This window comes from Nyctibius grandis, chromosome W, assembly GCF_013368605.1.
Source record: "Nyctibius grandis isolate bNycGra1 chromosome W, bNycGra1.pri, whole genome shotgun sequence".
Taxonomy (NCBI): Eukaryota; Metazoa; Chordata; class Aves; order Nyctibiiformes; family Nyctibiidae; genus Nyctibius; species Nyctibius grandis.
The window spans coordinates 7,806,853-7,867,800 of NC_090694.1; the positions used below are offsets into that span (position 1 = coordinate 7,806,853).

The window sequence follows — 60,948 nt, forward strand, 5'->3', positions numbered from 1 at the left end:
AGTCTGCTACAAGCCTCAACCATCTCTGCCAATGTGGCCGTCTTTCCCAAAGTGGCAAGAATCTGCCGACATTGTGTGTTTGCATTCATGACTGCTAAATCCCTCCCGACTGCGGCCTTAGCTTCAGGAGTTAAATTCGGCGATGCATCAATGGCGTCTTTTAAGCGATCAACAAATTGCATATAAGGTTCACCTGCCTTCTGTTTGACCGTCGTGTAAGGGGGCTTAGGTGTTCCTATATTTGGCAGCTCCTTTAATGCAGCCAATGCTAAGGCCTGTGATTGTTGTAACACTTGCGGATGTAAAGCAGCTTGTGTCGCACCATTGGCGTACCGACCTTTTCCTAATAGTGCGTCAAGCGATGCCATTCTCAAGGGATCCCCTTCCTCTCGGCGTATGTTATCAAGAGCAGCTAGCTCCAGTTTTTGCTGCCACTTTTCCAAAAATAACAGGTATGCAGTGGGTGGCAACATCAGTTCGCCAAGAGCACGTATGTCCACTTGTGTTAATGTTTGGTTTTTAAAGAATGATGTTAGCAACTGCATCACATGTTTATTGTCCATTCCGTACTGCATCACTGCTTCTTGTAACTGCTTCACAGTTTTCCAATCAAACGGTGCCCATTGACGACGATCTCCTTGTGTGAAAACTGGCATTGCGGTGATGCTAGGCGGTAACATTACTCCTTCGATGGTAGCCTCTCGAATGACTCCCCACCATCGTTGCCCTGGATCATAACCGGGTAATGCTGCAGGCCGTGTATTCTGTTCATCACCAGGATCATCGGAATCTGAAGGGTCTGACATTGGCGTAGATGGAGCTCGAGCTCCCCCTGCTGGTCTGTGAGTGCTATGCTCTTTCCGCGGCGGGTCAGTCAGTCGGCGCATGCGCGAACGAGAAGACGATATCCCGCCCCGGGGAGGAGACGGCCCGTCCAGGCCACTCCCAAATCTGTCGCGTAGGTACGCGTCAGCTTCTGCCTCCTCCCAGTCTCCGTTCTCCACACAAATTTGCGCCCACTTCCGGATTCTTTCCTCTTTGTGCTTTAGCTTTGCCGGAGTTAGTTCCGGTTCTGCTGGCGGAGCTTTCTGCTTCTCGATAGCCTGTCCGAGAGCCTCTAACCCGCCAGATATCGCCTGCGAGGCTTTATTGTAAGCGAGTTGCCGCGATGTTTTACTAACTCCTCCATCTAGCTTCTCCATTTTTTTTAATAGTTCCTGCATTTGCTGTTCTTGTCGCTGCAGTAACTCTCGCAAAGACGCGTGACTGTCCGCTTCGGGAGCGGCGTCTGACTCATTTGTTTCTACTTCCATGGGGAGGGGTACAGTTTCAGGATTCATCGTTGGCTGTTTGCCTCCGGCAGCCTCCGGAGGGGGTACCGAGACCCCAGATGTTGCCTCCGGCCCCACTTCATAAGGCATTAACGTGGCTAACGGGACTGTTGATTCCCCACCCCAAAACTCTACCTCAATCGCAGGGTAAACAGCTGGCACCGAGCCTGCGGAGGGGGGAAGGGGGGGGCGGTGGAAGGCGCCGAGCCCGCGGGGGGAGTGGGGGGGGAAGTATCGGAAAGTTCTCGTAGGGAGGGGCTGCCTCTACAGGGTACGCCGGTAACTGCTCTTTTTCTTCTGGTTCTGTTAGTGCTTTTTTGAGAGTGGATCGCACTTTCGCCTCAGAGGACATAGCCTCCAGAATATCCCTCACTTTCTTCCAAGATTTAACTAGCTTTTTAGCCTTTTTATTTCCCACCGTGACTAATTGCGAAAGTTCTTGCCCTAGCTCGTCCCAGCAAGCTGCAGAAAACAACTGATCGGTGGTTTTTAGGAAACCTCTTTGCTGGCCCCATTCCAGCAAAGTTTCTACTTCTTTTCTTTTTATCTTAATCTCAGTTTGAGCGGCTATCTGCAGAATACATTCCACCTCCGCCTTTTCCAGTGCAGATACTGCAGCCTCCATCCTGCCGTTAATCACGTAGACCTACAATTCCCCGTCTCTCTCGAACGGATTCCCTGTCTCTCTCGAATGGATTCCTCGTCTCTCTCGGACGGCCTCCCCGTCTCTCTCGGACGGCCTCCCGCCTCTCTTGGACGACCTCCCGTCTCTCTCGGATGGCCCGGCTTACCTCCGCCGGCACAGCAGTCACCCTCGCATCTTTCGTCTGGTCCCCCTTCTTCTCCGATGCAACGATCACGTCGGGGTCACCATAATGTTGGCATCCGCGTGAGGAAGGAACTACAGCACACCAATATGGTGCTCTAGTAGCTTCTTTATTTTGGTTAACACACACTTTTATAACCTACATACTCTCTTATGTAACGGTTACACACTAAACTATTGGCTACAAGTATTGTCTATAATCTGGCTGCGTGCCACTTCTACTGTTCTAATTGGATACTTATTATAAACTTAAGCAAGCCACATCCCTATGCTTTCTTGCTATCTCATGCTGTTACATAACAGTGTACTGGTATGTTCTCTCTATAACTTTCCCACGGTCCAGGCCCCTACAGAGTGGTATGGCTTGTGTGCAACCCCACAATAGACTTGCTTTCTCCAGACTGCCTACTGGGACGATTCCCTTCAAACATGCTGCAGGGGACCACAGAATGTGCATTGCTTATGAGAGCTGGCACAGACAAAAATCTTGGCAGTGTGCTAGTAAAACTAGAGATTATCATGTGCCAGTGCTAATGCCCATGCCTCTTAGCCCAGGCTAGTTTATTAGTACAGACATATCTGAGTGGCTGAGATCTGACCTTTGGTTATTAGTCTACATGTCTATTTTGCATGTCCAGTTTACCTAGTTTAGGCCTACTCAGTAGCAATTTTTTATCCCAGGACTTGATCTAATTTGCCCACACTGCACTAGATCAGAGCTGCTCTTTAATCAAGATGAGATCAGAGATCTCTGGCCTTTTCTAACATCAAGCCCCTGTTGAAGATAGGGTTGGTTGCTAGTCAAGGGTAAACAGTGGGAAGATTAAGTTACATTTGGTTACCCTTTGGCCACATATGAAATCTTAATCCTAGTATTGCCAGTATTTAATTTTTGTGAATCAATACCAGAAAAGCAGCAGGCAACTAGAATACTTAGATTAATATTGCATTATTCTAACACCATGTAAATTTACTGTTTGCAAAAGAGTTACATTAAACACTTTAGCTTGATTAACCTTACCCTTTCTGTGAAGCTTTTCAGGATAGAACTTAAACTTGTATTCTTGCTATAGTGATACTTGAAATTTCCTTCTGAACCATTTTTGTTACTTCCTTCAGTAGGTGTGTATTTCAGAGACATGTCAGCATTAAAGTATTTTTGTTTTTTGATGTAAACCTCTCATAACATTTTTATATGATCATGGTAGAACTCAGATGTGAAGGTTTTGTCTGCTTTTGTCTTAGAAAAGATAATGAAAAGGTTGTATGAGAAAACAAAACAGGCAGTAACAGAAAAATCTGTATAGTACTTTAAGGTTGTATGTTTTACTTAGTTTATCAATACACTTTCTTATAGCTCAATAAAAGAAAACAAATGGAAATGCCACCCCCTTCCCAAACCACCTCATCTGTATCAGCTCAGTGGTTCAAAAGTAAACAAAAAAAATGCAGTGACAATATTTCATTGAGTGTTAAATCTCAGCATGTAACACTGTTGAATTAATTTATGTGTGTCAACGGTTCCTTTAAGCGTAAGGAATAGTAGTCTCCAGCTCCTTCCTAGAATGCAGACAAGATTTGCCAATAGATCCCGACATCTGAAATGAATCAGAATTATGATTTTTTTTCTTTCTTTTCTTGTAGCAGACAATAGCTAATTCAGAATACCTATTTCAGTGTTGTTTATTTTTGTATATTTTAGCAGAACATAGAGTTTTAGTAACTGAAAATGGTTATGCGTCAAAATCAAATATGAGCAATGATCTCTGGGTCAGATTTGCTCATTTTGGGCAGGATCTGATTTAAATTGTCATTGTTCTATGAAGTTCCTACTTACAGTGATAGGCAAAGCATTTGGTAAGAAAAATACTTGCTTTGATTTCTGAAGTGCATCTGACTGATGTTTCTAAGATCATCAACATTTTTGGTATTCAGGCTTCACTGGAAGTCATAGTCTGAATCTCAAAAAGTCTATTAGATTTTTTTTTTCAGTGGGACAGAGGAAGTCATCACTGATTAAGAAATCCAAGCAGGACCAGAGTATCATAATGTTATTCCTGCCTTTTTAACAGTGTCTTTTGTGTGTCCTTGGAAAAGTAGCTTGATAGTAAAAGTTAGGTATCGTATTCCTTTCTGTACATCTCCTGTTCATCTCATCCGCTCATATTGTAAACATTCCAGAAAGACACTTTCACTTACTGTGCACAGATGCAGCAATGAATATGTGGGAATTTATCTGGAGCAACTGAGCTTAACTGCTAAAGCAAATGATAACATAACCTGTTTCCCTCTGGACTTTATCAAAAGCTTGATGCTAAAAAACTACTGCTGCCTGACTCAAGAGATATGCCGAGTCTTCCAAGAGGATGTCAGGATTCAGCATTCAGTTAAACACATCCTAGTTTGCACAGAAGGACTTAAACTTACATCATAAGTAAGTGAGAACGCCCATGTTCCACAGCTTGTGGTAACATGTCTGTGTGTTTCCATCATGTATCCTTTCACAAAGACCATTGAAAAAGTCATTGTCAAATGGGCTGGCCATTGGCTGCATCCCTAAAACATTGATTCTACAAGAGAAATACAAGAGGGGTTACACTTCAAAAAAGAAGGTGTCAGCACACATAGCCTGTAGAGAATGGTATTATGACTGAAAGTCAGATTCTGTAAGAGATGGAGACTATAGCTGTGGAACTGAATCTTGCTTCATCCACAGCAGCTTGCCTCATCTCTTGTGCTCTTTTTCTCTTATCTGTGTAATGGAGATAATGATACATCTTTTGTAAAGCACTTTAAGGATCATGTATGAGAAATAATAAACAAATAAAAGATAGATATTTATTAAACATCAAACACAGGGAGAACCTTAGAAATGAAAGGAAGTAAAAACCATTTCTTCTTGAACAATGTATTTGTGAGGAAGCATTCCTTATAGGTTTAAAAGGAACATCTCAACAGCTACTTTTATCCTGTTTTTTTTCATAACTAATATAGTTTGTGTGCTGATAGAAACTTTGGAATCAAGTGTGTACAAGATCCATCAAATTTGTAGAAGGAATATACAGATACTCTTAGCTTTGTCTCTTCTCCCAGGGAGTGACCTGGTGTAGTAATAGAATTCCCTGGAGCAGAGGAGAGGAAATCTGAACCATTACAAATCCAGAGAAGAGGGCACATTGGCTATATAGCTCTGTACCAATGTACGAGAGAGATACTTCAAAAAATAACTGCTCCTTGGAAGATTCTGTATTTGGTTTTTTTTGCCTTTCTAGATCTGTTTCATAGATTTGAATCTTTTCAATATTTCCAGTATTTATGTCTGATACATGTCCATATACCTAGTTGAGTGTAGAAAGTGGTTATCAACTCATCAGCATCACTACTGCACATCTATACAACATTTTCTCATGGAAGATTTTAGTAATGGATTACAATAGAAATGATAAAAAAACTACTTCTAAAAATGCCTAAGTACCTATCTTCCCCATGCAACAAAGACAGCATTTTTGTTCTTGTGCGGTAATACTATATCAAAATGAAAAGAAGGATGCATCCTTTTCATTTAAACACAAGGTGGTGCTGTAGTATACTTTTATTTTCATCTGTTCCAGTTTGGTTAGCTGCCTTCTAACTCGATTTGTAGATATGCAATATGTCACACTTTCTTTTTGTTTGAAATGAAAGAAATCCAGAAGGGTCTGAGAATAGAAAGATTAATTTTCGACTTAGATTTCGACTCAGATTACTGAGGAAAGGTCCTGTAAACAACGAAGATCTGGGAAGTGGAGAACGCGATACTGGAAAAAAGCTGCAGGCAGAGTTTTGTTGCAGTAAAGCAGCCTGTTGTATAAATAATCAAGATACATTTTCTCCCTTTTAGATGTGCATTCTTTATGAAATACCACTTGAAACATATCTATATATCTATAAACTTTACATTTAAATAATAAGTATTGTAAGTATACTCATGTAACATCTATATATGATTCTGTGTATTAACATAATGATTGATTTACTTAGTATTCATGTCTGGATAAATATTTTATCCTCCCCAAGTATACAAAATAAAACAGTAGTTAGTTAGGTGTTCTTCCAAAAGCTATGTAGCATTTCTGAATACAAATATGAACACAATTCAGATGCCACTTTTGAGAATGCCAGTGTGCTCCAGTGTTTTCAGCTGGCTTTGGAGACAGTCTTAGACTCTTCACAAGGCCCAATACTACTTTTTCCTTCATTACATATCCTTGCCCTGCAGTCCTGCTAACTTCAGACACATCAATACCGTGGCTATGGCATGGTGATTGTTGGTTGGATTCACAGTTATCTTCATCAGAAAAGTCTCCACAGTCGTTATCTACGTTACACACAAGTTGTCGCTTTATACATCAACCTAATCAAAGAATAAAACATTGAATGAATCAATTTTTTCCAAGACAAATGCACTTTAAATGACACCCCCAGCTACTCTTTATTGAGATCTTCCTCTTTGTATATTTCTATTATTGTCACAAGGAATTAGAGTCCTACACCCTGCCTCCTTCAAATGAAAACAAAATCATACTACTAAATTTGCTTATTAGTTTACTGGGATGGCTAAGAAAAGTAAGTGACAGGAGAACTGCTGTCATTTGCAGAAAGTAGTTATTTCCTGTGATTGTTTCTATATTCATCTTTGAATATTAGCTTTTTTTAAAAAAACTGTATTAAGAGAATACAAGAAAATATTAATTCAATATCAACAAAGAGTTTAAATTGTTGCTATTTGGACTATATTATTTGAACACTGTTATTATGAACTATAGTGATTTGTGTTCTAAAGCAACAGTGAAATAGTAATTCTCCTGAGGTTGGGTATCATACTGTAGAGCCCCGGCTGCAGCTGGTGAGTGAGTGCTGCAAACATCCATCTTGCCGTGGGCAGGGGAGTCAGACAGACCCTGTGGAGGTGGGGCCCTGCCTTGCGGGCGGGGACCACGGATCAGGACTGTTGTATGGGCCAGGACTGCCTGTCGTCTGCGCGTGCACGCCCTGGGGGGAGGGGGGGGGGGGTCATGCCTAGGTCAAGACAAAGGAAAAAAGGGGAGGGGGGCTAGGTGACCACCTGAGACCCCCAAGTACCCCAGACCCATTTCTGGAACCTTCCCAGGCAAAGATCACACATACACCAGTCGAGGCGAATCTCCTCCCCTGGGGCGGAGACAAAGTTTATAAAAGGCAGAACTTTAGGGAGCCACGTGTGTGCCCGCCACTGGAGGAGCATAGCCCAGAGCAGAGACCATTGCTGGATCCGAGGGTGGTGATATCTTACCTGTTCTCTCCCCCTTTCATATACCTTTCTTTCTTTCTCCTCTCTTTCTCTTTCTCTGTTTCTGATTTCATTCTGGGCACATAAGGGCAATATCTTTACGAGTCTGCCTTGGTACTGTTGTTGTGAGTTTGTTGTGGTTATACTGTTGCGAGCTTGTTGTTGCCATATTGTTACAAGTTTTGCCAAGCCACTATCTGCTGTTTTTTTGCCAAGTTTTAAGTAAATTTGTGATCTGATTGAACCTCTCGAGTAATTGTCATTACTCTGGATTACTGCACAGAGAATCAAAAGGTTAACCTCACCCTCATCCACTGAGTGGGATGGGACATTAAATTGGCGTCACGGACAGGATTCTCTGTGAGAAGCGGTAAAGAGGTTTCATAAAAGGGGATATCAGCCAGAGTGCTGCAGAAAGGAGAACTGATTTTTGGTTGAAGCCAAAATCTCCAGCAGGAGATCATGGCAACCCGGGATAAGCCAGATCTTGACTGCTCCCTGCTGTTGAATCTATTGAAAGATTATAAAGCTTGCCCAACCCCAAGAGGATGTAGCTGGGCCAAGGAACATTGGCGATCTCCGGCAACTGTGGTGGAACAGATAAGAGACTTGGCAAAAGAGAACAGGTTTAGGCTCATTAAGGGTAAAGCTGTGGTTTGTGGTGTTTTAGGAGCCGCACTGATAGCTGCCCAGAAAGATAAATATGTTGTTAAACAAGCTGAGCAGAAGGAAAGTGAATCTTTGAGAAACTTGGTTAAATCATTGCAAGCCGAAAAGGCATTAGCCAATGAGAAAGAAATCGTGGAAAACTTACAGGGTAGCCTGCGGGATGCCTTTGTGAGGGAAACGGAATTGAAAGTGAGACTGGATGGACAGCCAGGCGATCAGGCCCAGTCAGCATGGGTTTAGGAAAGGCAGGTCCTGCTTGATTAACCTGATCTCCTTCTGACAAGATGACCCGCTTAGTGGATGAGGGAAAGGCTGTGGAAGACCCTCAGCCTGCAAACAGCTGTGCTTTACTTGGGGAGCATAAGATTTGCTTGGGAACACTGCACTGAGAATAGTTTTTGCTTGCTTCTAAGATAAAGGAGCTGAGACCAGTTCACAGGGCTTTTTGAGGCATGAAAGAAGTAAACGTGTTGAAGGTCAGTTCTAAACACAGAGCTGAAAACAGGGAATGGTGGTTGATGTTTTGAGCCCAGGACACTGTGGCTCTTGCCAGAATGGGTGATGAGCGCTTAGCGTGTGAATGTTGATGTTATCTTGAACTGCCTAGTCTGGCTCCTGCATTGTAGCAGTTAAATAGGGTAGTAGCATAACAATAAAAAGCCTTAGGCCTTTCGGCTTCAGGCCCTTGCATCCTCGATCTCAGAGTCTGTGCCTTCCTTGCCGCCCGCTGTAAATGGCGCCCGAACAAGGTTGAAGATTAACGAAGAAGCGGCGGTGACTGTGATTGAACAATTGTCAGGGGCTAGCGCGCGCCAGGACCAGAGAGTCCCCAGGACCGGAGAGTCCTCAGGATCGGAGAATCCTCAGGACCGGAGAGCGAGTCCCCTAGACCGGAGAGTCCCCAGAATCAGTGAGTTCCGCGATCGCAATAAACATGGGACAGGCTAGTTCCCAAGAGCATAAGCTCTACACTGAGGTATTACAGCGTATATTACGCGAACAGGGCTATAAGGTCCAATTAGCGAAATTGGTGCAGTTATTAGTGTGGAACAAAGACAACTGTACCTGGTTCCCTGTATCAGGGACTTACGATGCAAAGCTTTGGGCGAAAGTGGGGGTAGAAATACAAAAACGGAACACGTTGCAGTCTGATATTCTAAAGGATTTAGAAGCAACGTGGTGTAGGTAGATTAGGGTACGGCGACCGGAAAAATCTCGGGCTGTAACGGAAGGTAGGCGTGGCGAAAGGAGCAGGATGTGCAAGTATCGTGCAAGTTCGTACGGGACAAGACGACTATATAAGGCTGTTGCACAGTTAAATAAACGCCATTTGTTGCATCCTCACATTGGTGTCAGTGCTCAATGGCCCTGGGGTGCGGATAGCCTCAGGCCAGCCAGCAACCGAACGGAGCTTGCCGCAGACAAGCGGCAACAAATGGTGACCCCGACGTGATTGCTGGGCTGGCGGACCGCAGGCGGTCGGAGTGGGTTCGCGAACCATGGAAACCTTGATAAAGGTGATTTTGTTACTGGGCGGGGAATTTAAGATTTCTGTGAAATCGAAAGACGTAGCCCAGTGTGTGGACCGTCTCGTTAAAGAGGGGGCGGTGGCAGGACCGGCTGATTGTTTACAGCCGAATACCTGGGAGCGGTGCTCGATGAAGCTCGCTGAGCGAGCTATGGCAGCGGGTTCTGCCAAAGAATTAAAAACATGGGGAGTTATCTTGTGGCTGCTACGGGCTGCACGGGAGGACTGGGCGACATGGGATGTGGCTCGGGCGTGTTTACATGGGGTCTACCCTGACCAAGACAGAAGTGGCAGTGGTGAAACTCCTCCAACATATACTCTCTGAGAGAGGAATTAAATACGATGAAGCTGCGTTAAAGCAGTTACTGTTCTGGGCAAAAGATAAAGGACATTTTACAACCTTTAATGATGTCTTTGAAGTGCCTTTATGGGAGAAGATTGGTGACTCTCTCTGGAATGTGGTGTCAAGTGGTGATAAGGAAGCCTTTAAATTGTCTGCTACATGGAGGCTGGTTAGCGAAGCGTTAAAAGGAATAAAAGCAGAGAGAGAAGTCACACATACAGCTTTTATGGCTTTAGGACCGCAGACGTCTACTACCCCCTCACTGTTTGCGGGACCAACACCTCCCACGGCCCCGGTGGCTGTACCGGTGGCAGCTCCTTTATCGCCATGGGTACAGACGGCTCCGAAAAAAGCCGAGGAGAGGGGAGCGAGAAAAATAGATACAGATCCATCAGAACCGGTAGTGCGCCCTAAAACACAAACTCGATTTGGACTAATTGATTCAGATGCTGAACAGGAGACTTGGCCGAAACCCCCTCCGAAACCCCCTCCCTCTCATTGATCTCTCTACGGATGAGGCTGAGCAGGAGGACAAGAAGGAGGGTAAACATGCTTTGTATCCACCTTTACCGGATTAGCCATTGACGGAGTCAGCAGTACCAGAGTCACAAGGACTTAAAGGACTGTTACCATCACGAAATGGACACGAACTTGACATGACAGAGCTTGGTAGACAACTGGAAGAATTAAAGACGGAATTGCAGCAGCATCGTTCAGCCAACGCCTCGGGACACGTGACTATGTCTCCCCCAAAACCCCCCTCTGTGTTCGGGACAAGTATTAGGGCCACCTCAACCTCCTTTACAACTCCCTACTCCACCTTTAGATCAGGGCGGGGGGGAGGTTTGCATCCATCTGGTAATGTGGGAGGTGAGGGAGAGGGTCAGCGTCCGCCCGCGTATACAGGGGAAGGGGGGGAGGTGAGGGAGGAGTGAAATGGAAAGGGGTCATTCGAGATGCGTTATTAGAAGGAGTTATAATTCCACAAGCATATCCGGTGATTGTGGGTGCGGGTCCTGAGGGGAGAAATATTTGGCAACCGTTACATTGGAAAATTGTAAAAGAAGCATTGCCACTACAGTTAGCGAAGGACAACACAGGTGAGGACTGCAGGAAAGTTGTTGCAGGGATGGCAAATCGTAACCCCACCTTAACTGAGCTAATGGATGCTTGTGAGAAAGTAGGAACCACCACATTTCAGATGGAGCATTTAGCAAAAACTTTTGCGGCGGCAGTTAAGGTAGTTCTTCGTTGTTATACATGCAAACAGGAAGGTCACTTTAAGAAAAACTGCCTTAAGAAGTTGAAGCTGAGTGGGAGAGATAACTCTGTTTTGATGTGTCATTGCTGTGGGAAGCTGGGGCATTTTGTGAAGCTGTGCAGGTCTCAGTATATTGCTCAAGGTCAGTGATAACAACCAGCTGCAGAGTACAGGGAAACTGGAGAAAGAACACGGGGGGGAACCGTGTGCTGACACAAATGAATCTTCCCAACCAGTTCCAGGCCTAAGCAGTTAACTCGCAGCCCGAACCGCAGGGAGCGCAGGACTGGTGTTTCCACGCAGGGTTAACCTGCGCGGCTGCCAAGCCTTGGACCTGTGGCAAACAGGGATAATGCTAATGCTGATTGTCAAAAGATCATTGAAGCTTTACCTGGAAAAACAGATTTGAATGCTGTGATAAAGGCATGTGCAAAAGTGGGTACTGTGGAACATAAGGCTCAAGTTATGGCTGCGGCCGTATTTGGGACTTACGTCGTCACAATTGCAGTCTCTATTCCAATTGTTAGCAGGGGACACAACTTTAACAGCACCACGACACACTACTTCAGAGGTACAGCAACTGATTACAGAAATAGAAAGCAGGCTACATTCCAAATTTGTACATCATATTGATTTGAATCAGGAAATACAAATTATCACTTTGTTTGATAGGCAAATTCCGTATGCAATAATTGGTCAATGGAATTCAGAATGATCAGATTCGTTACAGAGCTATTGGCACAGATTATTCATCAAAGGTCGGATGCGATGTCGGGAGCTTGTGGCCAGAGATCCCTGCATCACTAACTGTTCCTATTGCGGTTCAATATTTTGAGTGGTGTATGGCTAATAGCTTTGCTTTGCAAACAGCTATGGAGAATTTCTCGGGACAGGTTGTTTACCACTTGCCCTCCCATCCTGTTATAAAATTGAGTGTGGAACTTCCAATTGCCACAGGAGTGTGGTGCGCAGACACTCCTGTGGATGGAATTACCATTTTTACGGATGCCTCTGGGAACACAGGCAAGGCGGGCCTTGTCTGATATTCTGAGGGCAAGTGGGAATCTATGGTAGTACAACAAAAGGGTTCACCTCAGGTGGTAGAATTACGAGCTGTATTAAAAATATTTCAGAATTTTCCCATTCCCTTTAATTTGGTTACTGATTCAGCATATGTAGCTGGCATTATAAAGCAATTGGATAGATCTGTTATAGAGCATATATATAATCAGTGTGGTTTTGAATTGCTGCGAGCTCTGTGGCAAGAAATTCAAATCCGAACTGCATTGTTTTATGTTTTACATGTAAGAAATCATACTAATTTGCCTGGGTTTATTGCAGAAGGCAATGCTCGAGTGGACTCTTTGGTTTCTGACCTTACAAATTCTACTGCAATGACTGTGCAGGTGCCGGACATTAAACAGCAAATCATAGAATGGGTTTTTCCACCTTTTCGTCCTAAAACAACAATTTGTACCAGAGTGGAAGCAATAGCACAATTGCTTGTCAAAGTGCATAAAAGGATTACAGACATTACCGGACTAGACTCAGGTGCTATCTATTTACCTATCAGAAAGGAATATCTACAGTGGTTAACAAATCAGTCAACTATTTTTCAAATAGCCTTACAGGACTTTACTGGACAATTGTTAACACATTTGCCAAAAGATAAAAAGCTACAGTTTATTTGCAAACAGGATTGGGAAGAAAAACCTATCAGATCAGAGATACCTGTGACTGGACTAACTGTTTTTACTGATGCAGGAAAGCGATCACATTCAGCAGTTATTACCTGGCAAGAGGATGGACAATGGAAACATTGTAAATTCTCAGGACAAACTGAGGACTCATTGCAGACACTTGAATTTTTTGCGATATATCAGGTTTTTGTAAAATGGAAGGATTTACCTGTCAATATTGTAACAGACTCTCTTTATGCAGCAGGCATTGTAAATCGAATTGACAGAGCTTTTATACGACCAATAAGAAATATGCGACTTTACACCATTTTGCTACAGTTGCATCAAGCAATAAACCTCAGAGAGATACCTTATTTTGTCACCCACATTCGTAGTCATCAATTTGATCAAGGTTTGAGCATTGGAAATAATAAAGCAGACACACTTGTGTCCTATACGCAAATATCACCAAATTTATTTGAACAAGTACACCTATCCCATCAATTCTTTCATCAATCAGCGAAAATGTTAGCGAAACAATTTCACCTCACCATGGCACAAGCACGTGAATTAGTTAGTGTTTGTCCTAGTTGTCAGAAAATTGGCATGGGAATTGGAATAGGGGTAAATCCTCGAGGATTGAGTGCGTTGCAACTGTGGCAAATGGATGTTACTCACATTGCAGAATTTGGAAGGCTCAAATATGTTCATGTATCTGTTGATACGTTTTCACAGGTAATATGGGCAACAGCACAAACTGGGGAAACAGGTTGGGAGCTGCTACATCACGGGAGGGGGTATGCCGCCATCAAACGGGATGATGTTATACAGTGGGTCCCTACACGCTGTTTGTGCCCTGATTTAAAACAAAATCCTAACCCGAAGTAATATGTACGCTGTCCGAGCTTTATGTTTTGCAGGAGTACCTGTGGGGGAAGCCGAAACAGCACCAGCCTCGACCTTCAGACGTGAGGAGTCATGACAGTACAGAGAGTCTGGTAAAGCGGCGGGGCGCCAAGAAAGATGAGGAACGGCGACCGTTGCTGAGTGAAACAAAAGCTTTGAACAATGCGCTCATGATTAGCTTGCTTTTGCTTTGCATCTCAGGAGTTGCAGGGGAAGCTTACTGGAGAACCTGGGCTCGGGATGTTGTATCCGCCAGCTACGCTTACGCTTTGATGCAAGGCTCCAGAATCAGCGATACGCTTTACTTCGCATGACTTGAAGCATGGGGAGGGGGAAATGTAGGTAGATTAGGGTACGGCGACCGGAAAATCTCGGGCTGTAACGGAAGGTAGGCATGGCGAAAGGAGCAGGATGTGCAAGTATCGTGCGAGTTCGTACGGGACAAGACGACTATATAAGGCTGTTGCGCAGTTAAATAAACGCCATTTGTTGCATCCTCACATTGGTGTCAGTGCTCAATGGCCCTGGGGTGCGGATAGCCTCAGGCCAGCCAGCAACCGAACGGAGCTTGCCGCAGACAAGCGGCAACATGTGGAGGGTTGTTTTTACAGCACTCTCTGCACTCCAGCCTGCAGAGGAGTATTTGCAATCTCTGGCATCCACTCCTATTAACACCTTAGTGGATGTGAAGGAGAAACAGGAGCCTGTATATGAAAGAGTCTCCGGAGAATCAGACGATCCTTACGATCTTGATTTCACAGATCCAGACATACAGTCCAATTTATACCCACCATTAACATCGGTAAAAGAAACGGCTGCAGCCGTCTCTTCGGTACGGGGGGTCTCGCAGCCAGCAGCAGCAGCGGCAGCAGCTATGGGCAGAGCACAGTTAACACCAACATCTCCTCCGTATCCTGCGTCTGCCGAGCCACCTATTGGCTTTGCTGAAAAGGCACCAGAGTCTCATGTAACGAAATACAAAACGCTGGCAGAAAATTGTAGAGAGGAAGCTGCTCGTAAAGGAGATTTTGCCATGCTGACGGTGATGCCGGTAATCTATCGTCCAAATCATTCTGAATATCGCTACCTTAGTTATGAAATGATTAAGGAAGTACGGGCTGCAGTGAGAGACTATGGTTTGCACAGTAACTGTACTTCAAATTTAGTAACAGTCATTGGGGAATCCTATACTATGACTCCACATGATTGGAAGTCACTTTTACGGATGATTTTAACAGCTGCACAGTATTCAGTGTGGCTGGCAGAGTACCAGGAGGCTGTTTCTGCAGACACTTTGGAAAATAGGCAAGAATATTTGGGAGTTAATCAGTATGCAACACCAGAGGTACAGGCACGGTTACCTCGGCAGCATTTACAACAGATCTCTGCATTGGCTTTAAAGTGCCTGAAACGCGTTCCGGAGGCAGGGAAATGCCAGCCCTCTTTTGCGGCAGTCAGGCAAGGAGCTCAAGAACCCTATGTTACATTCATTGATCATTTACAAACAGCACTGAGCAGGCAGATTGATGATGAAAATACAGTAGAAACGCTGTTATTACAATTGGCTTATGAAAATGCAAATGCAGATTGTCAAAGAATTTTGGGCCCTCTAAAAAACTCTGACAGAAGTATAGAAGAATTTATTAAAGCCTGTCAGAACGTGGGTTCTGAAGAGCATAGGTCTACTTTACTTGCAAGTGCCTTGGCTCAGCAACTCGTTGTGGGACGAGCAGAAATGAAATGTTTTGAGTGTAACGAAATGGGGCATATTAGAAAGAACTGCCCAAAGCCGACAGTAAAGAAAAAAGATGAGCAGAAAGGAAGGTTCTCCCACAGGGCATGATAAACAGTCCCACAATTTGTCAGTTAGTGGTCTCTGCTGCAATAGAGCCGACTCGAAGTATTTTTAAACAGGCTCTTATCTACCATTATATGGATGACCAAATGCAAAAATGGTTTTTACAGACAGCTCAGGTAAAACAAAGAAGGCCGTAGTGGCCTGGAAAGAAAAGGCACAATGGCAACACACATCAATTACTGTGGAAGCGTCCACTCAGATTGTTGAATTGTCTGCAATACATTTAGCTTTGACATTGTTTGCAAGCGAACCTATTAATATTGTATCAGATTCACTATATGCTGTTGGCGCTATTAACCGCTTAGAAGCTGCATTTATCAAAGAAATTAGCAATCAAGAGCTGTATAAACTTTTCCTTGCTATTGCAACTCTGCTTCAGCAACGACAGCATCCTTGCTTTATTGTTCATATTCGGTCTCACACTCGCTTGCCAGGACCTCTGGTAGAAGGGAATGCGGCAGCTGATAAGTACACTGTTTTGCCCATAACATCATCCTCCCTTACTCAACGATTTCAACATGCACAATTATCTCACTCCTTTTTCCATCAAAATGCTCGCAGTTTACAGAAAGAATTTCCTCTGACAAAAACGCAGGCTCGTGATATTATTTGGGCATGTAACGATTGTCAACTATATAATACTGCAACTTATCATGATGGTGTAAATGTCAGGGGACTGAAGGCTAATGAAATTTGGCAAACAGATGTTACACATTATCCACCTTTTGGCAGGCAAAAGTATGTTTATGTTACTGTGGATACCTTTTCTGGTTATGTTGTTGCTTCTGCAGCTACAGGGGAACGGACTCAGGATGTTAAGAAACATTGGACAAGGTGCTTTGCACTTATGGGCCTCCCCAAACAAATAAAAACAGACAATGGACCCGCTTATGTATCTCAAGCAGCGGCCTTATTCCTACAACAGTGGGGTGTGTCTCATGTTACAGGTATCCCGCACACCCCCACCGGACAAGCCATAATTGAACGGACACATCAAAACTTGAAACACATGTTGCAAAAACAAAAAAGGGGGAGTGTAGCCACAGCTCCTCAAGAACAATTAGATATGGCTGTGTTCACTTTAAATTTTCTAAATCGGTCATCTTCTCGATTAGATACCATGGCAGTGGAACGACATTTTCAGGGTAAAGTTCCCTTTACACAAAATCCTAAGGTTTGGTATAAAGATCTGCCAGGCCCAACTGATTGGCGTGGACCAGTAGAATTGTTGACATGGGGGAGGGGATATGCTTGTGTTTTACTCCCAACAGGTCCTCGTTGGCTACCTGTGAGATGCGTGAAGCCATACCATGAGCTGGAGAAACCACAACCAGAACCCGGTACCAGAAATGCAGACGCTGAAAGTACAGGGACCACGCAAGTGACGTAGAACAGTCAACCCGACACCAGGCATTACTTGGGGAATGCTGAAATGACTGGATGAGCACGCAAGTAGCATGCTGTGAGGGGTCTTGGGTGGTCTCTGGTGGGCGTGGTCCCCCCATAGTTGTGCTGTCTGCTGTGTGACCTCGCTTCCACGCAAGCATGGTTAAGGCCTTTCTGTTGACACATGCAGGTGGCTCTGAGGAGAAGATACTGTTTTGGTTCTCACAGCAGTTATCTCTTCTAGAGCATGTGAATCAAGTAAATTTGGACACTACAGGGATGTTGTTCACAGTCTTGTTTATCTTTGGCCCTTCTTTGTAATTAGTGATGCTACAGCATTATTGTATAGATATCTATGTTTATTCCTTTTTCTGTATGTATTTATTGCGTGCCTCTGTATATTACTCTGCTCTACACCCCACAAGCCAAATGTACATGTCCAGCTTTGCACTCCCCAGGAGAAGCAGTCTCTTGAGCGAGGGGGTAGAATGTGGGAATATAACGGAAGATTGTCGAGAAGGACTGTAAACGCACTCAAGTGACTTGCACCTGGGGTGTCAAAAAACGCGTATATCATACTACTAACTGTTATTTAGTCTTGTGTGCTGGACAAGTAGAGCATCTGCATTCAGATAACATAGGCCTGTGATAAGACTCAAGGGCACCTAATTGTTTATGCCTGAGATTCCTGCCCTGCTGTGAGAAAACTGCCGCCTGCAAGAAATCCCTAATATACAGGCAAAGGCAGCAGGCCCGGAATCTCTCTCACTCTTTCTCTAGCAGGAACTGAACTCTGTGGTGCCTGCGTCCCTGCTTATGTGCCTTTGCCCCAAGTGCTGCTTCAGAGACCTGGTCTGCAATCAGAGGACTCTGAAAAGACAAAGCCCACATCATGACCACCCTTGTCATCGAATAAACAAAAAAGGGGGAAATGTGGAAGACCCTCGGCCTGCAAACAGCTGTGCTTTACTTGGGGAGCAGAAGATTTGCTTGGGAACACTGCACTGAGAATAGTTTTTGCTTGCTTCTAAGATAAAGGAGCTGAGACCAGTTCACAGGGCTTTTTGAGGCATGAAAGAAGTAAACATGTGTTGAAGGTCAGTTCTGAACACAGAGCTGAAAACAGGGAATGGTTGTTGATGTTTTGAGCCCAGGACACTGTGGCTCTTCCCAGAATGGGTGATGAGTGCTTAGCGTGTGAATGTTGACGTTATCTTGAACTGCCTAGTCCGGCTCCTGCATTGTAGCAGTTAAATAGGGTAGTAGCATAACAATAAAAAGCCTTAGGCCTTTCGGCTTCAGGCCCTTGCATCCTCGATCTCAGAGTCTGTGCCTTCCTTGCCGCCCGCCGCAAAAGGCTGTGGATGTTGTCTACCTAGACTTTAGTAAAGCCTTTGACATGGTTTCCCACAGCATTCTCCTGGAGAAACTGGCTGCTCATGGCTTGGATGGGTGCATGCTTGGCTGGGTAAAAAACTGTCTGGATGGCCGGGCCCAAAGAGTTGTGGTGAATGGAGTTAAATCCAGTTGGCGACCGGTCACAAGTGGTCTTCCCCAGGGCTCAGTACTGGGGCCAGTTCTCTTTAATATCTTTATCAATGATCTGGATGAGGGGATCGAGTGCGCCCTCAGTAAGTTCACAGACGACACCAAGTTGGGTGGGAGTGTTGATCTGCTTGAGGGTAGGAAGGCTCTGCAGAGGGATATCAACAGGCTGGATCGATGGGCTGAGGCCAACTGTATGAGATTCAACAAGGCTAAGTGTTGGGTCCTGCACCTGGGTCACAACACCCCATGCAACGCTACAGGCTTGGGGAAGAGCGGTCGAAAAGCTGCCTGGTGGAAAAGGACCTGGGTGTGTTGATCAATGCCAGGCTGAATATGAGCCAGCAGTGTGCCCAGGTGGCCAAGAAGGCAAACAGCACCCCGGCTTGTATCACAAATAGCGTGACCAGCAGGACAAGGGAAGTGATCGTCTCCTGTACACTGGTGAGGCCGCACCTCAAATACTGTGTTCGGTTTTGGGCCCCTCACTACAAGAAAGACATTGAGGTGCTGGAGAGAGTCCAAAGAAGGGCAAAGAAGCTGGTGAAGGGTCTGGACAACAAGTCTTATGAGGAGCAGCTGAGGGAACTGGGGTGGTTTAGTCTGGAGAAAAGGAGGCTGAGGGGAGACCTTATCACTCTCTACAACTACCTGAATGAAGGTTGTAGCGAGGTGGGTGTTAGTCTCTTCTCCCATCTAGCAAGTTATAGGATGAGAGGAAATGGCCTCAAGTTGCGCCAGGGGAGGTTTAGATTGTATATTAGGAAAAATTTCTTCACTGAAAGGGTTATCAAGCATTGGAACAGGCTGCCCAGGGAAGTGGCTGAGTCACCATCCCTTGAGGTATTTAAAAAACGTGTAGATGTGGTGCTTAGGGACATGGTTTAGTGGTGGACTTGGTAGTGTTAGGTTAACGGTTGGACTCGATGATCTTAAAGGTCCTTTCCAACCAAAACGATTCTATGATTCTATGAGCGAAAATTATCATCTTAAAGGTGAAAATGATCATCTTAAGCAAATGCTAGAAAAGTTAAACCTGCTGCTAGATAAAGTGCAACCCTCTGATTCAGTCAGTCAGATTCATGAATTAGTACGTTGTGCAAACTCTGAAACTTGGGATGGGGATATCTCGTTTGATAGCAATGAGGATGTGATTTCAGAAACCCCCGATCCCAAATCCCAGCCAGTCCCATTATATACCTTGATTAAAACTGAGACTGCTGTTGACAGTGATGAAGAGGTTCGCACTACTGTGCGCACAATTCCCTGGTCGCCAGCAGAGTTAGTGAAACTACAGGAGAAATATTCACGACAGCCAGAGGAAACTGAGGTTGAATATGTGTGGTGAGTCTTCCTTACAGGGGGAGAACAAATTATGCTGAGTGAGAACGAAGCAGGGGACTACTGGGGTCCTGGGGTATTTCTGATTACCACACCGAGGGATCATAGTTGTTCCTTAACTGCATGGGCTGCATACTGGGCAGGTGGTATAGATCCCCAGGAGAGAGGAGACCTGCTAGAAATTAAAACTACTGGCTTCTCCAGTTTGTCAGCATCAGTATGAAAGGCTGCCTGCATACACGCAATGTATGAAAGAGATGAGTTAAGGAAATCCCCTATGCTAGCTCCCGTCGACCCAGCATGATTAACCCCTCTTATTCGTGACCTTCCTGATAGTCTTAAAATGTTCATAGCAAATATCCAATATCGCATACAAACTGCTCATGACCACAATAGTAATTGCAGACGAGATCGAGCATCACCCCCCCCCATAACCACTTGGAGCGAGTTTTTACAAGAAACAGTTAAATACAGATACCGAATGGACTGGGTCAGTTCTGCAGGTGGAAAGCCTGCCAATCACACCTGGCAAGTTTGCCAAATCCATACTCCAAAACCCCCACCTGAAGGGAAATCTAAATTTAACTGGAGACGGGGTGTACTCTGGCGTAAAGCCTTGGATTTGAGTATACCTCGGCAAGTTCTGCACGGTATGTCCACTAATGATCTCCAAATATTGGTTCAGTCCATTAATAGGAAAATTAACTTGCTTGGAGGAAATCGTTTAGCTGAGAATCCTCCAATATGTGAAAAAACAGCACCTTCTGCACCGGGGCATGATCTAATTGACTTGGCAGAATCCCAGACAAAAAACTCCCATCCCCGGGGAGGGCAGTGAGCCACCCTGCCCGGTGGATATTAGCAGTTCAATGGCTCTCTGATAAATGCTCTGACCCTATCATTGCAATTCCCACGGGACCCTGGAAAATATTAATAGACTTTCTTATCGATACTGGGGCTCAAATGTCAGTAATTTCCAAAGAAACAGCAGAAACCCTTGGTATAAAACCTTGCCGACGAAGAGTTAAATTCACCATGAATGACAAAGCAGTAAGGGAATGCCCTATTGCAAAAATCACTCTCCGGTTACCAGGGGAACAGAGATTAACCCAGGCAGAAGTCTTAGTTGGCGCAGCCCACAGTAACATTCTGGGGTTTGATTTGTTATGTGGACGAACTTGGAAACTCCCTGATGGAACTGTATGGGGTTTTGCAGGACAAGAAAAGGAGTTAGACATAGTGAGATTAAGTTTATTAGAAACATCTATACCCTTACCCCCCTCTAAAATTACCAATGTTTGGCAATATCTGTTGCTGGCGGCAGCCCTTACAGGGATTGCCGGGGTGGTAACAGAATTGGAAGAAAGAGATATCATTAGAACTCATTCGCCTTATAATTCACTGGTATGGCCAGTAAAGAAACCTACTAGACAGTGGCATTTCACAGTAGATTATCGACATTTGAATGCTAACACCACGCCTCTAACTGCCGCAGTTCCAAATATTGCTGAGATAGTGACATTGATTCAGGGAGCTGCTCATACCTGAATGGCTGCCTTAGATGTTAAGGACATGTTTTTCATGATTCCACTCCTTGAACAGGATAAAGCACAGTTTGCTTTCACATGGAGAGGAATCCAATATACTTTTAACAGACTTACGCAGGGATACAAGCATTCCCCCACAATTGCTCATAATGCTCTGGCTAAAGTTCTAGCAAAGATTCCTATCCCACCTGACAGTACAGTATATCAGTACATTGACGACATCCTGATAGAAGGAGAAAGTCAAGAGAGTGTAAGAGTTACCATGGAAAATATTCGGACCACCTTAACTGAACTGGGATTGGAAATTCCGGAGTCAAAGTGTCAGGGACCAGCACAGGAAATTAAGTTCCTGGGAGTTTGGTGGATTAAAGGAGCCTCGTCTGTTCCTCCAGACACCCTAGAGAAAATAGAGCAGGGGCAAAACCCATCTAACATAAAGGAGTTGCAACAAGTCCTGGGAGCTTTAGGCTATTGGCGTAAACATATCCCTGGTTTCTCTGTTATTGCTTGTCCTTTATATAATTTGCTCAGAAAGGGAAAGTCATGGGAATGGACTGAACGACACACAGATGCATTAGAATTATTAATAAAGGAACTGAGACTGTTTCAACAACTTGGTCCTATACACCCTACTGACCCTATCCATGTAGAATGGGGATTCAGTGAACACGTTTCTCATTGCAATCTATGGCAAAGAGGACCAGAGGGGCCAGAGAGACCACTAAAGTTTAGCTCCCACTCTTTCAATGATACCGAAACAAGGTATTCAGATCTTGAGAAAGGTTTGTTATCCTTGGTGGGGCGGTAAAGCAGGCAGAACAAATATGGAGAGGACAGAGTGTAATTATTCGAGGACCTTTCCGCCTCCTGGATACAGTTCATAAGGGTATGGCACCACCTGACGGCATTGCTCAGAAACCCACGGTTCGCAGGTGGTACGCTTACCTGGAAGGTATCAATGGAAATATGCCAGTCACCGAAGGCAATATTAAGGTATCTAAACTACAGAAAGACATAGATAATACTCTGTTGTTCCAGCCTACACCAAGCAAACCTCTGATTCAGGAAGCACCACCTCTGACAGAAAACAGTGATCTCACAGGAGTGTGGTTCACCGATGCTTCATCTCATAGGGAGAACAATAAGTGGAAATACAAAGCTGTAGCATTAAAGGTAGCAACAGGAGAAAAACTAGTGGAAACAGGTGAAGGTAGTGCACAGGTAGGGGAGCTTAAGGCAGTCCTAATAGCTGCACAACAAGGTGATAGCTATATCTACACTGACTCCTATGCTGTTTTCAAGGGAGCCACCGAATGGGTAGGCCGTTGGGCAGCCAATGACTGGCAGGTAAACAGAGTCCTGGTATGGCAAACTGATAGTTGGAAGCAACTATTAGAAATAGCAGAACAGAGAGTATTACACGTTCGTTGGGTAAAAGGACATGATAATTCCAACTCAATTGCTGCCCAGTTTAATCAACAGGTAGACAGCCTCACACGACTGCGAGAGATCGACATCATAAACGATGACCAAGAATGGGAGCGCCTACTCGAATAGTTACATGTCAAGCGAGGCCATGCTGGCTGGGCCGATTTGTATCGAGAAGGTATTGCCTGGGGTTGGCCCATATCAGTCAAGCTATGTGAACAAGTAGTAACTGCTTGTTCACAATGTCGTTTATGACTTAACAAAGACCATCCAAGTAAAGCACCTCCACTTCACATTTGGGATAAGAAAACATTGTGGCACACCTGGCAGATCGATTACATTGGTCCATTGCGATCATCAGGTGGAAACAAATACGTCCTGGTGGGAGTGGAGGTCATCTCTGGTCTCACCATGGCTACTCACTTTGCATCGGCCACTGGGGAAAACATGGTAAAGGGTCTTAAGGAATGGTTCAGCACCCTTCCCCTTCCAGGGGAAATTCAAAGTGACAATGGCTCACATTTCACTACTACAGTAATACAGGAATAGGCCAAAGAAGAAGGCATCTGGTGGGTGTTTCATACTGCATACTAACGTCAAGCCAACGGCATCGTGGAACGTACCAACGGATTAGTTACAGAATCATAGAATCAGAATCAACCAGGTTGGAAGAGACCTCTGGGATCATCGAGTCCAACCGTTGCCCTGACACCACCATGTCAACTAGACCATGGCACTAAGTGCCATGTCCAGTCTTTTCTTAAACACATACAGAGATGGTGACTCCACCACCTCCCTGGGCAGCCCATTCCAATGTCTAATGACCCTTTCTGAAAAGAAATGCTTCCTAATGTCTAACCTGAACCTCCCCTGGCGAAGCTTGAGGCTATGTCCTCTTGTCCTATCGCTAGTTGCCCGGGAGAAGAGGCTGACTCCCAGTTCACTACAACCTCCCTTCAGGTAGTTGTAGACTGCAATAAGGTCACCTCTGAGCCTCCTCTTCTCCAGGCTAAACAACCCCAGTTCCCTCAGCCGTTCCTCATAGGTCAGACCCTCCAGACCCTTCACCAGCTTGGTCGCCCTCCTCTGGACTCGCTCCAACACCTCAACATCTTTCTTGAAGTGCGGGGCCCAGAACTGGACACAGTACTCAAGGTGCGGCCTCACCAGTGCCGAGTACAGAGGGACAATCACTTCCCTAGACCGGCTGGCTACACTATTCCTAATAGAGGCCAGGATGCCATTGGCCTTCTTGGCCACCTGGGCACACTGCTGGCTCATGTTTAGCCGGCTGTCGATCAGCACCCCCAGGTCTCTTTCCACCGGGCCGCTCTCTAACCACTCTTCCCCCAGTCTGTAGCCCTGCATGGGGTTGTTGTGGCCAAAGTGTAAGACCCAGCACTTGTTCTTGTTGAAACTCATGACGTTGGTCTCGGCCCATCTATCTAACCTGTCCAGATCCCTCTGTAGGGCCTTCCTACCCTCCAGCAGATCGACACTCCCACCCAGCTTGGTGTCATCTGCAAATTTGCTGAGGGTGCACTCAATCCCTACATCTAGATCATCTATAAAGATATTGAACAGCACCGGCCCCAGAACTGAGCCCTGGGGAACACTACTAGTGACCGGCCGCCAGTTGGACTTTGCCCCATTCACCACCACTCTCTGGGCTCGGCCATCCAGCCAGTTTTTAACCCATCAAAGAGTCCACCCATCCAAGCCCCAGGCAGACAGTTTGTTGTCCTGGTTTAGCCTAAACCAGGCCAGTTTTCCTTTCAGTGATTTTTACTTTCAGCTAAGTCTCCTCTAAGTAACTGCACTTTCTGAAACTAACTGCATGTTTTGCAGACAGTGTCTGCTTCTAGGACTGATAACACTCGAAGTTTGTAGTTATCACTGAGGCACCGGTAGGGATGTTTTGCAGAAAGGCTCTTGCTGTACTTAGTGTTAGAGAAACCAAGGTCACTGCTAAATTCCTCACTGCTTACGAGTGAAGAGCCAAAGGGGGGTCGCACCTGCAGGGAGGAGCGGACAGGGCAGGTGACCCAAAATTGACCAATGAAGGTATTCCATCCCATACACGTCATTCTCGGTATAAAGCAGGGGGATCACGAGGGTCTCGGCCCTTCGCTTCCCTTGCTTCTTCTGCTGTGTTTGGGTGTTTCTGCTGTTTCGGGCTGCTTCTGCAGCTTGAGCCTTTGGCCAGTGTCCAAGGAGGACTCTGTCCGTTTTCCTGCTGCCCCCGATCCCGATCCGTGCATCCCTGAATCCAGCTCTCGACCGTCGCTGGGCCCAGCCTGGGCCTTCCTGGAGCCTGCCCTGCAGTGCCGGTGGTGATGTGGCCGACATCGGGGGAGCTCGATCTTGGTTTTGTATATATTTGTATATATTTGATTATTCCATTATTATTATTATTATACTCTTTTTTTTCATTATGATAGTTTATTAAAACAGTTTTAACTTTCCAACCCATAAGTCTCTCTCCCTTTTCCCTTTCCCTTTCCCTTTCCCTTCGGGTTGGGGGGAGGGTTAATAGAGAGCGTCTGCCACAGGTTTAATAGCCGGCCCAGCTTTAAACTGTGACATTTGTCTAGGAGGATGCTGTGGGAGACAATGTCAAATGCCTTACTGAAGTCTAGATAGACTACATCCACAGCCCTGCCCTCATCTACTAAGTGGGTCACTTGATCATAGAAGGAGACCAGGTTGGTCAAGCAGGACCTGCCTTTCATGAATCCATGTTGGCTGGCCCCGATGCCCCGATTGTCCTGCATGTGCCGTGTAATGGCACTCAGGATGATCTGTTCCATCACCTTACCTGGCACAGATGTCAGGCTGACAGGCCTATAGTTCCCTGGATCATCCTTCTGACCCTTCTTGTAGATGGGTGTTACATTTGCTAATTTCCAGTCAGCTGGAACTTCTCCAGTTAACCAGGACTGCCTGTAGATAATAGACAGTGGTTTGGCAAGTTCATTTGCCAGTTCCTTCATTACTCTGGGGTGAATCCCATCCGGGCCCATAGCCTTGTGGGTGTCCAACTGGCACAGCAGGTCACTAACCGTCTCCTCCTGGATTACGGGGGCTTCTCACAGCCCCCCGTCCCTAACTTCAGGTTCTGGGGGCTGTCTCCTGAGGACAACCGGTCCTGACATTAAAGACCGAGGCAAAGAAGGCATTGAGCACCTCTGCCTTTTCCTCATCCCCTGACACTACACTACCCTCCTCATTCAGCAAGTGGTGGAGGCTCTCCTTGACCCTCCTTTTGCTGTTGATGTATTTGTAGAAGCTTTTTTTGTTATCTTTGACTGTAGCAGCCAAATCAAGCTCTAATTGAGCTTTGGCCCTTCTAATCTTCTCCCTACACGACCTGGCCACGTCCCTATAGACCTCCCGAGTTACCCGACCCTTCTTCCAGAGCAAATAGGCTCTCTTTTTTTCCTTAAGTTCTAGCCTAAGTTCTCTGTTTAACCAGGCCGGTCTTTTTCCCCGACGGCTTGTCTTCCTACACACCGGGACAGCCTGTTCCTGAATATTTAGCAATTCCTTTTTAAAGCACGTCCAGCCTTCCTGGACTCCTTTGCCCTTCAGGACCGACTCCCAAGGGACTCGGTCCACCAACCTCTTAAACAGGCTAAAGTCTGCCCGCCAGAAATCTAAGGTGGAAGTTCTGCTCTTGCCCCTCCTTACTTCCCCCACTATCAAAAGCTGTAACATTTCGTGGTCGCTATTCCCAAGACAGCCACCGACCCTCACATCTCCCACTAGTCCTTCTCTGTTCACAAACAACAGGTCAAGCAGGGCCCCTCCTCTAGTGGGCTCATTTACCACCTGCGTGAGGAAGTTGTCCTCCACACATTCTAGGAACCTCCTAGATTGCTTCCTCTCTGCCATTTTGCATTTCCAGCAGACATCCGGCAAGTTGAAGTCGCCCACGAGTACAAGGGCCGGCGACCGGGCAGCTTCTGACAGCCGCTTGTAAAACACCTCGCCCGCCTGCTCATCCTGGTTGGGTGGTCTATAACAGACTCCCACTGTAATGTCCTGCGGCAATTAACTGCACGGACTCCTAATTGTGTCAGCAAGTGGAGACCCTTTATTTAGATTAAGCACATATATTTATAGCAGACTTGGTTACATCAAGATGAGTTTTTGCAATGCGATGTTCCAGCGCGTGGTTGACCAGGTCTTCCTGTTTCGAAACCTCACTTCCCCTGCCTCGTCCTCAGTGTATCTTGTTTTTCCTTATAAGGCTCTTTCTTATTCTTCTGTGTATCGCTCCCATGGTCGTCCTCCCATCAGGGCGAGCAGGTTGGCAGTACTGCTTGCATTGTCATCTTCCTCTATCAGGGGTCCGTTTAACTCCTGTAACCCCAAATCTCCCCCTTTCTGTTCTACCCACATTATCGATGACAACATCCGTTCCATCATTCTCTGCATGCATTGTATAATACAAGGAATACAAAGCAATATACATAAGAATACCCCCAAGATCATTAACCCCAACTTTATCAATGATCCTATCCATCCTCCAAGCCCCCAACCATTTAACAAACCATCAAACCACGCAAACCCATCGTTGACTTTCAGTTCTTTAACTCTGTCCTGTAACTGCTGGATGCTGCGATGAATGGATTGTGAATGGTCCGACAAATTCATGCAACACATTCCTTCGAAATCCTTACATGCATGGCCTTGCGCTAGCAATAAAAAATCCATAGCAGCTCTATTTTGTAGCATTGCATGCCTGACAGAATCAACATCAGTTAGTAAAGCACTTAGGGCTTCAGAGGTACTATTTGATTGCTTTGCCAGCCAGCAGCTAAGCTTTTTTAACTGACTCAGTGCGTGTGCTGCAGCAACTCCAGGGGCAAAAAAACTGGCTGCAAAAACTGCAGCTGGGTTCCAAAAGGTAACCTTTGAATCACAATCAGATGTAAAAGCATGAAGACTCCTATGCTGCCGCTGGTGCATTGCCCATTGCGTGCGATTAATAATCATGGTAATATTAGGGGTGAGCAGCGTGAGTCTTCCTATCATACAGGGCCCCTCCATGGCATGTGAGGGGAGGCCTGGCCAAGCACGATCACCACATATCAAAAACATCCCTGGAGGTAGCCGTCGCGCATTTGTATCAGACGGTGCATAATAGGTTTCGTTTGAACCGCTGGAGGGTTTCACTATTTGCACCATTGTGAGGCATTGCGATAAATCATATTTTGAGGCGTGAGGTCCTGCCTAAATGTTTCATTGGCCTTAGCAAAGCGAGAAAAATTAAAATAAATGCAGGAATCGGCTTCAATAGATCCTAGCAGGTTGATTTCCTGTGGTTCTATTGAAATGGGTAGTTCATCATTCCAGTTATCAAAGTTATCCATACACAATTTAGGTGATTTGCATAAGTTTCTGAAGGAATCATTCTTTTTGGTTACAATCCATGCTATGCCTCCCATGTCATCTACAGGACGCCAACCAAGCAAGTGTGGAACGGTGACCCAGCAGACGCCAAAGACAAGCACAATGTGCTTTGGTTCAGGGTCTGTGCTAGGGTAAGACATAGGTTGCCTTGAGGCAGTGGAGGCAACAAACCATGGATGAGTGCAAGGTTGCTTATGAGCAAGCATACAGGTAACATTATTGCTGGTTTGGGTCGGGTGAGTCGTCCCTCACTTCAGTCGTATCTTCGTTACGCGAAGAGATAAAGGGTTGGACGTGACGTGCAGGCACCCACCGTGGACCGTTATCTGTGGAAACATAAGCATATCCTCTGCCCCAAGTGATGAGCGGGAAAGGGCCGATGATTTTTCCAGTGTGCAGATCTTTTGTCATGACCAGCGCTTTCCCGTTCCCTCCCGTAGTTTCCTTCTGTTGTGTACTAAAATGCCGAGCTATGGCCGGCGAATCTGCTCCTGAAGGGAGATTTAGGAAATTTAAAACATATAATGCTTTTTGTAGATGTTCATGGGGTGTTTGATTCCCTGCTCCTCCTTTCTGTTGAACCAACATGTGTTTGAGCGTATGATGCATGTGTTCTATGATGGCCTGGCCTGTGGGGGAGTGGGGGATAACAATGATGTGCTGGACGCCCCATAACTGTAAAAAAGATTGTACTCTTTGGGATATATATGCGGGGCCATTATTGGTTTTGATTCGGGAGGGTACTCCAAGGGTGGCAAAGACGGCCAAAAAGTGGCAACAGACGTCCTTGGCACCCTCACCTGTGTGACAAGAGGCAAAAATGGCCCCAGAAAAGGTGTCAATGGAAACGTGAGTATATTTAAGACGGCCGAATTCTGCAATGTGAGTCACATTGGTCTGCCATAATTGTAAGGAGGCTAAGCCTCTGGGGTTAACTCCTGTCTGTGATGTGAACAGACGGTGGTGCTGGCAATCAGCACAGGCAGAAATAATATCCTGAGCCTGTCACACAGTTAGTGAGAATTGCTTGCGCAGAGCTTGAGAGTTTTGGTGATAAAAGGCATGGGATAATTGTGCTTGAGCATGCCGGTCTGGAACTACCTGTACAGGTAACGTCAGGTCATCTGCCCGTCGATTCCCTTCCACGAGGGGCCCTGGTAGGGTAGTGTGCGCTCTGATATGCAAGACAAAATATGGTTTAGTTCTATGAGTCAACAAGAAAACTAAAGCTTTCAAAAGTTGAAACAATACAGCATTTTCAATGTCCCGGAGGAGGGCTCCTTTAGCCCGCTCTACCAGACTGGCCACGTAAGCAGAGTCAGTGATTATATTAATAGGTTCTGACCATTTTTCAAAAGCGCGAACTACTGCACTTAATTCAACGATTTGTGGAGACCCTGACACTACCCGGATGTCTGACAGCCATTGCTTCGAATCAGGGTCCTGCCGATTTACCAGTTTTCCCGGATCCATCTGTAAACACAGTTAATGCTTCCAAAGGCACGGAACTTCGCGTAGGAATAGGCTGTAAAACAAACTGGGCAGTAATTAATTTGTGCTTGGGGGGATGTACTTCTATCTTCCCCGGGAAAGTCTGCAAGGGCAACCTGCATAGAAAGAGATGTTTGTAACAATGATCGTAGTAAGGCTACTGTCAGCAGTAGGATGATAGAGGAGGGTTCTCGTCCAGCTAGAGCAATTAAGCGTTGTCTCGCTTTTATGATTAGTTGAGCAAAGGCTTCATAAAAGGTAGTAATTGTTTTTGACAGTTGATGTGATAAAAAAATCCACTCTATGATTAACAAAGGATCACTGAGTTTAACATCCCATTGAAAGAGCAACGTGTGGGGTGCCATTGTCCATTTAATACAATGACGCAGAAAGGTAAGTCAAAGGAGCATCTATTTGCCTGTCGGGCAGAAATAGCTTCTGAAACTGTGTGCAAAGCATCCTGTGCTTCCGCGGTCAGTGATCGTGGTGAGGATAAAGCTGCGTCCCCCTTTAATAATAGGAACAAGGGGTGCAGATCTTGATTTGTTATGCCGAGAAGCGGTCGAACCCAGTTGATTGTCCCCAGTAGCTTCTGGAGATCGTTGTGTTCACTGGGTTTGTAATCAAGACCTTTTGTGGTTTAACGATTTGTGTGGTAATCCGCCACCCTAGATATTGCCAGGGTGTAGTCACTTGAATTTTTTCAGGAGCTATTTGCAATCCCGTGGCTTTAACAGACTGTGTGGTAAGGGCTACGGCTTGTTGCATAATTTCGGTGGAGGGTGCTGCAATCAGGATATCATCCATGTAATGATAAATTAATGCATGTGGATGTTGCCTCCGCATGGTACTAAGTGCTCAAGCCACGAACCATTGGCACATCGTAGGGCTGTTTTTCATGCCCTGGGGTAAAACGACCCAGTGGTACCGTTGATATGGTTCTGCCGCGTTAACGCTAGGCACTGAAAAGGCAAATCGAGGGGCATCATCTGGATGGAGGGGTATTGTAAAAAAACAATCTTTTAAATCAATTACCATTAAAGGCCAATCTCTAGGAATCATCGTGGGAGAGGGTAGCCCAGGCTGTAGGGCCCCCATGTCTTCCATGGCATTATTAATTTTTCTTAAATCATGCAACAAGCGCCACTTGCCACTTTTTTTCTGAATTACAAAGACAGGGGAATTCCAAGGGCTAGTGGAGGGGACAATGTGCCCAGCTTGAAGTTGCTCCCTCACCAGACCATGCAACTGTTGCAGCTTGTCTATTGTTAGGGGCCACTGGTCTACCCAGAGAGGGGTATCTGTTTTCCACGTTAAGCGAAGGGTAGGCTGCATGCCAGTGACCCCTAGGACAAATCTGAACCTAACCTTGTTCCCCATTGTCCCAAACAGTCGCGTCCCCACAATACAATAGGTGTCTCTAAAACAAATGGTTTGACCGTAGCAACATGATTGTCAGGTCCCGTTATCTGTACAAAATACTTGCTCTGATAGCTAACCTTGTGACCCCCCATACCTAGAAGAGAATGAGTCACGTTAAGGAGGGGCCACTTCTTGGGCCATTGCTGCAAAGAGATAACAGTAACGTCTGCGCCGGTATCTAGTAACCCAGTCAATTCTATAGTCCCTCCCTGACATGTAAGCATACATTTGCAATAGGGTCTCTGAGATGTAACTGGCGTGGCCCAAAAAATCTGAGGCGGGCCAGAAGAGCCAAAACCAGCCAATCCTCTTTCTTTTGTTGACGTACCGACGTTAATTGCTTTGAAAAGAATCAATTGTGCAATGCGGGTATCTCGGTGCACCACACACGGGGGACTGGGGGTCCATGCCATAATTTGTATTTCCCCTGTAAAATCAGCATCAATGGCTCCCGGTAAAACAAACAATCCCATCAACGTAGTCGATGATCGTCCTAAAAGAAGTGCGATGTGCATGCCCTAGGGGGCCGTAGACCCCAGTGGGGATTCGTTGAACGGTGCTGTCAGTAAAAGTTATTGTTGTGGAGGCTGCCAGGTCCAGCCCTGCACTTCTCCTGGTTGCTGATTGAAGAGTGGATACTGTTGGGGAGGGAGGTGGACCACTTGTGTCACAGCGCGGTCCTTGTGCATGCTCCGATGGGAGTTTCCCTGAAGGGGTTGACCATTTTTATCAAATTTCAAGCGGCACTGATTAGCGTAGTGCCTGCCTTTGTGGCACCGTGGACAGATTCCAGGGTTGTTAGCTGCTTTTGTTTTCCCCGCTGCTCGTTCCAGGCGTTCACGCTTAAAGTGCCCCTGACCGCCACACTTGAAACAGACGGTCTGTTTGGTTTGCATGGCTGCAAATGCAGTAGCCATGGCTTCGTACTTATGAGCCACGGTGCCAATCCTATTGCAAGTTTCTAACATCTTTATGAGTGAGGGATTCTCAAGCGGATGTAACACCTTCTGGCAATCAGTATTTACATTTTCAACAGCCAGCTTTAATAAAATGATGTTTCGAGCCTCTTCATGAGGAACTTGTTTTTCAAGGCTGTTTTTAAGACGATCGACAAAGGTCATAAAAGGTTCTTGGGGCTCCTGCTTAATTTCCGTAAATGATTTGGTAGGTTTTCCGGCGCCTGGGATCTTTAGGAAGGCTCTGTAAGCACAGTCCTTTAGATCATCTAACGCTGGCCAGGGAATATTTGCTGCCTGCTCTGCTGGGTGAGCCCATCGCCCGTGCCCGCACAGGTCATCTATGTTCAGCACCTGTAGCGGATCCCCTGGCAGCCGATTCAAATATTCAAGCTGTTTCAGCTCTAGCATTCTGATCCAATCAGACTCCCAAAGAGCATACTGAGTGCCAGTCACAATAATTGGGCAAGCGTCTTACAATCATGCGGTACTAAAGTACAGGAATTCATAATAGACCCTAACATATTACGAACATATGGCTGTCCTGGTTTGGCCTAAACCAGGTCAATTTTCCTTTCAGTGATTTTTGCTTTCAGCTAAGTCTCCTCTAAGTAACTGCACTTTCTGAAAGTAACTGCATGTTTTGCAGACAGTGTCTGCTTCCAGGACTGATAACGCTCAAAGTTTGTAGTTATCGCTGAGGCACCGGTAGGGATGTTGTGCAGAAAGGCTCTTGCTGTACTTATTCCTAGAGAAACCAAGGTCACTGCTGAATTCCTCACTGCTTACGAGTGAAGAGTCGAAGGGGGGTCGCAGCTGCAGAGGGGAGCGGACAGGGCAGGTGACCCATAATTGACCAACGAAGGTATTCCATCCCATACACGTCATTCTCAGTATAAAGCGGGGGGATCACGAGGGTCTCGCTCTCTTTCTGCTATGGCCGGTGTCCAAGGAGGACTCCGTCTGTTTTCCTGCTGCCCCCGATCCCGATCCGTGCATTCCTGAATCCAGCTCTTGACCGTCGCTAGGCCCAGCCTGGGCCTTCCCGGAGCCTGCCCTGCAGTGCCGGTGGTGACGTGGCTGACTTCAGAGGAGCTCAATCTTGGTTTTGTATATATATATTTGTATATATTTGATTATTTCTATTATTGTTATTATACTCTTTTTCATTATTATAGTTTATTAAAACTGTTTTAACTTTCCAACCCGGAAGTCTCTCTCCCTTTTCCCTTTCCCTTTCCCTTTGGGGGGAGGGGGGGGGATAACAGAGAGCATCTGCCACAGGTTTAATAGCCAGCCCAGCTTTAAACCGTGACAATGGCGATTCAATACCAAATTCAAAAACCCCTCTCCGTAATTCTTTGATTACTTGGAACGACATACCCTGCCACTGCGGTTGTCTGTTAGCCTCATATAGTACAGGAGCCGCTATTGCTCCTGCGATACCAAAATCCCCATGCTTCAACGCCTCCCGCCGAATGCGACTCCATCTGTCGTGTGGATCTGGAGGGAACAGATCTGGTTCCTGCTCCGGGTCCACAGGTCCAGGATCTGGAGGATCATCGTCACTATCTCCATTTTCCCCTTCCTCCTCCACTACCAACAACTGTGTGGAGCTCGGGCAGGTGGGAGAGTCCCAGGTTTTCCTTCCCCGAGGGGGAGAGCGACTGGAACTCTCCTGAGAAAGGCCAGGTTTTGATGGCTCCTGTCCATCAACGGGACTTGGGACTGTAGCGATTTCCCCTTTTTCGTCAGTTGGATTTGATGATTGTTGTTGCTCCTCAAGCTTTTTCATAACTTACAGCACTTGGCACCAGGGTTTTAAAAGCTCAAACGCTACAGGGTCCCCCAGGGTGGATTGATCCCAGAGCTTCACCCCAATTTCGTCCCAAAGATCTGCCGTAAAGATGTTAACGGCACTGACCCCATCCCCATGGGATTTTGTCCACCTAAGCAGTTTTTTGAGTGTTACAGATGGGATATTGACCCCATGTTTTTGGAGGAGTTTCTCCATGAGTTCCAAAACCGATTTTTCTTTGGCAGTAATATGATTACCCATGTTCCCCGCAGCTCACCTCTCTTAGGAGATGATTGTAGCCGGCTTATGCTTCCTTTCGGCACCTGTAGTAGTTCTGCGAGGCGTTGCTGCTGGTCAGCAGTCCTGATGGTTGTCGAGCCTCACACGGAGCACCATTTGCGGCAATTAACTGCACGGACTCCGAATTGTGTCAGCAAGTGGAGACCCTTTATTTAGGGTAAGCACATATATTTATAGCAGACTTGATTACATCAAGATAAGCTTTTGCAATGCAATGTTCCAGCACGTGGTCGGCCAGGTCTTCCTTTTTCGAAACCTCACTTCCCCCGCTTCATCCTCAGTGTCTCTTGTTTTTCCTTATAAGGCTCGTTCTCATTCTTCTGTGTATCGCTCCCATGGTCGTCCTCCCATCAGGGCGAGCAGGTTGGCAGTACTGCTTGCATTGTCATCTTCCTCTATCAGGGGTCCGTTTAACTCCTGTAACCCCACAATGTCTGCCCTGCCGACCTTCCCCCGATCTTTACCCATAGACATTCAACCTTGTCATCCTCATCATCTTCCTCAATTTCAACACAGTCCAAGCACTCCCTAACATACGCTACCCCACTGCCTCTCCTGCATCTCCTGTCTCTCTTAAAGATCTTATAGCCATCCATAGCAGCACTCCAGTCATGAGAGTCATCCCACCACGTTTCTGTGATGGCAACCACATCATAACCTTCCTGCTGTACAGTGGCTTCTAGCTCTTCCTGTTTGTTGCCCATACTGTGTGCATTGGTGTAAATGCACTTCAGCTGGGCTAACGGTCTTGCCCCCAATGTAGGCCTGTCGCCCCTAGGTTCATTTGTGGTTGCCCTGATCGAACCTAGTTTAAAGACCTCTTGATCAGCCCTGCCAACTTCTGGGCCATAACCCTTTTCCCCTTCTGACTCAGGTGTTCCCTATCCGGCATAAGCAGGCCTGGTGCCATGAAAGCCACCCCGTGGTCAAAGAACCCAAAATCCCACCTACGGTACCAGTCTCTTAGCCACGTATTAATCATCTGTTGTGTTCTCGTAGTCCTTTCCCTATTTTCTCCTAACACCGAAAGAATTGAGGAGAATATAATCTGTGCACCTACCCCCTTCACCAAATGCCCCAGGGCCCTGAAGTCCCTTTTGATTGCCCTGGGACTTCTCCCTTCAATCTCATCCCTACCCACCTGGAATCCTAATAGAGGGTAGTAGTCAGAGGGCCTCACCAGTTCAGAAATCTTCCTGGCAACATCCCTTACCCGAGCCCCTGGGAGGCAGCAGACTTCCCTGTGAGTTGGGTCTGGCCTGCATATGGGGCCCTCTGTTCCCCTTAGCAGGGAGTCACCTACAACAATTACTTTTCTTTTCTCCTTTTTGGAGCTGGTTGCAACCCTCTTACTTGGTTGCTTCTGTTTAAGTAGCCCTTTAGAAGGTCCTTCACCTAGATTCGTGTCTTCCTGACACTCAGGAAGATGCTCAGGTTCCAGCACCTCATACCTATTCTGCAGGGGGACGTGGGGAGAGGAGGAAGGCCGGGATGGGATTTGCCTACCACCCTGAGCAGGGACCTGCCTCCATTCCCCCCCATCCCCTAGGTCTCCTCCTGCTCCTTGTGGAGGAGGAAGAGGATCCTCCACTTCCCGGGGAGCATTAGGACAGTCCGCTTTCCTCAGGGCAGGCAGGGAACAGCACCGCCCGCCACTCTCTTCCTTGGATGCTCTAGTGCTCCTTAACTTTTCCACCTCCTCCTTGAGTTGTGCCACCAAGGAGATCAGGTCGTCGACCTGTTCACACCTCACACAAGCGAGGTCTCCGTTAGCCTCGAGTGCCAGTGCCAGGCTCTGGCACTCCCTGCAGCCTGCCACCTGGACCTCCGCATGCTTCCGCGGCAGGTCCGTTTGCGTTGCCATGTCCATTCTGGCACTCGCAGAGGACTTAGGGCCCTGTCGAGTGGAAACCATTCCTGGACTGTGCTCTTGCCCTGATGGGAGGGAGATCGCACCTTCCTGCCCACCTAGCCTGCGTGAACTGCCGTGTGAACTGCCACGCTCCGGGTCACTCGCGCTCCCCAGGGGCCCTTCAAATCTCCCACGGTGCTTCTGCCTATGCCCCCTCCTCGCCTGATTCGTTGCCGGGAACTTCCAGGTCCAGATGGGACTCGGGGCTGCTGCTCGGATGGTCCTGAGTACGGAAACCCCCCGGTACAGCCCGATCTCACCCTCGCCCCGGACTCACCTCAGTTGCTGTCGCCACTGCTGCTGCTAAATTAAGTGCTTTGCAAAAAACCCATGAATCTGAGTGGCACTTGCAACTATATAACGGCATCTACCAACTGAACAACAGATGGGGTGGAGATGGCTGTCCTAAAATGAAAGCTTTCTGTGTATCTGCTGCTTCAATTGCCCCAAAGGTTCATACCAAGCTGGGGGAATGTCCTACGGGATTTTATGCTGATCAACCCATGCTGGTAAAAATGCCCCAGTTTGGAATGATACCAATGGCACTAACTACCCCCAAAAATCTTTATGCATGGGAGGCTAAAGATTGCTCAGGAAAAATGCACCGGATTAGTACCTGGTGGATCACACCCTCTTTTTAAAATAACCCTGCCAGTTGTATAATCAACTGAGCATGCTTCCTTTCTTTTGTATTCACAGGGATCCTGAATGAACTGTACATGGACGGATGGATTAGCCTACACCAACCTACTATAGGTGTCTGGAGACCCAAATTTCAGGATGACAAATCAACAAATTGGATTTACGGTGTTGTTCTTTACCCTAACCATCTGGTTTCCCTTGATTTGTAGCCAAAGGGACCCAGAATGGCCATGGTCCCAAGCTCACGCTGCATATTCTGGAAGTACGGGACTACATTCCATCAACAGAAAGTTAAACTTAGCTATGGTGGTTATGCGGGGAACTGAGGTATATCTAAAACATGAGTGGGGTTGGGATAAACAGCAGTGGGTCTGCCTCTTAAGGGGAATACCCAGAGAAGAAATCCGAATAGGATGCAGAATGATCAATGGAACTACACACGAAAAGGTTACTCAAGTTATAGTGTCCAATAGTGCATCACCTCCAGGAGTACAAATAACAAAGGCATGCGCCACCGAAAGGTGGGATTGTTGGTATAATTTTACTCTGAAGTAACCTACTTTCATGATATGTCTCTAGCAACAAAAACAAATACCCATCCACCATAGTGTAGGGCTAATATTCAGGTTAAAATAGATGCTATCAAACCTGACTCAACTATGCTCGCTCCCATGACTGCCACAGGATGGCTAAGTATCCGAAAAATAGACCCGTGCGACCCTTCCAAGAGACAATTTGAGACATTTAACCAAACTGATGGGAGGGTAATTCATATGAACTATGGAGAGACAGGAGAACCCTTATCAGAAAGCCTTTCAGTGTGCTGTGAAACAAATAAGGTACCTGATTCACTTATAATAATGGTAAATAATAAGACTAAAACTCACTGTTTACATGAGGCCAGTTGTTGCTTTGACAACCGATACCAGTCAGTATATCATTAATGAGATGGCAGGCCTCAAATTAATAAGAGTGTTGACGATGAATTTCACGTGTGTGAAAACTGATCCTATGCCAACCACCACGATATACCCTATCTCAACACCACTGATGAAGGAGAGGTTGACTCCACAAATATCCGAAATTGGACCGTATGTAGTAAAAAATACAGGTCAACAACAGATGCTGTTCAATCCGTCATGGTCCCTCAAATGAGTAGAATTATCAATGCAAATTAACATCTCTGCAATTAAACCTACCTGCTCACCATTCCTGAGTACATCTTACACAGGATGGTCAGCATGGTTGCATGGACACACCCTCACCTCTCCACAATGACCAAGGAGAGATGTGACTGGTGTCCTGGGAACAGGGTTAGGAGTATTAAACAGCATGGACGCTGAAGTTCTAGCAAACAAGATAAGCTCAACAACAAGTAATTTATACAAATTGAAACATCCACTACAATCTTCTCTATCAGCACTGGGAACTAACCAATGGCTCATATCTGATATATTACCCCAATGGGAAAGAATTAATGAAAAAGACCACCACTTAATTGTGAAGGCACTACGTGCAACCCAAAGTAACACCTCTCTTGCCCTTAGCTGTATTCAAGCTCAACTGTGGATACAGTCTACTGTAGCAGCAATAATAAGAGAGGGTGAAGGAGGCACTTTACCCACTGAAATTCAAAAGGTCATCTGAGATAATGTAGCTGAATTTGAAAGAAAAATCCAATTTTAGTGGCACCTGGTTAACTTCACTTATAACCCCACTGACAGGAAAACCATAGCTTTTGTTTTAACAATTCGCAATGCTTCGGTATACACTATATACCCAATCATTGTATTAGGATTAAATCACAATGGAACTATACTCTGTCCATTGGAACATAGAGTATGGGCTCAACAAAACAAAAACAAATGGCAAACTATTAATGTTGATGCATGTATTGTACGGGAACAATGGGGATTTATCTGTGAAAGTAATACTATCAAGGCTCAAGACATTTGTCTTGACACTGAACAAAGTGTCTGTCATTTTGAAATACATCCTCATGAAAATCCCGAAACTGTACTTGCATATATTGGAAAAGGGTGTGTTTGTATGAGAACCCTTTGTGATTTTACTTTTGTAGATAATGTTATGGTAGCTACTAATAATATTTGTGTTTGTAATTTTACTGAAATCACAGGATGTGACTAACTATTCCACTCCCGTCACAACCTACCAATTGCTACAATCAAACTACATATCATATTGAGATTTACTACCTGCTCCCATTGGAATGAATCGTACATTGGTAAGAAAACTGTTGCAACGTGATGACCTGGATCAATTGCTAAAACGCATCCGGAAAAGCGGACAAAAAGCTCTGATTACCGTCCACCATGATACAGAAGAAATACACCATATCCTAGAGAGTTAAGAAAGATGGAGAACATCACAGGTGGGACACCCTTTTCGGATGGTCGCCAACTACTATGGGACTCGTTAACAAGATGCTTCACCCTATTGTTGTCCTACTAACACTCACCTTGTTGTGTCTTGTTTTAATAATTGCACTATATGTTAGAGTTTGGATTATGCTTGTCCCATCTGTCACCTCCACAAAATATATTTATACTCGATAATCCCCACACCAATCAGACATGTGATGTATCCAATTCCATCTAAATATTGTGAAGCTCGAGTGACTATAGTCACGGGGTGGATTATGTAGAGTAACTACCAGGGGCAAGTTATTGAAACTAATTATTGGAGGCACACTTATTGAGAGTAAATAAGTAAAGTTATATCCACGTCCTATAGAACTAAGAAAGCATCTAGGATGGAACGTGGTTGGCATGTAAGGAATCTGCTCTGTGATGGTTCCCCAGGTAACCTGGCCTGCATTCTTAGATGTTCGGCACCACGGGAGCTTGGTGTGCTAACTCTAAGAGAACGGAGGGTGGAACAGTGTGGAGATAACCATGGCCAGGCTCTGTGTTAATGAGGCAGGTACGGGAACTCGATGGTACCTCATAGCAGATAAATCACATAGCTACTGTCAAATAAGAAATAATATCCCGTTCCACCCAGAATGTTGGTCACTGAGCCAGCGATTGTGGTGAAATTGTGTCCTATGGATGAACTTTGCTCATTATAATCTCATTATAATACCAAAACACACCTCCATCCCAAAAGCTACCCACCTCCCTCTGCCCCTGAGCATGCTCTCTGAATTTTTCTTAGTCTATACCTTTAAAATCGATGAGAGATAATTTTGTACCAATCAATAATAAAGGTATGTACGACTAGAGCCACTCGAGCTCCACCTAAACATAGGTAAATAGTATAAAATGCCTTGAAGAAAGAGGCAAGGTGGGGAAGATACCATCGCTGAGAAGTCAGGGAGACATCACTATGGACTTCTGGGATCAGTCGATGGGCTGAACCTCTCTTCCCTACCCATAGGGATGCCTTTGGGTAAGATTCATACACTTGGTTATACCAGGTGCTTCCCCGGGAAACTTAGAAATCAATCTTGTATTTGTAATCATATTAGTAGTGCTATATAGTCATCTTGCAACATATATATGTACGTTGGTACCTAAGCGTGCTTTGCAGACAGTGTATTCATCACCGGCAATATAAAAGAATCTGTATCTGTTGCTTGAATAAATTACCTTAACTGTGGAACTGGTCATGAGGATTTTCTCTCAGTGTATGCGCTCAGATTTATGGCATAATCTGGAACCATGATAGTTCATCGACCACGACTGGGCCCTGCACTATGAGTGCATCCGGACCTGTGTTAGTTCAACATATTAGCTGTTGAACGCAGACAGACTGATAGTGCTGACTTTGGCCTATTTCAGCCAAAACTTAAGGTGTCAAATTTGGCATCACTCAGAGGCTAAGCTCAGCCGCCCCCAGCCCCTCTGATATCTGAGGACAAGCTGGAACGCAAGGGGGTTTAGTTTCTGCCAAATTAGCCCTCTTAAACGCAACACACCTTAAATGCAACACTGGCCAAGGAAACTGAGACTGAATATGTGTGGAGGGTCTCCCTGACAGGCGGAGATAGGATAAGGCTTTCAGAAGAAGAGGCTCAAGGATATTGGGGTCTGGGTGTATTTTTGATGGTGGAGGACGATCGGGAACCCTGGTCCTTAACTCAGAGGGTGGCGTATTGGGCCAGAGGGTTGGACCCCTTGTAGAGGGGAGATCCCATTGCCATTCCCACTCCTGGGGTAAGCCAGCTTACCGAGAGTGTACAGAAAGTCACCTGCCTTCACATGATGCATGATAGGCGTCTAGTCCCCCGTCAACCTTCTCCAATGTTGTTATTTGCTAATCCAGATAGGATTGATTAGAGGACTCTTGACTCGCTAAAGATCTATGCTGTACAAGTTCACGACCGACTGAGAGCCATTGCAGCAGGAGGGCCACAGGCTGGATCAGGTCTCACTTGGGGAGAGATTGTGTGGGAGTTGATTAATTATGGCCGGCGCATGGGATTTGTTGGGAAAGAGGGGAAGGCACAAGCAGTAGTCCTCAGAGCTGAGACAGAGGAGAAAATACCTCGCTCCCGAAATAGAAATCTTGTGGGGGGAGTGTCAATAAATCAGTTGTGGAAGGAAGGTCTAGAGAAAGGCATTCCCTGGGAAGTAATGGATGGCTTACCCTTCCCTAATTTGCAGATGTTGGTAAAGATGTGGAAACTGGTAGATAAAAGTCAGCCAGGAAAGGAAAACACGCCTATAACCCTTGTATCTCATAGACTGGCTGTTCCCACGGCCCCTAGAGAGGAATTACCTGACCCTCCAAAGTCGGGAAACTTCTTGTGCCATCTCCAGTAAGTGAGCTGGGGGATGGCGAGTGGGTATATTTTAGACAGCTCACTGAAAATGAGCAGGAGGATCTATTGGTAACTTTCCCCCTTGGCCCTTTCAAGACTCCAGTCACTTTCCTGGTAGACACAGGAGCCCAAATGTCTGCTTTGAATTCCAGTACAGCAGACAGAAGTGGGATTGTCCCCAACAAAAAACGGATATGGGTTACCAATGTGTTCGGCTATTCCAAACCCCAGCCCACGGCCCGAGTAAAACGTTGGTTGCCTAGAGACACCACCCCCACTGAAGCCACAATGATATTGGGAACTCCTACAAATATTCTGGGATTAGATTTATTGAAAGGAAAAGCCTGGATGGATCTGGCAGGAAGGGAATGGAAGTTCGGGTCTCCGACAACCCTCATAAGGCTTTTGCAAACTGCACCTGCACTCCCCCTGTCCAAAATTGTGAATGTGAAACCCTATCCCTTGCCGCTGAGAGCGAGAGAAGGAATCACTCCAGTGATAAGGGAACTGCAGGAACAGGGAGTAATTATTCAAACCCACTCCCCTTAGAACTCCCCAGTGTGTCCAGTTCGCAAACTAAATGGAAAATAGAGACTAGCAATTGATTATCGGTGCTTAAACGCAGGCACCAGCCTCTTATCAGCGGTCGTACCTAATATAGCAGAATTGATTTCCACTATACAGGAGCAGTCCCATCAAACTTTAGCCACCATTGATGTAAAAGATATGTTCTTCATGGTACCTGTACAGGAAAGTGTTCGAGATAAATTTGCTTTCACTTGGGAGGGTATTCAATATACCTTTACTCGTTTGCCCCAAGGATATTGACATTCGCCTACTTTGGCGCATCACGCTCTGGCCCAGGCATTAGCAGAAATCACTCCCAAGGAGGGAGGCAAACTGTACCAATACATCTATGATATATTGATAGGTGGGCCTGATGCTGCTGCAGTGGGGCAAACTCAATCAAAAATAATTACTCATCTAGAAAATTTAGGACTTCAGGTTCCGTCAGGAAAGGTACAACTCCCCTCTCCTGAAGGAAAGTTTCTAGGCATATGGTGGAAAGGAGGAGCAGTGTGTATTCCCCCTGAAACTGTAACTACCTTAGAACAGATAAAGATACCAGAGAGCAAAAGGGAGCTGCAACATGCCCTAGGCCTGTTAACATTCTGGAGAAAGCATATTCCGTATTTTTCTATCATAGCTCGTCCTCTGTATGATCTAACATGTAAAAGAGCTATCTCGGATTGGACCTCTATTCATGAGGAAGCCTTGAAGTTGTTAGTCTTTGAGGCAGAGGTTTATCAGGCTTTGGGCCCAATACACCCGACAGATCCACTCCAAATTGAGTGGGGTTTTGCAATCCATGGAGCATCCATACACATGTGGCAGCGTGGACCAGAAGGTCTGACCTGCCCCACTGGGTTTTATTCCCGCAGTTTTAAAGATGCTGAAAGATGATACTCAATCTGGGAAAAAGGCCTTTTTGTGGTCAGTTTAGCCTTGCAGGAAGCTGAAATAACTATATGGCGACAGCCAATCGTCTTATGGGGACCTTTTAAGGTCTTAACCCCACCCCCTGTGGGAGTTGCATAACATGAAATGGTCAGAAAGTGGCATGCCCAGTTAGAACATTACAGTCACATATATCAAGTGGAAGAGGGGGCACCCAAGACACTCCAAATACAGGAAGGATCATTTGCTTCCCCAGATAAGGAAACCCCTCCTTCCTACATAAAGGAAGCTCCTTCATTTGAACCTCACCTGAAAAATGTGTGGTTCACTGATGCCTCTTCAAAAAGAGAGGGAAAAATATGGAAGTATCAGGCCATAGCTCTGCACATTGATTCCAGGGAGTGGATTATAACAGAAGGGGAAGGGAGCGCTCAGGTAGGGGAACTGATAGCAGTTTGGAGTGTAATAATGAGAGGGACAGACAGCACTGAACCCGTGTATATTTATACGGATTCATATGCCGTATTTAAAGGATGTAGCGAGTGGCTCCCCTTTTGGGAGCAAAATCAATGGGAAGTAAACCGGGTGTCCATCTGGCAAAGGTTAAAATGGGAAGCGATATTAGCTGTGGCCAAGCAGAAACCCATATGGGTAGGGTGGGTGGCTGCCCACCAAGGGGGGAATCACCCAGCACACACCTGGAATAATCATGTAGATTTACTCACCCGCTTGGCTATGCTGGCAAAAGAGGGAGAAGAGGAGAACTGGGAAAACCTATTGGAGTGGCTGCACGTCAAGCGTGGTCACTCGGGAGTCAAAGATCTTTTCAAAGAAGCAGGGAGTAGAGGGTGGCCTGTCACCCGGGAACTGTGTAACACTGTAATTTCTGCCTGTGGTCTGTGCCATACTAGACTAGGAAAACACCCTTTACAAGATCCTCCACTTCATCTGCGAGATGGGAAAGGATTATGGGAAACATGGCAGGCTGATTACATAGGACCTTTTAAGAAATCAGAAGGGAAACAATATGTGCTTGTTGGGGACTTGTTCAGGCTGGAGCAGTGACATGAGCGACTGGGGAAAATACAGTGAAAAAGTTAAAATTGTGGTTTAGCTTTTTACCTAAACCCAAATTGATTCAGTCAGATAATGGCAGCCACTTTACTGCCAGGGTGGTCCAGGAGTGGGCAAAAATTGAGGGAATACTGTGGATATTTCATAACCCCTACTATCCTCAAGCTAACGGGATAGTAGAGAGGACAAATGGTCTCTTAAAATGGTTCCTGAGACCCCATGATTCTGGGTGGTCCACACGACTCTGGGAAGCTATGACCAGAGTAAATGACCGCTGGGGAGTTAATGGATGTCCACGAATTACTGCATTTTGGCCTAAGCCTCCATCCATACTCCCCAGGGAGTATGAGACTAAAGACCTTATAAATCCTCTCCACTATCCAGGACAGCCTGTCTTGGTTGAACTACCTACAATAGGACAAGTACCACTAGTCCAAAAAACTCCAATTAATATATATGCATGGGTAGCAACTGATGCCCATGGGAGAGAACATCGAATCAATACCAGATGGATTGTTCTGTCTTTCTAATTACTGATTTGAAAGAATCGGGATTTTCTTTTGTTCTTTTAACAGGTCCAATTACTGGAAGCAGATTTCTCCTCAGAAGTTGAAGCCGATGTTGGTTTTGGGAATTTGTGTTACTGTTGTATTGTTGTGCCTTATAGTTTTTACATTCTGTATCTATCGTTATCGCGAATGCTGTTTTGGAAATTTGCAACTTAGACCATTATAACTTGTTTCGGTATCGCTGTGGAGAGAGTAACCAAACTATGATTGCTGGTACCAATTTGTACCAGCAGTCATGCACTTGGCTGCTTATCCTCAGTTTTTCTCTGTTCATGGTAAAACCTGTAAGCCAGGATACCCTGAATTTAGCTTGGGAACTCATTCAAGGTTTCGTCCAAATGTGGGGACACCAGGACAAGGGCCTGTGTATTGCCCTACCTAGATCAGCCGAAGAAGGTTTAAGGTTTTTTTATGTCGTCTGTAAATTTGTCGTTTGCATTTAATATGACCAATGCCATCTCTTCAATATATCTACCCACGAACTGGACTTATGGAAAGGTATGGGTCGATTGGGTGCAAACCCCAATGTTAGGATCCCCCTGGTACCAGGTGTGGGATAAGCCCCCTGTCCTAAACACCTCCATTGAGATGGATAGTACAAGATGTAAATTTACCATACCGGCACTAAATATTACCATTCTTTCTCTGATAGATGGATCAAACCCTTTAATTGAGAACCACAAGGGGAGCATCCCTGCCAGTAACTTTATCTTTGCTAATGCTACTAGCAGTTACCCCTGTACAGTTTACCCCTGGGACCCTCTGTTTGACCCCTTGATGAAACCCAATTTTTATGAAGCAAATTATTCTGTCCGATGGGACCCAGAGTGGTGTATCCTATTCCCAAATAAGACTTCTATAACCCCTCAGAACAGAAAAAAAATGATGTGGGTTGGTCAAAATCTACCCTCTCTCAACCTTTTGCCAACCCTAAATTCAATCCATCTATCAGAGAAGCCGAAAGTCCCCTTTTTAACTGTTCTAAAATGATCACTTGTGATTCAGGACCAAGAGATCCACCAGAAACTTGGCATATCAATAGTCTCAGAACCTTAATTTGAGATATGTGCACGTGTTGAGGGTATGCTTCTAGAGGATGGCAGAATAATGACATTACTTGTGATACCACTGATGGTAATCTTGCGGGAAAGTGTGGAGTGCCCTACACCCATTTCCACATACGAGGGATACCACTGAACACCGAACCTGTTATCACCATTATGAATTTTACAGATCAATATACCTGTAAAACCAGCATTTATCCAGCCCCCTTAGGATTGGCTTGGGGGTGCTCAAATGGAAAATTTTATTCTTATTTACCATTAGAATATCATGCTGGTTTGAGGTGTGGACTGGGTATCCCTTCTTTATGTCCACATTGTGTTTTTGACTTTAGGATATCCTCCCGACGATCGTGTAGGGAGGCAAATAAGCCTAAAACCCGCCCTGAGTTGGCGATTAGTGGAGTTAAGATTCCTGATTATTATACTGATGGGCAAATAGCTTCATTAATGCTTGAGAATATCTTTACCCCATACGTAACCTTGAAATGACACCAGTTTGTCTTAGAGAATATTACCTGGCAGGTACATCTTTTGAGTAACTGGACAAGATATGCTTTTGGAAAATTAAACTTGCAGGTCCAGCAGGTATCAAAGATGAACCTTCAGAATCGCCTAGCTGTGGACGTGATATTGCTCAAGGAAAATGGAGTTTGTGGAATGTTAAATCTCACTGACAGAGAATGTTGTATCACCATATGCAATGCCACTACCTCAATAGAAGAGGCTTGAGTAAAGACAGAGACTATACACAACGCTACTACCTCAATAGAAGAGGCCCGAGCAAAGATGAAAGAGATAGCAGCCGAACTCTTGGTTGCAGTCCATCCTACGGTCCTTGGGACTTACGGGATGGGGGGCATGGTTAACAAAAATAGGATTAACATTCATTGTGGGTTTTGTATTTTAAATGATTGGCATAGCTATTGCTCAATGTATGATTACCTGTGTGACCTCCTCTCTTTCCTCCCTCTTTTCTCCCTCTGTTCACTATGTAAGAATCACCACCCTAGAAGATGACCTCCAGGAAGAAGCCAAGATGTCTGTTTGAGCCACGGGGTGGTGTAGAGCCTCGGCTGCGGCTGGTGAGTGAGTGCTGCAAACATCTGTCTTGCCGTGGGCAGGGGAATCAGATCGGAACTGTCGTCTGGGCCAGGACTGTCTGTCATCTGTGCGTGCATGCCTGTGGGGGGGTCATGCCTAGGTGACGACAAAGGGAAAAAGGGGAGGAGGCTAGGCGACCACCTGAGACCCCCAAGTACCCCAGACTCATTTCTGGAACCTTCCCAGGCAAAGACCCCGGGGCGGAGACAAAGTTTATAAAAGGCAGAACTTTAGGGAGCCACGTGTGTGCCTGCCACTGGAGGAGCATAGCCCAGAGCAGAGACCATTGCTGGATCCGAGGGTGGTGATATCTTTCCTGTTCTCTCCCCCTTTCATATACCTTTCTTTCTTTCTCCTCTCTTTCTCTTTCTCTGTTTCTGATTTCATTCTGGGCACATAAGGGCAATATCTTTACGAGTCTGCCTTGGTACTGTTGTTGTGAGTTTGTTGTGGTTATACTGTTGCGAGCTTGTTGTTGCCATATTGTTACAAGTTTTGCCAAGCCACTATCTGCTGTTTTTTTGCCAAGTTTTAAGTAAATTTGTGATCTGATTGAACCTCTCGAGTAATTGTCATTACTCTGGATTACTGCACAGAGAATCAAAAGATTAACCTCACCCTCACCCACCAAGTGGGATGTGACACACAGATTTTACAAAGATTGATTTTTTTCTACAGGATTTAAAGATTTGGGGTAAATTTAGCCCTAGCATAATAAAACGCTTGTTGATATCAACTACCTCATCTGTAAGTGCCACACAATGGCTGTGAACTACTTGTTAAACACATACTTTCTGATTTTTCTTTCTCTACTTGGACTTCACCGTATTTGAGATAAAGACAACACTGACAATGGCTTGGGACTCAAAATTCACCTAGCATCTTTCCTTTTCTGTTTTGACTAGTTTTATTACCATTGACTTATCCTATTTTATTTTGATTTATGATGAATCTTGAACATTAATTCATCTGCCATGCATGCATTGCTTTACAAATTTACATCTTTCTTTGGATCTAGATGCATTCTGGTCTTCAGCTAGCATCTATCATACCACTCTGGTCAGTAAACCTCCCTATCCATTTTGTTAAAATTCCTTCAGTCCTAGTTTTTCCCAGTGAGTTTTCACAAAACATAGTGATTCTGTAGCAGATGGAGCAGGTATGCTAGAAGAAAGGACACTCATAGCATGGTCAGCTTTTCACAGAATCACAGAATGTTAGGGATTGGAAGGGACTTCGAAAGATCATCTAGTCCAATCCCCCTGCCGGAGCAGGATTACCTAGATCATATCACACAGGAACGCGTCCAGGCAGGTTTTGAATGTCTCCAGAGAAGGAGACTCCACAACCTCTCTGGGCAGCCTGTTCCAGTGTTCGGTCACCCTCACCGTAAAGAAGGTTTTCCTCATATTTATGCGGAACCTCCTGTGTTCCAGCTTGCACCCGTTGCCCCTTGTCCTGTCAAGGGATGTCACTGAGAAGAGCCTGGCTCCATCCTCATGACACTTGCCCTTTACATATTTATAAACATTAATGAGGTCACCCCTCAGTCTCCTCTTCTCTAAGCTAAAGAGACCCAGCTCCCTCAGCCTCTCCTCATAAGGGAGATGTTCCACTCCCTTAATCATCTTCGTGGCTCTGCGCTGGACTCTCTCTAGCAGTTCCCTGTCCTTCTTGAACTGAGGGGCCCAGAACTGGACACAATATTCCAGATGCGGCCTCACCAGGGCAGAGTAGAGGGGGAGGAGAACCTCTCTTGACCTGCAAACCACACCCCTTCTAATACACCCCAGGATGCCATTGGCCTTCTTGGCCACAAGGGCACACTGCTGGCTCATGGTCATCCTGCTGTCCACTAAGACCCCCAGGTCCCTTTCCCCTACGCTGGTCTCCAACAGGTCTGTCCCCAACTTGTACTCATACCTGGGGTTGTTCTTGCCCAGATGCAGGACTCTACACTTGCCCTTATTATATTTCATTAAGTTTCTCCCCGCCCAACTCTCCAGCCTGTCTAGGTCTCTCTGAATGGCTGCGCAGCCTTCCGGTGTGTCAGCCACTCCTCCCAGTTTTGTGTCATCAGCGAACTTGCTGACAGTGCACTCTATTCCCTCATCCAAGTCATTAATGAATATATTGAATAGAACTGGTCCCAGTACTGACCCTTGAGGGACTCCGCTAGACACAGGCCTCCAACTGGACTCTGTCCCATTGACCACCACTCTCTGGCTTCTTTCCTTCAGCCAGTTCACAATCCACCTCACTACCCAATCATCCAGACCACACTTCCTCAGTTTAGCTGCAAGGATGCTGTGGGAGACCGTGTCAAATGCTTTACTGAAATCGAGATAGACCACCAAGAACAAGTTGTTCCATCACCTTTCCGGGGATGGAGGTGAGGCTGACCGGTCTATAGTTACCCGGGTCCTCCTCCTTGCCCTTTTTGAAGACTGGAGTGACATTCGCTTTCCTCCAGTCCTCAGGCACCTCTCCCGTTGCCCACAACTTAGCAAAGATGATGGAGAGTGGCCTAGCAATGACTTCCGCCAGCTCCCTCAGCACCCGCGGGTGCATCCCATCAGGGCCCATGGATTTATGGATGTCCAGATTGCTTAATTGGTCCCTGACCCAGCCCTCATCAACCAAGACAGATTCCTCCTCTATCCTGACTTCTTCTGGGGCCTCAGGGGTCCAGGGCTCCTCAGGACAGCCTCCAGCAGTATAGACAGAGGCAAAGAAGGCATTCAGTAACTCCGCCTTCTTTTTATCCTCTGTCTCCAGGGCCCCCACCTCATTCATCAGTGGGCCTACATTGCCTCTAGTGTTGGCTTTACCTGCAATGTATTTGAAGAAGCCCTTTCTGTTATCCTTGACCTCTCTTGCAAGGTTTAATCCCAAGGAGGCCTTAGCTTTCCTAGTTGCCTCCCTACATCCTCTGACAACAGACTTATATTCCTCCCAAGTGGCCAGCCCCTCCTTCCATGATCTGTACACCCTCTTCTTCCACTTGAGTTTGCCCAGCAGTTCCCTGTTTAACCATGCAGGTCTCCTGGTACCCTTCCTTGACTTCCTACCTGCTGGGATGCTCTGATCTTGAGCTCGGAAGAAGCAGTCCTTGAATGCTAACCAACTACCTTGAGCCCCCTTACCTTCTAGTACCCTGTCCCATGGGCTTTCCCCTAGCAATTGCTTGAAAAGGCCAAAGTTGGCCCTACTGAAGTCCAGGGTTGTAATTCTGCTAGCTATTCTGTTCCTGCCACATGAGATCCTGAACTCTACCATCTCATGGTCACTACCATGAGTGCATGTTAGTACAAACATGTACTCATGGAACATGTTAGTACAAACAATGGCTTTTAACCATGGAGTAGAAAATACAGGAGAGGGATTTAAACTAGATGCAAATTATTATGGGAGACGAGAGGAACATACCCTTTCTCAACCATTGTTCATGCTGTGGTTTTGGCCTTGTGGCTTTGCAACCCACCTATCTACACACTGGAGACTCTCCTTAAACCCTAGCAATAAGGCACTGCTTCAGGAAATCATCCCCAACTAGAAAAGCACTGAAGCATATCTCTCTCTTTGTGTATGCATTTTGTCTTCAATGGAAACTGATTGAGCTTCTTCACTGAACTAAGCAAAACATGGTTTGCTGAGTTATTGCATAACTCACTATATCACAAAAACAAAACCTACCAGAATTGCATTGGAAGTCAATACCACAGTCTGGTTCTCATTCTTCAGGACAGGCTTGGCTGGTTTTACAGCTTTGTGCATTTCTTAAAGTCTCCAGGCATGGTGTTCCACCAAACTGTCTGAATCTTTCAATACGTCTAGAGTGAAACTTGAAAGATAAATAACACTATTAACATTGCTTAGAGAGAAAAGAGAAGAACTACCAGAACTGAAGGATTTCCAGATGAACTTAGAAGTTTTCAAAATGGTGAAATTTTTGGTTGAAAATCCATAAGCACAGCTCATGGTGTAAAAAAGTGTGCAGGAACATTGAATTAACAATAATGTCTTAGCAAGCATGTAGAGATGTTTATTTTTCACTATTTTGTTTATTTCACTATTTTCATTATTTTCAATCCAGGGAGGACATGCATCATTGTATTGGGTCTGTCTGAGATGGAGTTAATTTTCCCCATAGCAGCCCCCATAGTGCTGTGCTTTGTATTGGTAGCTAGAAAGGTGTTGGTAACACACCGGTGTTTTTGGCTACTGCTGAGCAGTGCTGGCACAACATCAAGGCTGTCTCTCCAACATTCCCCCCCTCACCCCCAAAGGCCAGTAGGCTGGGGGTGGGCAAGATCTTGGGAGGAGATATAGCCAGGACAGCTGATCCAAACTGACCAAAGGGATATGCCATACCACATGATATTTGCTCAGCAATAAAAGCTAAGAGAAAGGAGGAGGAAGGGGGGACATTTGCCATTACGATGTTTTTCTTCTGGAACAACTGCTACATGTACTGAAGCCCTACTTCCTGGGAAGTGGCTGGACATTGCCTGCTGATGGGAAGTAGTGAATAAATCTTTTGTTTTCCTTTGCCGTCACGCATGGCCTTTGTTTTGCTTTTACTAAACTGCCTTTATCTTGACCCAAGAGTTCTTTTCCATCTTATTTTCTCCCCCCCCGTCCTGCTGAGAAGGGGAGTGATAGAGCAGCTTGGTGGACACCTGGCATCCAGCCAAGGTCAACCCACCGCAGTCCTTTTTCGTGCCTAACATGGGGCATGAGACAACGGCAGTTTTGTATTAAGTGTGCTATAGCTATAGTAGTTATTAAGTGGCAAGCTTCCGTATGGGTCACAGAGTTTGTTGGCTGCACTACTTATCTCTTTATTTTGCTGAGCTTGGGAACATGTTAGTACAAACAATGGCTATGTGCTTTGCCCTGGCATTGATGGCCTTACTGTGCTGGGGGAGCTATCTTGTGGAGAAGATGACGGAATATATCTCCCTCTCCCTACCCGGGACTGATGTGGGTGGTTTTATTATGCAGGCTCCCGAGGTCCTTGTTCACCCTTACGTGAGCTGTTTAATACTACTAATTAACATTGTTGGCATATTGTGGGGTTTGCTGGAATCTGGTGTCATCCTGGTGTAAGAGAAGACAACTTTTGGGTGAGGCAATACTGAAATGTCCCCTGAGGCGGCCGGTCCCTGGGTGGCAGGGTGTGTGAAAGGATTTGGGCAGGTTCCTAGGGTGGTTATCACCTCCCATATCCTGGGACTTTACACCTGAACCCTGGCAAACAGAAGTGCCACCTGATAGAAGGGTTTGATCAAGAAGCCAGTCTTTCGGCAAAGAAATTGGAGGAAGGAGTGAGAGAATTCAGACAGGAAGCTGAAACTACCCAGTCCCTGACCTCATCAGAACTTGTGAACTCCCCAGGAAAGTGGACTACCGCAGACAAAGGCATCCAGTACCTGAGAGAATTAGTGGTGCTGGAAGTCATCTACAATGATCTAGACAATGATGAGGTCTCCAGAGATCCAGAGGATGTTCTGAGCACATGGGCCACGTGGAGGAAGGTGATTCAAAGTTCCCCAGCGTCATATTCTAACAGCTTGGCAACAATGTATTGTCCAGAGACGGATACACCAACTGGGGAGAGAGCGTCTTCTTGGCTCCAAAACTTTGAAGAAAATCTCTGTCCCTCCTCATCGCTATGGGCCAGTGCCTTGGCTGTCAGGGGTGCCCCAAGAAGTCAGTCAACTCCTGCCCCACTCAGAGGGAAAGGGAGCCCCAAGTGAATGCCACGCAGTGCATTCTGGTTCTTCCTGCGTGACCAGGGGGAGGTCATGAGAGAGTGGGATGGTGTCCTGGTTTCATTGGGACTTTGTTTCAGTTTGTGGCCAGCCATGGTGATCAGGGCCATTAGCACCTAAATCCAGGGCAGCTGACCCAGGCTGGCCCACAGGTGTATTCTATATCATTAACAATCAAGTTTACAATAAAAGAGAGGGCTTGGAGGAAAAAGGGGGGGGTTGGTTTTGCTCTCCTTTCTTCTGGCTTCCTTTTTTTCCCCTCTCATGGATGATGATTGGTATTCCTGGACAACCTGCTGCAACTCTGTAGTGAAGTACACTTTTGTGTGTTTTGTGTTAGTATTTATATTGGTTTCTTTATTTTATTAAATCTATTTAATTTTAACCCATGAGTCTTCCTCTTTTTCCCAATTTCCTTCCTTGGTTGGGGAAGGGACATTGGGTGAGAGAAAAACTGTTATTGTTTAGCCCTGGGTGTGGGCTAAATGAAGGCAGTTTATTTGGCTCCCAACACAAATAGATCATTCATTATGTTGGTGTCAGTAGCAGGGTCACTGGGTGGAATTCTCTGGGGTTTGGTTTTACAGTTGCTTTTGTGGTGGCTAATCAAATGTGTGGTTTTGCTGCTGTTACTACTTTTGTGTGGTTTATCACTTCTGGATATGGACTGAGAGGTATCACTCTGCTATGTTGTTTGGTATTGGCTTATGGTATTATGAATTTTTTTGGAACTGTGCCCCTTTCTGATTTCTATGGAATGGGAGTGGGTGACATGTACTTTCCTTTTCCATTGAGGCTGATCTCAATGGCTTTTGAGAATTTTTAATACTTGTGGGATGTTTCAACCACCATGCTCATATTGTCAGGCCTTTTGAATGTCTTTCAGTTCTTGCTCTTGCTTAAACATTGGTATAAGGGTGGATACAGCACAGCTGCTGCTAACATTGTAACGAGCCCCATAGCAGCCCTGGCTCCTACACCAGGCACCACAGCAGTTCCAGCCCCTATGACAGACACTGCAGCTGCCCCAGCACCCATGACTGGCATCACAGATACTCAGACCCTGCCAGTCCCTACAGCAGGTATCCTGGCTACCCCAGAGGCTATTCAGATGTCTATACTATGTACTGTGATTACCCAACTCCAGGAAGCACTTGCTGCAATTACCTAGACTTTGGCAACAAGGGCTGCAGCTATTCAGCCCCCAGTAATGGGTGATGATGCAATTAACCTAGGGACTCAACCAGTGCCAGTATCAGTTGCCCCTGTACAGAAGATGAAAACCACAAAAAGAGGAGGTTGTGATGGCCTACCAGGGACATCAAAGGAGGCCAAGCCAGAGGTAACCACTCGATCACCCAGGAATTCTGAAAGTAATCATGGACTGGCCTGAAAGCAGAGATTTTGGAATGTTGCCAGAGGAGGTCATGTGCGCTGAAGGGGCCTCACCATACAATAGATTATCAGACAATGAGAAGCATCATGCCTTGTTCACCGATGGATCTTGTCATATTGTAGACAAGCAGCAAAAGTGGAAATCTGCTGTGTGGAGTCCTATGCAATGAGTGGCAGAAGCAGCTGAGGGAGAAGGTGAGTTGAGTCAGTCTGCAGAAGTAAAAGCCATCCAGCTGGCTCTAGATATTGCTGACTGAGAAAAATGGCCAGTACTCTACCTGTATACTGACTCATGGATGGTAGCAAATACCCTGTGGGGATGGCTGAAGCAATGGAAGAAAAACAACTGGCAGCACAGAGGCAAACCCATCTGGGCAGCTGAATTATGGCAGGATATTGCTACCTGATTAGAGAAGCTGGTTGTGAAGGTACGTCACGTAGATGCCCATGTACCCAAGAGTCGAGTCACTGAGGAACAGCAAAACAACCAGCAGATGGATCAAGCTGCTAAGATTCAAGTGTCCCAAGTAGATCTGGACTGGCAGCATAAAGGTGAATTATTTTTAGCTCGATGGGCCCATAATACATTGGGCCATCAAGGCAGAGATGCCACATATAGATGGGCCTGTGACCGAGGGGTGGATTTGACCATGGACACCATTGCACAGGTCATCCATGAATGTGAAACTTGTGCTGCAATTAAACAAGCCAAAAGACTAAAACCCCTGTGGTATGGAGAACAATGGCTGAAATCTAAGTATGGGGAGTCCTGGCAGATTGATTACATCTCGCTTCCACGAACCTGACAAGGCAAGGGCTATGTGCTCACGATGGTGGAAGCAAGTACTGGCTGGTTGGAAACACACCCTGTGCCTCATGCTGCTGCACATAACACCATTATGGGCCTTGAAAAGCAAATTTTGTGGCAACATGGCACTCCGGAAAGAGTAGAGTCAGACAATGGGACTCATTTCCAAAATAGCCTCATAGACACCTGGGCTAAAGAGCATGGTATTGAAGGGATATGTCACATCGCCTACCATGCACCAGCCGCCAGGAAAGTGGAACGATGTAATGGACTGTTGAAGACTACACTGAAAGCAATGGGTGATGGGACATTCAAAAACTGGGATGAACACTTAGCAAAGGCCACCTGGTTAGTTAATACCAGGGGATCTGTCATTCGGGCTGGTCCTGCTCAATCTGAACTGTTGTGCACTGTAGAGAGGGATAAAGTCCCTGGGGTTCATGCAAGAAACATGTTGGGGAAAACAGTTTGGATTACTTCTGCCTTGAGCAAACCCACTTGTGGAATTGCTTTTGCTCAAGGACCTGGGTGCACCTGGTGGATGATGCAGGAGGATGGGGAAGTTAGATGTGTACCTCAAGGAGACTTATTTTGGGCAAAAATAGCCAATAACTTGAACTGTATGATGCTAAGTGTCATTTATTATAGTAAGAATCACCCCAGACCTTGAACATGGGCTGCAGCAGATAGATGCACTGCAAGATCAAGATGCAATACACCATCCTGCTGTGCCCAACTTCAACAGTCCATGACACTGTGTTGAGTCCTGGTCCCAATCTGCCAACTGAGTGAATCCCATACCAATGTTTTTCCTGCCCTGAGAGACTATGATGAGAAATGGAACCCATGGATTTGGACTGAATCGACTCAATGGACTTCTTGGAGAGATGGCCCATGGACTGGAGAGAATATCTGTGCGTATATGTGGATGTGTATGTATGTTGAGGGATGGGGAAAATAGTAGTGACTTGATGTAAATGATATAGAATAAGGGGTGGAATCTTGTCCTGGTTTCATTGGGATTTTGTTTCAGTTTGTGGCCAGCCATGGTGATCAGAGCCATTAGCAGCTAAACCCAGGGCAGCTGACCCAGGCTGGCCCACAGGTGTATTCTATAGCATTGACATCAAGTTCACTATAAAAGGGAGGGCTTGCTGGGGACAGGTGAGGCTGGTTTTGCTCTCCTGTCTTCTGGCTCCCCCCCATTGCTGATGATTGGTATTCCTGGACAACCTGCTGCAACTCTGCAGCTAAGTGTACTTTTGTGTGTTTTGTGTTAGCTTTATTTGGTTTCTTTATTTTATTAAATCTGTTTAATTTCAACCTATGAGTCTTCCTCTTTTTTTTTTCCCAGTTTCCTTCCTTGGTTGGGAAAGGGACATTGGGTGAGAGAAGAACTGCTACTGTTTAGCCCCAGGTGTGGGCTAAACTAAGATGGTGAACCCATCTTTAAGCTGGAAGCCTGTGTATAGGAACTGAGAGGGAAGACAGCTCTTAAGAAGGGGCCACCCAAGAAGGCTATCAGCTTAGTTGCTGTAGAGACACAAGGCAGCAATTGGCAGTCTCCCAGATGTAGAATGACTGAGATCACCTCCCTTGATCCTGGTGAGAGGACTTCTGGTCTGGCACTGAAAGGGTCAGACAGTGAATACTCTGACCAGGAACAGGAATACAGGGTCCCTGCCTTTGGCCAGGAGGAGGAAAGGGATGACTGGGTATACTGGACTGTGTGAATTTGATGGCCTGGCACATCAGACCCACAGAAGTATAAGGCTTTGGTAGACTATGTGTCTTGGTTTGGCCTAAACCAGGCCGATTTTCCTTTCAGTGATTTTTACTTTCAGCTAGGTCTCCTCTAAGTAACTGCACTTTCTGAAACTAACTACATGTTTTGCAGACAGTGTCTGCTTCCAGGACTGATAACGCTCGAAGTTTGTAGTTATCACTGAGGCACCGGTAGGGATGTTGTGCAGTAAGGCTCTTGCTGTACTTTTTTCTTAGAGAAACCAAGGTCACCGCTGAATTCCTCACTGCTTACAAGTGAAAAGCCGAAGGGGGGTCGCAGCTGCAGGGGGGAGCAGACAGGGCAGGTGACCCAAAATTGACCAACGAGGGTATTCCATCCCATACACGTCATTCTCGGTATAAAGCGGGGGGATCACGAGGGTCTCGCTCTTGCTCGCCTCTTGCTCCTCTTGCTCTTTTCTGCTATGGCCGGTGTCCAAGGAGGACTCCGTTTGTTTTCCTGCTGCCCCCGATCCCGATCTGTGCATCCCTGAATCCAGCTCTCGACCGTCGCTAGGCCCAGCCTGGGCCTTCCCGGAGCCTGCCCTGCAGTGCCGGTGGTGACGTTGCCGACATCGGGGGAGCTCGATCTTGGTTTTGTATATATATTTGTATATATTTGATTATTCCAATATTATTATTATACTCTTTTTCATTATTATAGGTTTATTAAAACTGTTTTAACTTTCCAACCTGTAAGTCTCTCTCCCTTTTCCTTTTCCCTTTCCCTTCGGGTGGGGGGGGGGAGGGTTAACAGAGAGTGTCTGCTGCAGGTTTAATCGCCAGCCCAGCTTTAAACCGTGACAGATTTATTGGCGCCCAACGTGGGGCATGAGAGAAGCTCCAACAGGTTCCTCTGATAAGTCGAATCCCGGCTCCGGCGGGAGGAGACCTGGAGAGCTCAGCTGAGAGAGTCAGATTTCTTCCTTTGAGATTTACGTGGGGTTGGAAATTAAAACAGATAGCGAAGATGCTGATGTCATTTTTGAATGCTGTGTTATCTCATCTCTTTATAAAGCCTTTTACAGAGTTAAGTGTAATGATACCTTACTTGCCGTGTGCGCTGTTTGTTACTGTTTATGTGCAGTTTATCACTGCTGGGCACTGGTCAATGTGCATTGTTTTGTTATGGCGTTTCATACTGATTTATGTCGTGATAAACTGGGCTGTTACTATTCTGACCGCGGTAGCAGCGATTTTATCTGCGGACTCCGGGTGTCCTTTAGCTGATTGTGTTAATGATTACACTTCCAATTTTACTTCGGGAAATAGTACCTTTTCCTTTTCTGCCAAGCTGATTCCTCTAGATCTTGCGAAGTTAGGATGGTGCTGTCTAGGTGGCATGTTTTTATTTTCGGTTGTCCTGAATGTGTTTCTGATGTGGGATAAGATTAAATATCGGTGCAGGGACAGTTGTAGGTGTTGTGCAGCTACCTCAGATCCTACAGCGTGTGCTGCCGCTACAGCCACTAAATCCACTGAAACCTTAGCAGCCTGCACCACAGCTGCTACACCCCCCAAGATGGCCACTGCAGCTACTCAGACTCTAACGAGTCTCAGCACTCCCATGACAGCCACTGCATCTACTCAGACCCCAGCATCTAACGAATCTGTACCAATTGCTCCTGTAACCAGGAAGAAATACCAAAAGAAATCAGCTCGTGAAGAGGAGGATGATGACTCGGAGCCTTCTAAGGCAGAGCCATCACATGACCCAGGTGAGGGCCCTTCTCAGGCAGAGTCAGGGCCTGACACAGAGGGGGGTTCCCTTGATCGTCATTTTAAAGCAGACCCATCACAGAAGAAAGGTCCTTCTAAAGCAGAACTATCACAGGAGGAGGACTCGGACGTAGAGATAACCTACCACTCCTTATCCCTGAAGGACCTGAGAAATATAAGGAAAGACTTCAGCCGTTATGATGGTGAGCCAATTATTACCTGGCTGCTCCGATGCTGGGATAATGGGGCAGATAGCATGCAATTAGATGGCAGAGAAGCCAGACAGTTGGGATCCCTGTCCAGAGATGGTGGTATTGATAAGGCGCTTGCAAGAAAGTCAAACACTATCAGTCTCTGGAGGCGACTCTTGTCAGCTGTAAAGAGCAGGTATCCCTATAAAGATGATGTTCTGAGCCACCTAAGCAAATGGACCACTATAGAAAAAGGTATTAACTACCTTAGACAACTAGCTGTGCAAGAGATCATTTATAGACACCCACGGGAAATTGTAGATCCTGTAGATCCTGATGAAGTGGAATGCAACCGATCCATGTTCCGGAAGGTTGTGAAGAATGCTCCACTGACATATACCCACACATTGTCAATATTAGTCTGGGGAGAAGATGCTATGGCACGACCTAGTGTGGATGAAATGGCTAACTGTATGCGACAGTATGAAGATAGTATTTCTTCCCCACTGCAGGCCCGTGTCTCGGCTGTGGAAAAACTGACAAAGGAAAACAAGGACTCATTTAAACAACTGTCAGACAAACTGTCCAGGATCGAGAATAAACTTGACTCTCTACCTACACAGGCCCGCGTTGCAGCTGTTAAGAGAAAACGCCCTCCTACAGGACCAGCTCAAAGGAAACGGAACACATCACGAGGTATCCTGTGGTTTACCCTGCGTGATTATGGGGAGGACATGAACAGATGGCATGGACAACCTACCAGTACCCTACAGGCACGAGTACGTGAGTTGCAAGCTAAAAGAAATACCAGAGAGAATTTTTCTAGGAGGATGGCTGCTCCAGTTACCAGTGAGCAGGACCCCAGTCAGGGTAGATGGGCCTCAAATTCCTTTTTCCAAAGTGTGAATAGGAGAAATGAAGGTCCAGTCCCCGTGAGCAGCACAAATCCATTTTCTTGATTAGGGGGGCCCTGCCTCCAGCCAGGTGGAGGAAAGGGACAACCGAGTTTATTGGACTGTGTGGATTCAATGGCCTGGCACATCAAAACCACAAAGGTATCGAGCCTTGGTAGACACTGGTGCACAGTGCACCCTAATGCCATCGGATCATAAAGGGGCCGAACCTATCAGTATTTCAGGAGTAACAGGAGGATCTCAAGTGTTATCTGTATTGGAGGCCGAAGTGAGCCTAACTAAAAATGAATGGAAAAAGCACCCCATTGTGACTGGCCCAGATGCTCCATGCATCCTTGGCATAGACTACCTCAAGAGAGGGTATTTTAAGGACCCAAAAGGGTATAGATGGGCCTTTGGTGTAGCAGCTGTAGAGACTGAGGACATTAAACAGCTGTCTACCTTGCCTGGCCTCTCAGAGGATCCTTCTGTTGTGGGGTTGTTGAAAGTTGAAGAACAACAGGTGCCAACTGCTACTGCCACGGTGCACCGACGACAATATCGCACCAATCGAGACTCCCTGATCCCCATTCATAAACTGATTAGACAATTAGAAAATCAAGGAGTGATTAGCAAGACTCGCTCACCCTTTAATAGTCCTATATGGCCAGTGCAAAAGTCTGATGGAGAATGGAGATTAACTGTGGACTATCGTGGCCTAAATGAAGTTACGCCACCGCTGAGTACTGCTGTGCCAGACATGCTAGAACTTCAATACGAACTGGAGTCAAAGGCAGCCAAGTGGTACGCCACCATAGACATTGCTAATGCATTTTTCTCTATTCCTTTGGCACCAAAGTGCAGGCCACAGTTTGCTTTCACCTGGAGAGGTATCCAGTACACCTGGAATCGACTGCCCCAGGGGTGGAAACACAGTCCTACTATTTGCCATGGACTGATCCAGACTGCACTAGAAAAGCGTGGAGCTCCAGAACATTTGCAATACATTGATGACATCATTGTGTGGGGTGATACAGCAGCAGAAGTTTTTGACAAAGGGGAGAAAATAATCCAAATTCTTCTGAAAGCTGGTTTTGCCATAAAAAGAGGCAAGGTAAAGGGGCCTGCCCGGGAGATCCAGTTTTTAGGGATTAAATGGCAAGATGGGCGTCGCCAGATCCCGATAGAGGTGATCAACAAAATAACAGCTATGTCCGCACCAACTAACAAAAAGGAAACACAAGCCTTCTTAGGCGTTGTGGGTTTCTGGAGAATGCATATTCCAGATTACAGCCAGATTGTACGCCCTCTTTATCAAGTGACCAGAAAGAAGAATGATTTTCAGTGGGGTCCTGAACAACGACAGGCCTTTGAACAGATTAAACAAGAGATTGTGCATGCAGTAGCCCTTGGACCAATCCGTACAGGACAAG

General features: G+C 46.0%; 1 pseudogene; it reads left to right on the forward strand.

The window, feature by feature from the left end:
- The first annotated feature begins 37,876 nt into the window (after positions 1 to 37,876).
- Positions 37,877 to 39,471, forward strand: LOC137675660 (uncharacterized; annotated as a pseudogene).
- The last annotated feature ends 21,477 nt before the right edge of the window (positions 39,472 to 60,948 follow it).